General features: G+C 37.8%; 4 protein-coding genes and 1 pseudogene across 4 annotated transcripts; all 5 read right to left on the bottom strand.

The window, feature by feature from the left end:
• Positions 1-22,651: 22,651 nt before the first annotated feature.
• Positions 22,652-26,676, bottom strand: Esp4 (exocrine gland secreted peptide 4). The gene is made up of 3 exons (NM_001177583.1): positions 26,525-26,676; positions 25,009-25,085; positions 22,652-22,975 (listed from the first exon to the last, which is right to left on the bottom strand). The coding sequence occupies exons 2-3, from the start codon at positions 25,057-25,059 to the stop codon at positions 22,673-22,675; spliced, it is 354 nt and encodes a 117-aa protein (NP_001171054.1). The 5' UTR covers positions 25,060-25,085; positions 26,525-26,676; the 3' UTR covers positions 22,652-22,672.
• A 19,044-nt stretch (positions 26,677-45,720) lies between these two features.
• On the bottom strand, positions 45,721-50,559 carry Esp5 (exocrine gland secreted peptide 5). The gene is made up of 3 exons (NM_001287194.1): positions 50,408-50,559; positions 48,609-48,685; positions 45,721-46,604 (listed from the first exon to the last, which is right to left on the bottom strand). The coding sequence occupies exons 1-3, from the start codon at positions 50,424-50,426 to the stop codon at positions 46,221-46,223; spliced, it is 480 nt and encodes a 159-aa protein (NP_001274123.1). The 5' UTR covers positions 50,427-50,559; the 3' UTR covers positions 45,721-46,220.
• Gm44501 (predicted readthrough transcript, 44501) lies at positions 45,721-63,763 on the bottom strand. Its single transcript, NM_001287195.1, has 5 exons — positions 63,674-63,763; positions 62,278-62,354; positions 53,301-53,401; positions 48,609-48,685; positions 45,721-46,604 (listed from the first exon to the last, which is right to left on the bottom strand). The coding sequence occupies exons 4-5, from the start codon at positions 48,675-48,677 to the stop codon at positions 46,221-46,223; spliced, it is 453 nt and encodes a 150-aa protein (NP_001274124.1). The 5' UTR covers positions 48,678-48,685; positions 53,301-53,401; positions 62,278-62,354; positions 63,674-63,763; the 3' UTR covers positions 45,721-46,220.
• Positions 59,643-63,763, bottom strand: Esp6 (exocrine gland secreted peptide 6). The gene is made up of 3 exons (NM_001177529.1): positions 63,674-63,763; positions 62,278-62,354; positions 59,643-60,138 (listed from the first exon to the last, which is right to left on the bottom strand). The coding sequence occupies exons 2-3, from the start codon at positions 62,344-62,346 to the stop codon at positions 59,797-59,799; spliced, it is 411 nt and encodes a 136-aa protein (NP_001171000.1). The 5' UTR covers positions 62,347-62,354; positions 63,674-63,763; the 3' UTR covers positions 59,643-59,796.
• Positions 63,764-67,847: 4,084 nt separating this feature from the next.
• On the bottom strand, positions 67,848-70,523 carry Gm46573 (annotated as a pseudogene).
• Positions 70,524-72,089: the final 1,566 nt, after the last annotated feature.

Below are 72,089 nucleotides of genomic sequence, written 5' to 3'. Positions count from 1 at the left end.
TCAGAACCTTATGTGCAGAGATACCATTCAGACTCGTTCATTCCAAAAGAGAAACTGAGGAAAACGCAACAGGCATTTCCAGTTTTTGAGGGAGCTGAGGGAGGGCGAGTTCACGCTCCGGTAGAGTATATACAGATTAAGGAGCTCGCTGAAGCAGTCCGTAATTATGGAGTCAGCGCTAATTTCACTGTAGCACAAGTCGAAAGGCTTGCGAATCACGTTATGACTCCTGGTGATTGGCAGACTGTAGTAAAAGCTGCAGCCCCCAGTATGGGAATGTATCTTGAGTGGAAAGCCTTGTGGCAGGACTCCTGCCAGATGCAGGCAAGGGCCAATGCCACCATGGAAGGGGACCAAAGAACATGGACGTTTGAATTGCTTACAGGTCAGGGACAGCATGCTGCTAACCAAACAAAGCTGCTCAGATCTCAGCTGCCGCTGTTAAGTCATGGAAGGCACTCTCTAGGAAGGGGGAGGCAAGTGGACATTTGACAAAAATCACCCAGGGTGCACAGGAGTCATTCTCAGATTTTGTGGCCAGAATGATGGAGGCAGCAGGGAGGATATTTGGTGATCCAGAGGCAGCTATGCCTTTAATTGAACAGCTGGTTTATGAACAAGCTACGCAGGAATGCAGATCAGCAATCACACCTAGAAAGAGTAAGGGGTTACAGGACTGGTTAAAGGTTTGCCGTGAGCTTGGAGGGCTGCTTACTAATGCTGGATTGGCAGCCGCCATTCTGCAGGGGCGGAGGTGCTCAGACTCAGTGGAGCTCAAACTTTGCTTTAATTGTGGCAAACCAGGGCATTTAAAAAAGGACTGCAGAGCCCCCATAAAAAGGACAGCACCAGGATTGTGTACTAAATGTAGGAAAGGATATCATTGGGCTAAGGACTGTCGTTCAATTAGAGATATAAGAGGCAGGCTCTTGCAGCCAAGGCCCCCTCAAGTGGTAGAAAATGAGAATGAAGACATTTCAAAAAACGAGTTTTGGGCCCCCAAGTCCCAGGGCCCAAAACATATGGGACTCCGATGGGAAACAAGTGGACACAACGGCCCGCAGGGCAACAGAAGGCTCGGCTGTATTGGACCTCTGTGCCTCCACCCGATTCATGCTGATGCCTCAGCTGGGAGTGCAGCCAATTCCTATTGACTATAAGGGGCCTCTGCCATCTGAAAGTGTCGGCCTAATTTTGGGCCGGGCTTCCCTCACCTTACAAGGCCTTATTGTCCACCCTGGTGTTATAGATCAGGATTATAAAGGGGAACTTCAGGTTCTCTGTTCCTGCCCTCACGGTGTCTTTTCTATTTCACAAGGGGATAGAATAGCTCAACTAATAATTTTGCCAAGCCTACATGGCTGTTTTCCCTCCTCTGGTATTCCTCAAGTTCCCAGAGGGATTGGTTCTACTGGAAATGATTCTGCTTACTTAATAATGTCTTTAGATTCCAGGTCATCCTTGGAGCTAGTTATAGAAGGGAAACAATTTAAGGGAATTTTAGATACAGGAGCAGACAAAAGTATTATTTCTTCTCACTGGTGGCCAAAAACCTGGCCAGTAACTCAGTCATCACACTCTTTACAATGGCTAGGCTATCAGTCCTGCTCCTCTATTAGCTCCCGTTCTTAGAGCTGGAAAATGGATGTCACGCATATTTCCTCCTTTGGGAGAAATCAATATTTACATGTCTCTAATGACTCCTGCTCTGGTGTAATGTTTGCCACACCTTTAACAGGTGAAAAAGCCTCTCATGTTATACAGCACTGCATAGAAGCCTGGAGTGCTAGGGGCAAGCCCACAATCCTAAAAATGGACAATGGGCCAGTTCAGCGAGGACTGCCATTGCTTTCTGCCTTACCAAAAAATTGGGAGATTGTAATCATAGATACTAAAGACTCAGATCACTACAGAATAAGACCAACCTTATTCTGTAGTGATCTGAGAAGAGCCATGGGATTATTTCAATCTTATATCTGTTGAGGTCTGATGTTTGAACAATTATATGGTCAGTTTTGGAAAAGGAACCATGAGGTGCTGAGAAGAAAGTATATTCTTTTGATATAGATATCTGTTAAATCCATTTAGTACATAACTTCTAATTCTTTCACTATGTCGCTATTTACTTTATGGTTCTACTGTTCATCTGGTTATTATAGATAACTCTCAATATATAATAAGGAAATATAGAGTGTTGGAGTGTCCATCAGTTGTCTCTCTGAGGTTGAATTTGGGACAGTGTTGTTGAAGACACCTCAGAATCAGGACATAGGATTCAGATAATTCAAGTAGGAACAAATCAGAAAGCCTTCCTATAGTATAGCTTCCATGGTTCCAGAAAACCCTGTACAAGCTTCTAAAGGAGGTTAAGCAACCAAGAGTGCTCCACTGCTATAGTAGCATAAATAATTATCAGGAGGGCAAAATGTCTAAAAAGGTCCCATGATGGTCACTCACATGTTGGTGGTGACCAACAGCTGTCTATTTGCACTTAAGACTCTCTTAACAGGAGGGAAATCATACCTGTTTTTAGCAACTTAGATAACTTTCCAGAACTAGTGTGATTGGCATGCTAAGATAATAGCATGTATATTATTGCTGCCCTGGAAACCAGCATGAAGTTCTCACAGAATGGCCTTTCAGTTATAAGTCCATGGAACTCTGGGTGAGGAGTTATTTAAATAATCAATACAGAAAAGTTTGAAGCCGTCCAAGGACATAGTTAATTCAATTCACAAATGCTTTTAATCTTTAGGAGGAAAATTATTCCATTTGGCTTGTCTAAAATAACAGTTATAACTATATAAACAAGGAAGAAGATGATGACAGCCAGTAATAGCCAGTAATACACAGTTTGAGAGTTTTGAATTTGATTTCCTTTTGTATGGTGGAAAACACCAAACTACCACCTCATTCCTATTATTTTTGAGCCACAGAGATCAAACTAAAGGAACATATAAAATATCTCTTCATAGTGATCTACAATGTGCGTTGTTAAAAGAATATTAAATATACTATAAGGTTTGAGGTAAAGGAAGATGTTTGGTGTTAAAATTTAATGTAGAAAATAGTCAAATGCATGGTTTCTTCATTTACACTTCCAAATTTTAGTTTGTGTTCACCAAAAACATTAAATAATCATCTGAGAGGTAACAGTTCTCATACATGTAAAATAGTTTCATTGACCAATACAAGTGGTTTTTAAAATTTGTAATCCCTTGAATGAGCGTGTTTTGTTTGTTTTTACTTCCCTACTTCCAATATTCCATTAAATGTTGATTATGAATTTAAAGTGATCAATAATCTTCATTAACACAATGATTTTATTAAGACATATCCAGTTGAATGTAAAGCATAGTTTTGTGTGTGTCTACTATGAATTTCCTCAGAATAATTTGCTTATGGGTGTATTATGCTACAAAAATAGATATATTTTTGTATTTTGACTATACCAGAATGGATTCTGTTCCATTGATTTCATTGGCAACAGTGCCAAGCTGTCTCAATTTTAAACATACATGATTTCTTTGTTATAGTTTATTTTGCTTTGAGAAACATGATGAAAAAAAGAAAAAGAAAATTGGCCAGGAAATAATTTATTTTATTTGTTTTTTTACTTTCCTACTGCTATGCATTCCTGAAGGCTATCAAGACAAAAACTCACATAATGTAGGAACTTGGAGGAAGGATCTGAAGTCAAGTCAATGTAGGGATGATACTGACTGGTTTGTATCCCTTGACTTTTCAGCCTGTTCTCTTATAGATCTCAGGAAGACCAGACGATGGATGGACCTAGCCACCTGTCCTAGGCCCTTTCCCATCAGTCACTAATTAGAAAAAATGATTTACAGATGTATATTTTGGAAACATTTAAATGTTCCCTATTTTCAGAAAACTCTAGTTTGTGTGGCACATTGAAGATAAGTTAGAGGATCACTGGTGAAAATATGTCATTTAACCCAAGTTTAATTACTAACCTAGCTTCTTGACAAGACATTAAAAAAAATCACACAGCAATTCTTTCAATTTTGTATTAATGCTACACATGTAGGTTTAAGAATGGTTACAAAAAGGTTAAAGAGACAAGTTGCTCAAGGAAGCTGATGTCCCTATGAATGATATTTGATTTAGATGACAATGCAGTGTCACTCTGATGTTTATTATTAGGTATTATTTGATGAATGTACTCCACTGAAGAGCTAAGTCACAAGGACAGTGTCTGAATCTGGCCTCCTGATTGCATCAGAGTCAGGGACAAGACCTTGGAGTAGTTGTTAAGAGGTGTGGCATCTGTGCATGTAGACCAGTGCCTGGAAAAATAGGTGGAAATACAGTCAGGCATTAGCACTAGTGGGTATTAAGAAACTGGATGTAGACTCCTCCGAAAAGTAGTCTGAACAGGTGAGAGTGTGCACACAGAAGCTGACAGCTTCTGGGAGAGGCAGGAGCCACAGAGCTTCTGAGGCAGCGCCCTTTTCAGGCTCCAGACATCCAACTACCTTCCTGGCCAGAGTACAGGTGTCCACCCGGCCCGGGAGGCTTTTGCCTCAGGAAGGCAGGAGCCATCTTGGTTCTGGGACTCTGGCAAAAAGTAGTCTGCACAGGTGAGAGTGTGCACACAGAAGCTAACAGCTTCTGTGACAGGCCAAAGCAACACAGCTTCTGGAAAAGGTCCTGTTTTGGGCCTTCATCTTCGGCCAGAAGGGAGGTCTGAACGCCAGATATCTGTGCACCTTCCCTGTAAGAGGAGAGCTTGCTGCAGAGAGTGCTCTTACCACTGAAACTCAGAGGAGAGATCTAGTCTCCCAGGTCTGCTGATAGAGGGTAAAAGAATCACCAGAGGAACAATTTCTAAACAGAGACAACTATAACAACTAAGTCCAGAGATTACCAGATGGCGAAAGGTAAATGTAAGAATCTTACTAACAGAAACCAAGACTACTCACCATCATCAGAAACCAGCACTCCCACTTCTCCCAGTCCAGGGCACCCCAACACACCCGAAAAGCTAGACCTGGATTTAAAAGCATATCTCATGATGATGGTAGAGGACATCAAGAAGAACTTTAATAACTCACTTAAAGAAATACAGGAGAACACTGCTAAACAGGTAGAAGACATTACAGAGGAAGCACAAAAATCTCTTAAAGAATTGCAGGAAAATACAACCAAACAGGAGATAGAATTGAACAAAACCATCCAAGACCTAAAAAGGGAAGTAGACATAATAAAGAAAACCCAAAGTGAGGCAACGGTGGAGATAGAAACCCTAGGAAAGAAATCTGGAACCATAGATGCCAGCATCAGCAACAGAATACAAGAGATGGAAGAGAGAATCTCAGGTGCAGACGATTCCATAGAGAACATCGGCACAACAATCAAAGAAAATGGAAAATGCAAAAAGATCCTAACTCAACACATCCAGGAAATCCAGGACACAATGAGAAGACCAAACCTATGGATAATAGGAGTAGATGAGAATGAAGATTTTCAACTCAAAGGACTGGCAAATATCTTCAACAAAATTATAGAAGAAAACTTCCCAAACCTAAAGAAAGAGATGCCCATGAACATACAAGAAGCCTACAGAACTTCAAATAGATTGGACCAGAAAAGAAATTCCTCCCGACACATAATAATCAGAACAAAAAATGCACTAAATAAAGATAGAATGGTAAAAGCAGTAAGGGTAAAAGGTCAAGTAACATATAAAGGCAAGCCTATCAGAATTACACCAGATTTTTCACAAGAGATTATGAAAGCCAGAAGAGCCTGGCCAGATGTTATACAGACACTAAGAAAACACAAATTCCAGCCCAGGCTATTATACCCAGCCAAACTCTCAATTACCATAGATGAAGAAACCAAAGTATTCCACGACAAAACCAAATTCACATTATGTTTCCACGAATCCAGCCCTTCAAAGGATAATCACAGAAAAAAATCCAATACAAGGATGGAAACCACATCCTAGAAAAAGCAGGAAGGTAATCCCTCAACAAACCTAAAAGGAGACAGCTACAAGAAGAAAATGCCAACTTTAACAACAATAATAACAGAAGTAACAATTACCTTTCCTTAATATCTCTTAATATCAATGGTCTCAACTCCCCAATAAAACAACATAGACTAACAGACTGGCTACACAAACTGGACCCAACATTTTGCTGCTTACAGGAAACTCATCTCAGGGCAAAAGATAGACACTACCTCAAAATGAAAGGATGGAAAACAAATTTCCAAGCAAATGGTATGAAGAAACAAGCTGGAGTAGCCATTCTAATATCTAACAAAATCGACTTCCAAACCAAAGTCATCAAAAAAGACAAGGAGGGGCACTTCATATTCATCAAAGGTAAAATCCTCCAAGAGGAACTCTCAATTCTGAATATGCTCCAAATACAAGGGCAGCCACACTCATTAAGAAACTTTAGTAAAGCTCAAAGCACACATTGCACCTCACACAATAATAGTGGGAGACTTCAACACACCACTTTCACCAATGGACAGATCATGGAAACAGAAACTAAACAGGGACACAGTGAAACTAACAGAAGTGATGAAACAAATGGACTTAACAGATATCTACAGAACATTTTATCCTAAAACAAAAGCATATACCTTATTCTCAGCACCATACAGGACCTTCTCCAAAATAGACCACATAATAGGTCACAAAAGAAGCCTCAACAGATTCAAAAATATTGAAATTGTCCCATGCATCCTATAAGACCACCATGGACTAAGGCTGATCTTTAATAAAAAAATAAATAATAGAAAGCCAACATTCACGTGGAAACTGAAAAACAATCTTCTCAATGATACCTTGGTCAAAGAAGGAATAAGGAAAGAAATTAAGGACTTTTTGGTGTTTAATGAAATTGAGGCCAAAACATACCCAAACTTATGGGACACAATGAAAACATTTCTAAGAGGAAACCTCATAGCTCTGAGTGTCTCCAAAAATAAACTAGAGAGAGCACACATTAGCAGCTTGACAACACACCAAAAAGCTCTAGAACAAAGGGAAGCAAATTCACCCAAGAGGAGTAGAAGGCAGGAAATAATCAAACTCAGGAGTGAAATCAACCAAGTGGAAACAAGAAGAACTATTCAAAGAATCAACCAATCAAGGAGCTGGTTCTTTGAGAAAATCAACAAGATAGATAAACCCTTAGCCAGACTCACTAAAGGGCACAGGGAAAGCATCCTAATTAACAAAATCAGAACTGAAAAGGGAGACATAACAACAGATCCTGAAGAAATCCAAAACACCATCAGATCCTTCTACAAAAGGCTATACTCAACAAAACTGGAGAACCTGGATGAAATGAACAAGTTTCTAGATAGATACCAGGTACCAAAGTTAAATCAAGATCAGGTTAATGATCCAAACAGTCCTATATCCCCTAAAGAAATAGAAGCAGTCATTAATAGTCTCCCGGCCAAAAAAAGCCCAGGACCAGATGGGTTTAGTGCAGAGTTCTATCAGATCTTCAAAGAAGATCTAATTCCAGTTCTTCACAAACTATTCCACAAAATAGAAGTAGAAGATACTCTATCCAACTCTTTCTATGAAGCCACAATTACTCTGATACATAAACCACAAAAAGACTCAACAAAGATAGAGACCTTCAGACCAATTTCCCTTATGAATATCGATGCAAAAATCCTCAATAAAGTTCTTGCTAACCGAATCCAAGAACACATCAAAACAATCATCCATTCTGACCAAGTAGGTTTCATCCCAGGGATGCAGGGATGGTTCAATATAGGGAAATCCATCAATGTAATCCAGTATATAAACAAACTCAAAGACAAAAACCACATGATCATCTAGTTAGATGCAGAGAAATTATTTCACAAAATCCAACACTCTTTCAAGATAAAAGTCTTGGAAAGATCAGGAATTCAAGGCCCATACCTAAACATGATAAAAGCAATCTACAGCAAACCAGTAGCCAACATCAAAGTAAATGGTGAGAAGCTGGAAGCAATCCCACTAAAATCAGGGACTAGACAAGGCTGTCCACTCTCTCCCTACCTATTCAACATTGTACATGAATTCCTAGCCAGAGCAATTAGACAACATAAGGAGATCAAGGGGATACAAATTGGAAAGGAAGAAGTCAAAATATCACTTTTTGCAGATGATATGATAGTATATATAAGTGACCCTAAAAATTCCACCAGAGAACTCCTAAGCCTGATCAACAACTTCATTGAAGTAGCTGGATACAAAAATAATTCAAACAAGTCAATGTCCTTTCTGTACACAAAGGAAAATCATGCTGAGAAAGAAATTATGGAAACAACACTCTTCTCAATAGTCAGAAATAATATAAAATACCTTGGCATGACTGTAACTAAGAAAGTGAAAGATCTGTATGATAAGAACTTCAAGTCTCTGAAGAAAGAAATTAAAGAAGATCTCAGAAGATGGAAAGATCTCCCATGCTCATGGATTGGCAGGATCAACATTGTAAAAATGGCCATCTTGCCAAAAGCAATCTACAGATTCAATGCAATCCCCATCAAAATTCCAACTCAATTCTTCAACGAATTAGAAAGAGCAATTTGTAAATTAATCTGGAATAATTAAAGTCCTAGGATAGCAAAAACTCTTCTCAAGGATAAAAGAATCTCTGGTAGAATCACCATGCCTAACCTAAAGCTTTACTACAGAGCAATTGTGATAAAAACTGCAAGGTACTGGTATAGAGACAGACAAGTAGACCAATGGAACAGAATTGAAAACCCAGAGTTGAATCCATACACCTATGGTCATTTGATCTTTGACAAGGGAGCTAAAACCATCAAATGGAAAAAAGACAGAATTTTCAACAAATGGTGCTGGCACAACTGGAGGTCATCATGTAGAAGAATGTGAATTGATCCAATCCTATCTCCTTGTACTAAGGTCAAATCTAAGTGGATCAAGGAACTACATATAAAACCAGAGACACTGAAACTTATAGAGGATAAAGTAGCAAAAAGCCTCGATAATATGGGTACAGGGGAAAAGTTCCTGAATAGAACAGCAATGGTTTGTGCAGTAAGATCGAGAATCGATAAATGGGTTCTCCTAAAGTTGCAAAGCTTCTGCAAGGCAAAAGAAACCGTCAACAAGATAAAAAGTCCACTAACAGATTGGGAAAGCACCTATACCTACCCTAAATCAGATAGGGGACTAATATCCAATATATATAAAGAACTCAAGAAGGTGGGCTCCAGAAAATCAAATAACTCCGTTAAAAAATGGGGCTCAGAGCTAAACAAAGAATTCTCACCTGAGGATTACCGAATGGCAGAGAAGCACCTGAAAAAATCTTCAACATCCTTAATCATCAGGGAAATGTAAATCAAAACAGCACTGAGATTCCCCCTCACACCAGTCAAAATAGCTAAGATCAAAAATTCAGGTGACAGCAGATGCTGGTGAGGATGTGGAGAAAGAGGAACACTCCTTCATTGTTGGTGGGATTGCAAGCTTGTACATGCACTCTTGAAATCAGTCTGGCAGTTCAGACACAGTACTACCGGAGGATCCCTCAATACCTCTCCTGGGCATATATCCAGAAGTTGTCCCAACCGGTAAGAAGAACACATGCTCCACTATGATCATAGCAGCCTTATTTATAATAGCCAGAAGCTGGAAAGAACCCAGATGCCCCTCAACAGAGGAATGGATACAGAAAATGTGGTACATTTACACAATGGAATACTACTCAGCTATTAAAAAAAATGAATTTATGAAATTCCTAGGCAAATGGATGGACTTGGAGGGTATCATCCTGAGTGAAGTAACCCAATCACAAAGGAACTCACACAATATTTACTCACTGATAAGTGGATATTAGCCCAGAAACTTAGGATACCCAAGATATAAGATATAACTTGCCAAATGCATGAAATCCAAGAAGAACAAAGACCAAAGTGTGGACACTTTACTCTTTCTTAGAAATGGGAACAAAACACCCATAGAAGGAGTTACAGAGACAAAATTTGGAGCTGTGATGAAAGGATGGACCATCTAGTGATTTCCATATGCAGGGATCCATCCCATAATCAGCTTCCAAATGCTGACACCATTGCATACACTAGCAAGATTTCACTGAAAGGACACAGATATAGCTCTCTCTTGTGAGACTATGCAGGGGCCTAGCAAACACAGAAGTGGATTATCACAGTCAGCTATTGGATGGGTCACACGGCCCCTAATGAAGGAGCTAGAGAAATTACCCAAGGAGCTAAAGGGAACTGCAACCCTATAGGTGGAACAACAATATGAACTAACCAGTACCCGGGAGCTCTTGTCTTTAGCTTCATATGTATCAAAAGATGGCCTAGTCGGCCATCACTGCAAAGAGAGGCCCATTGGACTTGCAAACTTTATATGCCCCAGTACAGGGGAATGCCAGGGCCAAAAAGGGGGAGTGGGTGGATAGGGAATTGGGGGGGTGGGTATGGGGGACCTTTGGGATAGCATTGAAAATGTAAACGAGGAAAATACCTAATTAAAATATAAATAAATAAAATAAAATGCCTGTTCTCAAAAAAAAAAAAAAAAAAAAAGAAAAAGAAAAGACAATATGTTTAAAATGGTACTAGGCATGGAGGCCATCAACTAATGAAAATTGAAACTTTGGGTTTAACATTCATTTTGTACAAAGTTCTAACGCAAATGGTCAAAGCCTTCAATATGAGACTTGATACTCTTAAATTGCAAAAAACAAAACGGAGAAAGGTAACGGAAAAGACATACGATCTTTTCAAATAAAACTCCAATAGCACAAGAAATGAGGACAAATATTGATAAGTGGATGTTATGATATCACAATGATCCTTAGAGTTCAGTGAGATCTTAATTAACTTAAGGGATAGTTCACAGAATGGGACTAAAATATTTCCTAGGTATTTGTCTAATAAATGATAAAAGTCTAGATTATACAAAGAACTCAATAAACAAAACAGTAGTAACACAAGCTGTGTCCAGTGCAGAGTTTTTTGTTTGCAGATCAAGTGGAAATGTCAGCTCCTCCAGCACCATGTCTGCTTGAATGCAGCTGTGCTTCCTACCATGATGAAAATGGACTAAACCTCTGAAAGTATAGGACAGTCCCAAATCAGATATTTTCCTTTATAAGTATTGCCTTGGTCATGGTTTCTCTTCATAGCAATGGAAATCCAAAGTAAGACATGAGGTATGAAAAAAAAATGGAAGTTAAACCAGGCTTTGAAAAATTAAGCGGGATTTGTACAGGAGACAATTTCCTGAACAGAACACCAATAGCTTAGGCTCTATGACCAACAACTGATAAATGGCACCTCATGAAACTACAAAGTTTCTAAGACAGAGTCTAAGGACACTGTCAATAGGATAAATAGGCAGACTTCAGATTGGGAAAGGATTTTAACCAAACTTACATCTGACAGAGAGCTAATTTCAAAAATGTACAAACAACTCAGTAAGTTAGATACCAGTAACCCAAATAACTGACTTAAGAATACAGAGCTAAACAGAGATTTCTCAAAAGAGGAATCTCAAATGGCCTAGAAACACCTAGAGAATTCTTCATAGTCTTCAGTTATCAGAGAAATGCAAGTCAAATCAATTCTGAAGTCCCAAATTATACCTGTCAGAGTGGCTAAGATATAAAACTCAAAAGATAGCATATGCTGGTGAGGATGTGGATTCAGGTTAACACTTCTTCATTGCTGTTTGAAGTGTAAACATGTTCAACTACTTTGGAAATCAATATGGTGTTTTCCAGAAAACTCAGAAGAGTACTAACTCAAGATCCAACTATAACACTCCTGGGCATATAAGCAAATGATGCTCCAACATTCTACAAAGATACTTGCTAAACTATAACTATAGCAGCCTTTTTCGTAATAACCAGAAAATGGAAACAAACTAGATGCCCCTCAATTGAAGAATGGATAATGAAAATGTGGTACATCTACACAATGGAATAATATCCAGGTATTAAAAACAAAGGCACTGGTGAGAGCCAGAGAGCTTCTGAGGCGGCGCCATCTTCGGCTCCAGACAACCGGCCACCTTCCTGGTGAGAGCACAGGGGTCCACCCAGTCTGAGAGGTTTCTGCCTCAGGCTCCGGCGGGAGCCACGTTGGCTCCGGGACTCCTCGGAGGGCAGGCTGCACAGGTGAGGGTGGGGAATACAGAGGCCAGCAGTTTCTGTGACAGGCAAGAGCCACAGAGCTTCTGAGGAGGCGCCATCTTCTGCTCCAGACAACCAGCCACCTTCCTGGCCAAAGCAACACAGCTTCTGGGAAAGATCCTGTTTTGGGCCTTAATCTTCAGCCAGGAGGAGGTCCAAACACCAGATAACTGTGCACCTTCTCTGAAAGAGGAGAGCTTGCCTGCAGAGACTGCTCTGACCACTGAAACTCAGAGGAGAGAGTTAGTCTCCCATGTCTGCTGCTAGAGGGTAAAAAAATCACCAGAGGAAAAATCTCTAAACAAAGACAACTATAACAACTAACTCCAGAGATTGCCAGATGGCGAAAGGTAAATGTAAGAATCCTACTAACAGAAACCAGGACCACTCACCATCATCAGAACCCAGAACGCCCACTTCACCCAGTCCAGCGCACCCTAATACACCTGAAAAGGTAGACCTGGATTTAAAAGCCTATTTCATGATGATGGTAGAGGACATAAAGAAGGAATTTAATAACTCACTTAAAGAAATACAGGAGAACACTGCTAAAGAGTTACAAGTCCTTAAAGAAAAACAGGTAAACACAACCAAACAGGTAGAAGTCCTTATAGAAAAACAGGAAAACACATCCAAACAGGTGATGGAAATGAACAAAACCATACTAGACCTAAAAAGGGAAGTAGACACAATAAAGAAAACCCAAAGTGAGGCAACGGTGGAGATAGAAACCCTAGAAAAGAAATCTGGAACCATAGATGCCAGCATCAGCAACAGAATACAAGAGATGGAAGAAAGAATCTCAGGTGCAGAAGATTCCATAGAGAACATCGGCACAACAATCAAAGAAAATGGAAAATGCAAAAAGATCCTAACTCAAAACATCCAGGAAATCCAGGACACAATGAGAAGACCAAACCTACCGATAATAGGAGTGGATGAGAATGAAGATTTTCAACTCAAAGGACCAGCAAACATCTTCAACAAAATTATTGAAGAAAACTTCCCAAATCTAAAGAAAGAGATGGCCATGAACATACAAGAAGCCTACAGAACTCCAAATAGACTGGACCAGAAAAGAAAATCCTCCCGACACATAATAATCAGAACATCAAATGCACTAAATAAAGATAGAATGCTAAAAGCAGTAAGGGAAAAAGGTCAAGTAACATATAAAGGCAAGCCTATCAGAATTACACCAGATTTTTCACCAGAGACTATGAAAGCCAGAAGAGCCTGGACAGATGTTATACAGACACTAAGAGAACACAAATTCCAGCCCAGGCTACTATACCCAGCCAAACTCTCAATTACCATAGATGGAGAAACCAAAGTATTTCACGACAAAACTAAATTCACCCATTATCTCTCCACGAGTCCAGTCCTTCAAAGGATAATAACAGAAAAAAACCAATACAAGGAAGGGAACCACTCCCTACAAAAAACAAGATGATAATCCCTCAACAAAACTAAAAGAAGACAGCCACAAGAACAGAATGCCAACTTTAACAACAAAAATAACAGGAAGCAACAATTACTTTTCCTTAATATCTCTTAATATCAATGGGCTCAACTCCCCAATAAAAAGACATAGACTAACAAACTGGCTACACAAACAAGACCCAACATTTTGCTGCTTACAGGAAACTCATCTCAGAGAAAAAGATAGACTCTACCTCAGAATGAAAGGCTGGAAAACAATTTTCCAAGCAAATGGTCTGAAGAAACAAGATGGAGTAGCAATACTAATATCGAATAAAATCAACATCCAACCCAAAGTTATCAAAAAATACAAGGAGGGACACTTCATACACATCAAAGGTAAAATCCTCCAAGAGGAACTCTCAATTCTGAATATCTATGCTCCAAATGCAAGGGCAGCCACATTCACTAAAGACACTTTAGTAAAGCTCAAAGCAAACATTGCAACTCACACAATAATAGTGGGAGACTTCAACACACCACTTTCACCAATGGACAGATCATGGAAACAGAAACTAAACAGGGACACAGTGAAACTAACAGAAGTTATGAAACAAATGGACTCAACAGATATCTACAGAACATTTTATCCTAAAACAAAAGGATATACCTTCTTCTCAGCATCTCATGGTACCTTCTCTAAAATTGACCACATAATTGGTCACAAAACAAGCCTCAACATATAAAAAAATATTGAAATTGTCCCATGCATCCTATCAGATCACCATGGATTAAGGCTGATCTTCAATAACAAAATAAATAATAGAAAGCCAACATTCACGTGGAAATGGAACAACACTCTTCTCAATGATACCTTGGTCAAGGAAGGAATAAAGAAAAAAATTAAGGACTTTTTGGAGTTTAATGAAAATGAAGCCACAACATTCCCAAACTTATGGGAGACAATGAAAGCATTCCTAAGAGGAAAAATCCTAGCTCTGAGTGCCTCCAAAAGGAAACTAGAGAGAGCACACATTAGCAGCTTGACAACACACCTAAAAGGTCTAGAAGAAAAGGAAGAAAATTCACCCAAGAGGAGTAGAAGGCAGGAAATAATCAAACTCAGGGGTGAAATCAACCAAGTGGAAACAAGAAGAACTATTCAAAGAATAAGGAGCTGGTTTTTTGAGAAAATCAACAAGATAGATAAACCCTTAGCCAGACTCACTAAAGGGCACAGGGAAAGCATCCTATTTAACAAAATCAGAAATGAAAAGGGAAACATAACAATAGATCCTGAAGAAATCCAAAACACCATCAGATCCTTCTACAAAAGGCTATACGCAACAAAACTGGAGAACCTGGATGAAATGGACAAGTTTCTAAACAGATACCAGGTACCAAAGCTAAATCAATATCAGGTTAATGATCTCAACAGTCCTATATCCCCTAAAGAAATAGAAGCAGTCATTAATAGTCTCCCGGCCAAAAAAAGCCCAGGACCAGATGGGTTTAGTGCAGAGTTCATCAGACCTTCAAAGAAGACATAATTCCAGTTCTTCACAAACTATTCCACAAAATAGAAACGGAAGGTACTCTACCCAACTCATTCTATGAAGCCACAATTACTCTGATACCTAAACCACAAAAAGACTCAACAAAGATAGAGACCTTCAGACCAATTTCCCTTATGAATATCGATGCAAAAATCCTCAATAAAGTCCTCGCTAACCGAATCCAAGAACACATCAAAACAATCATCCATCCTGACCAAGTAGGTTTCATCCCAGGGATGCAGGGATGGTTCAATATAGGGAAATCCATCAATGTAATCCAGTATATAAACAAACTCAAAGACAAAAAGCACATGATCGTCTCGTTAGATGCTGAGAAAGCATATGACAAAATCCAATATCCATTCATGATAAAAGTCTTGGAAAGATCAGGAATTCAAGGCCCATACCTAAACATGATAAAAGCAATCTACAGCAAACCAGTAGCCAACATCAAAGTAAATGGTGAGAAGCTGGAAGCAATCCCACTAAAATCAGGGACTAGACAAGGCTGTCCACTCTCGCCCTACCTATTCAACATTGTACTTGAAGTCCTAGCCAGAGCAATTAGACAACAAAAGAAGATCAAGGGGATACAAATTGGAAAGGAAGAAGTCAAAATATCAGTTTTTGCAGATGATATGATAGTATATATAAGTGACCCTAAAAATTCTACCAGAGAACTCCTAAGCCTGATAAACAGCTTCAATAAAGTAGCTGGATATAAAATTAACTCAATCAAGTCAATGGCCTTTCTGTACACAAAGGATAAACAGGCTGAAAAAGAAATTATGGAAACAACACCCTTCTCAATAGTCACAAATAATATAAAATACCTTGGCATGACTCTACCTAAGGAAGTGAAAGATCTGTATGATAAGAACTTCAAGTCTCTAAAGAAAGAAATTAAAGAAGATCTCAGAAGATGGAAAGATCTCCCATGCTCATGGATTGGCAGGATCAACATTGTAAAAATGGCCATCTTGCCAAAAGCAATCTACAGATTCAATGCAATCCCCATCAAAATTCCAACTCAATTCTTCAAGGAATTAGAAAGGTTAATCGGCAGATTCATCTGGAATAACAAAAAACCTAGGATAGCAAAAACTCTTCTCAAGGATAAAAGAACCTCTGGTGGAATCACCATGCTGGACCTAAAACTGTACTACAGAGCAATTGTGATAAAAAACTGCATGGTACTGGTATAGTGACAGACAAGTAGACTAATGGAAAAGAATTGAAGACCCAGAGATGAATTCACACACCTATGATCACTTGATCTTTGACAAGGGAGCTAAAACCATCCAATGGAAAAAAGACAGCATTTTCAACAAATGGTGCTGGCACAACTGGCGGTTATTATGTAGAAGAATGCGAATTGATCCATTTCTATCTCCTTGTACTAAGGTCAAATCTAAGTGGAATAAGGAACTCCACATAAAACCAGAGACACTGAAACTTATAGAGGAGAAAGTAGGGAAAAGCCTCGAAGATATGAGTACAGGGGAAAAATTCCTGAATAGAACAGCAATGGCTTGTGCTGTAAGATCAAGAATCGATAAATGGGACCTCATAAAATTGCAAAGCTTCTGCAAAGCAAATGACACCGTCAATAAGACAAAAAGGCCACCAACAGGTTGGGAAAGGATCTTTACCTATCCCAAATCGGATAGGGGACTAATATCCAATATATATAAAGAACTCAAGAAGGTGGAATCCAGAAAATCAAATAACCCCATTAAAAATGGGGCTCAGAGCTGAACAAAGAATTCTCACCTGAGGAATACCGAATGGCGGAGAAGCACCTGAAAAAATGTTCAACATCCTTAATCATCAGGGAAATGCAAATCAAAACAACACTGAGATTCCACTTCACTCCAGTCAGAATGGGTAAGATCAAAAACTCAGGTGACAGCAGATGCTGGTGAGGATGTGGAGAAAGGGGAACACTCCTCCATTGTTGGTGGGATTGCAAGCTTGTACAACCACTCTGGAATTCAGTCTGGCGGTTCCTCAGAAAATTGGACATAGTACTACCGGAGGATCCAGCAATACCTCTCCTGGGCATATATCCAGAAGATGTCCCAACTGGTAAGTAGGACACATGCTCCACTATGTTCATAGCAGCCTTGTTTATAATAGCCAGAAGCTGGAATAAACCCAGACGCCCCTCAACAGAGGAATGGATACAGAAAATGTGGTACATTTACACAATGGAATACTACTCAGCTATTAAAAAGTGAATTTATGAAATTCCTAGGCAAATGGATGGACCTGGAGGGTATCATCCTGAGTGAAGTAACCCAATCACAACGGAACTCACATAATATGTACTCACTGATAAGTGGATATTAGCCCAGAAACTTAGGATACCCAAGATCTAAGATATAACTTGCCAAATGCATGAAATCCAAGAAGAACAAAGACCAAAGTGTGGACACTTTACCCTTTCTTAGAAATGGGAACAAAACACCCATAGAAGGAGTTACAGAGACAAAATTTGGAGCTGTGATGAAATAATGGACCATCTAGTGATTGCCATATGCAGGGATCCATCCCAAGATCAGCTTCCAAATGCTGACACCATTGCATACACTAGCAAGATTTTGCTGAAAGGACCCAGATATAGCTCTCTCTTGTGAGACTATGCCGGGGCCTATCAAACACAGAAGTGGATGATCACAGTCAGCTATTGGATGGGTCACACGGCCCCCAATGGACGATCTAGAGAAAGTACCCAAGGAGCTAAAGGGATCTGCAAACCTATAGGTGGAACAACAATATGGACTAACCAATACCCGGGAGCTCTTGTCTTTAGCTGCATATGTATCAAAAGATGGCCTAGTTGGCCATCACTGCAAAGAGAGGCCCACTGGACTTGCAAACTTTATATGCCCCAGTACAGGGGAATGCCAGGGCCAAAAAGGGGGAGTGGGTGGGTAGGGGATTGGGGGGGTGGATATCGGGGACCTTTGGGATAGCATTGAAAATGTAAACGAGGAAAATACCTAATTTAAAAAAATGGAAAAGAGAAGAAAACAAAACAAAACAAAACAAAACAAAACAACAAAAAAAAAACAAAGGCATCATGAATTTTGTAGGCAAATTGTTCCCTCCTCCCAGTCTTGAATAGGCTGGCTCAGACCTTGTTTGCCATAGTTGCTAGCTTACCTAGGGTGGAGTCTTCCAACCTAGGTAAAGTCTATTGTCCTCCCAACTCTGCTGCTTTCTCCAAGATGCCACTACATGCTGAGAGGCTGAGCCTGTTTCCTGACAGGTCCTGACATAGCGACTAGATCTTGGCAAAGTGGGGGAATGGGGCCCCCACCCCCTATAAGCTCAGACTCTTAAGTAACATTGGGCTTTGATCAGAATTTTTGTCTTGTCATCTCTCTCATACAGCCCCAGCTTTTCTTTCAGGAAGCCAGTTCATGTACCCATTGGTAACTACAGCAAATGGATGGAACTTGAGAATATCGTCTCAGTGAGGTAACCCAATCTCGAAAGGACATGTATGGGAAGTACTCATTTAATAGTGTATATTAGTTATTAAGTAAAGGTACCATGTTATACTCTACAGACCCAAAAAAGGGAAACAAGAAGGAAGGCCCAAGTGAGGATGCTTTAATCTAACTTGGAAGGGATATTAAAACACTTATAAAAGAAAGATGGAGGGAGGCAATTTGAAAGGATAGGTGATGGGGAAGGGAATAGTAGTTTAGGATTAGAGTCAGGAAGGACAGGAGAGATGGCTAGATGGCTATGAAAATGAATGTAAATCTGCAATGGTGAGGGGGTGTGTGTGAGGAGGTGGTTGCCAGGTCTAGGAGGAGACAGAGAGCTGGAATAAGGGAGATACCCAAGAATCATTTGGGATGACATTAGCTGTGACTCACAGTACTGGCCATGTGGAACCTGAAGAGTCCACCTACTGTAGGCAGACTAGGACACCAGTGGAGCAGTAGAAACACCAATTTACGCACAAATGTTTCAATTAAAAATTTAAGAATTGTGGGAGGGGAGACTGGGAAGGTATGTGTGTGTTGTGTATCTTTCCCTGCATTTTTCCTTGTGCGCCCTCAAAAGTATATGTGACTTGTGGTGTCTTGTGTTTTCATATGCAGAGAAGAAAAAAGGAGTGAACCATGGTATTTCACTTCATCAGGTAGAATTATTTAAAATATATAATATGCCTGGTATTGTTGTTTTTTAAATTTCTTTTAAAAACATATCTGCTTATGTAGAAAAAAAATTAAAATTATTTAAAAAATACTTTCTCATATATGTATATGTGTATGTGTATGTGTACGTGTACGTGTACGTGTACGTGTATATGTATATGTATATGTACACACACATTATATATATATATATTGAGAGACCAAATTGTGGGAAACTAAGTCCTGCAGTTACTCTCACCCTAAAGATCTGGCTGACCCTTTGAAGGGAATTATGTCACCCCGTCCTTCATTGCCTCCACCTGGCGCCTGAGACTGCCAGCTTCACTCCCTCCTTCACTTGGCGCCTAGAACTGCTTAGATTAATGCAGCTTCACCTCCTCCTCCATGTCTCCGTTTGGTGCCTGGGACTGTTTATGGCACTCTAAGATAGCTATAAGATGTTGATGGCTTTCTGGGACTGTTAGGTCAGGGTTGGCACTCCAAGATAAACTGCAGAATGTTTGAAGGCTGCTCGGGACTGTTAGGGGGCCGACATTCCAAGATAAGCTGCAAGAAGCCTGTAATCAGCATCTGCTCCAGATGTCCATCCCTTTCTCTGTATTTTATTATACCCCCTCGACCCCTCCCTATTTTCTCTCATGTGCTTATAACTAGGCTCCTAGCCTCCATTAAAGAGATCTTGACAACTCTTTGCTTGATCTCGCTCCCCTTTCTCCGCCTGCTTCTCTTGCAGGCCTCAGTCCTCCTCAACCCATGGAATAACTAGGTTCTGCTGGATGGGACAATATATATATATATATATATATATATATATATATATACACACACACATATACATATATATGTGTGTGTGTATACACATACACACATACAGTCTTCAAAGGACAAGAAACAACATGTATTAAGAGGAAAAATGCAAGTACAGAGGCAGGCTTTTAGTCAGCTTCATTTCTCCTTTTTATGCAGTCCAGGATCCCATGTCCATGGAAGGTCCTGTCCATAATCAACAAGAGTCTTTCAACATCAGCTTATGTAGTTAAAATAATCCCTAGATGTCTATCACCTGGGGATTCTTGTACCTGTCAAGTTGTTAATACTATCACTGGTTTATTAGGTCCATTAGTCTTGACTTGTTGAAACATCCCTGTTTCATTGGAATGAAACTAAGTCGATCATGATGTAAAAATTTTTAAAATCTGTTGTTGAATTTGGTTTGTAAGTATTTTGTTTGGAATAATATACTATTTGCCAATTTTCTTTGTGTTTTTTCTTTGTTGTTGCTTTAAAAATATTTTTTATGACTTCACACATGAGCACTGCATCTACATTATGCCCTTTCAACTTCCCCTACTGTCCATCTCTCCCTTCAAATTTATAGCCTCTCCTTTCTTCAACAAATGTGCCATTTATTAAGTCCATTTAGTATTGATTATGAGAACACAGGTCCAGTGATGATGACATGAAAGTGTATAACCTCAGCATTAGCTCCTCTTTGGAGGACACTGATTCTCCTTCTGCAGGAATCTACCACCTGTAACTTTTCATATGATAAATGATTGATACCTCTCTTAGGTCATGTCAGCAGTGGGGACTAATTAAGGCAAGCAGAAAACAACTGGAATAAAGATTCTCTACACTGAGCCCAAATAGAGATGAATTATTTCCTCTAAATTACTTTTGGTCATTTGTCCAAGTAAGGAAAAAACAACTAATACACTTTTATTACCAATATAAATAATTAAACATAAAAACCATAAACACAATGATGGCAACCAAGTCCAACTGGATCAACCATTTACCACAATATGGGCTTTAACTTACGCAACAGGGAATTTATATTAGAATAGATAATGGTATATTTTCATGTGAGAAAATTGATGTAGTTAATGTCTTCAGAGAATACAGGCAAATTACAGAGCTTCGGTAAGACAGTGCTACAGATTATCCTGCTTTTACTGAACTGGAAGATTGTGAGGGTTTGAGCTGCATTTAGGTGAAAGGTGAGTTTTGCATTTTTAATGGAGTGTGAGTTTCATTTTAGAATGTGATGTATCTCCTATGTAATATGTTCCTATGGAAAACTTTGTACTGCTTCATCTTTTATTGAGCACATATTCAAAATCTTTGATATTTTATTTCTCAATTTATTTCCTTTCTTAGTATGTGTATCTCCATGTTAAGAATTTTAAAAATGCATATTAAGTTACAATTTAGAAAAATCAGAGTTCATAGTTTTATTCTGTAAAATAAAAGTGTGGTAGCTTATATTCTGCTTTGCCAATTAGGACACCCTCAATCAAATTTAAAAATTATCAAAACATCATGGCCCATTACTAAGAAGTGGACACAAGATATAGACAATAACAAATCCATATGACAAGACTTCACAATCCAAAGCTCTGTGGGAAGCAGCTCTAGACTATGAATGCTACACATGCTTTGAGTTCTTCTTGTGACAAAAGTATCAATGAGCGTCATTTCTAAGGAGACTGTCACACTTTTACAAACATTCAACTGCTTTAATAGGTATGCACATTGAAAACTTACTGTGAACATTATCCTACCAGGCCTCCAGGAGAACTTGTTGGTGGAGGAGCAGCCATTTGAAATCTCAGTGTGAAGGCTGTTCTATTTACAAAGCCCTGTCTTCAAGAATAAGTGCTTTAGTATTCCCTTATCTGAGATTTGTAAGAACTTAACTGACTTGACTGTATAGTAACTCCCAGGTCAGCCTTACTCCTGGAGCACAGGGTGTCAGTGTCTTTAGTGGTTTAGCCCTTGGTGACTTGCCTTGGCTCCAGAGATCACTTCATACTTGACGATGTGTATATCCCTGGTTAAACTTAATGAGCTTCCAAAAACAAAAAAAGACATGAAGCAGGAGGGTGACATAGTGAGTTTATATTTTATGGGATATAGAGGGAAGTAAGAGAGTTGGGGATGAGAGTGTGATCAATATGTATCGTATACTTGTACGAAATTATCCATAAGAAGTATGGTTAATTATGAAGTGATCCCTGGAGCCAAGGCAAGTCACCAAGGGCTAAACCACTAAAGATATAAAGCTACACAGTTTGAAGTATAAAACATGCCCATTTATATTTGATCAGATTATAGTGAGGAAGAGGGACGGGCCCATGTGATTTTTCTGGAATGTTGCCATAATAACACGTGCATTTAAAGAAAAGGTTAGCCTATTTGTTCTGAAGCAAATTACTCCTTTCAAAGCTGGTTCAAAACCCATATTTTGCTGCATCTGGCTATTTTTAGTATTTTACTAGAGGAAGGAGAGACTTGTTTCTTGTGTTTATTTACAGTCTACATTCTCATTTTATTTGGGTGAATGCAAGGGGTAAATATGGGGTATAATTCTGTAATTTACTGTGTCCACTTGATAATTCTGAGCACCACATTTACTCAGGGCAGTAAAGAATTTAGACAGTTTTAACTCATGTTGACCAGAATTTGCTTGGTCTTTAAGCAACATTTTTTCTTGATTGAAGGCACAGAGGATCATCTCAAAGGCCTCTTGCGTGTTTCGTTCTCCTTGGGAGTCATTTTTTTCCAAGTCAGCCTTGTGGTTTGTCTTGTGATCAGCAGACATGGTAGTTTCTTTTCCAGTCTGTGTCAAAACCTGAGGTAGAGGCAATTGTTTACAATAGGTTTAGAGTAAGAAACAAAGACCTATCCAGGGATCGATTTTCTTTTATTTAATCTTTTAGTTCTGTGCTCATAGAGCCCACAATAATATAAGAAATCTTCTACTCTATGTCTATGCCTAGCTTCTTGTTTATGTTTTAGGAATAGTGACCATTATTGTATGTTTGAACAAACAGACCTAAGAAACTTATGAATTTGTGGTATGAAGAATGCACATAGTATACATTTTATCTAAGCAAAGGTTGTCATATACTTAAAATTCCCTCTATGCAATAAAACTCAAATAAAAGACAATTCATTTCAAAATTCAAAAATGAGTTTCCTGAGAGATGGTAATTGTAATTTTCTATTTAAATACTATCCTGTTTTGTACATAATATCTCCTGAAAAGAAGTGTTTTTGATTGAGTTATAGTAGAGCTTTTATTAGGACAGAAAATTTGAAAATATTGATAATAATACATAACACATAGGAACTTAAGTGTCGCTATAAAGATAGAAAGAGAGCAGTGAAAGAGCTAAGGAGAGAGGTGGACCTGTATATTTGATGTGATGACAGGTGACAGAGAAACTTAGGCCTACAGGTTGTCGTTACTCAGTATGGTCAAACAGCCTGGAGCTCATGGAGACCCAGGCTCAGCCCCAGAACCTGCCAGCCAGCTTTGAGATTCCATCTGAATCCGGGCAAAGAAGAAAGGTTCCCTTTTTGGATTGGACCACCTCAAAGGACCTCCTTGGTCCAAGAATCCACTGGAGTCCACACTGTTGTCAGCTGTCCATGTTTCTTCCTTAGACATCAATTAAGCCTGAGATTCATGTTTATGTTTGTTGTCTGTTCAGCTACTTGATAAGTCAGTCATGTCTCAGGCTTTGCTGCTTGTGGAGCTATGCTGATTTAGTGGCACATGTAACTACCTTAAGGCCTGTTGAGACTGGTGGCCTGTGCAGTTGCTCAGTGCCATGTTTGGGTCAGTGGCCATATTGATGTTTGCAGTCTGTCTTCCCACTGAATCCCATGTGGATTCCCATGATCAGGGCTACTGCCTGAAGACATCTTAATGTCTGTGGAAGTGCTGCCCCACCACTCAACAGCTCAGAGCACTGAGGTACAGAAAGGGCACTAGGCAAGGTAGAACAGGCTCCACTGTGCTCAGGCCACTTCACAATTCTCCTTAGTTAAGGCTTTCACTGGGATATAGGCAGAGAGACACTCATCCTACATTGAGGTGCTGGCCATTAGGAAATTGACCATACTCTAATAAATATATATTCCACACTAAGTGAACCTTAAAATATATATATATTTTTTTTCCCCCCTGGGGGTAGTTTGGGGGAAAAGATGTGCATATTTGACAGGTTGATAGGTAAGTGAAAGGGAGGGCATATAATATGTGATTTCCAAATAATTAAAAATCAATTAATCAATCAATCAAGCAATTATTAAAAGCTGAAAGGATCATAAAAAAGAGTTGATTATGAATGAACACTATGTTATGAAACTTGATTGGGAGCCATGTGCATACTACAGAGGATTGAGGACTTATCTCTGAGACTGAGGCCAACTTCACTTCCCATACAGGCTAACAGATACATTTGGATGTTGGTCTGTATATTAAACTCTATTTGAGACAAGGTCCTTTGTTCAGTGCTGAATTCTTCTTCCCCTGTGTCACATTTCACAAGCTTTATATCTGAGCTCAACTTTAATGCTTTACTCACTGGCAGGTATCTCTATCACCTTAATGTGCATCTTTGACAGCGGTCACATATTTGTAGCACATGTCCCTCTTCGAACGTCCAATTCCCACATATCACTAGTGGGTACTATTGCTGCCGGAGGTAGAGAGTTCATCTTTAGTCCCAATCGCCATTTCCCTGTTAAGTTTTCCAAGAACCCAATGAAAATGCTTTAACCCAGCATACCATTAGTATTTCTGTATTTGTACTTAGTATATCATTTTTTAAAAATGTCAGGTATATATGAGATAATTGTCCATGTAACACTCACCCTTCCTTCAGTGAGCATGGATGGCAGCAGCAGAGTTACAAGAAATAACATCTCTGGTAAAGCGGTTACGACTGAAACTAAACAGAGAAAAACCCTTTGTTGAATTAAGCAGTACAGGGGACACAGAGGGAAGCAACACATTGTTAGAAGATAGGCCAGAGGAACTCTGGGTAACAAAATAAGGAAAGAGTTGCAGTATGGAGTTCCTGAAGTTTTATTGTGCCAACTATGCTTGGCAGGACATATAAATAAAAGCATTGACTGATGTCCTTGATGTGTACATGCAAAGATTAGAAGATTCTTAGCTTCTTTCTACACGGGACATATCCTCCGTTCTCAAAGGTAAACGTTGAAAAAAAATCAAGTTTGATTTATTTATTTATTTGCTGTATATCATCTCTTATTTTACTACCCCCTATCCCCTGTTTATAGATTTGATATATACTGGACATATATTAGCCTGCTACAGTTGTGATTATAGAGAAAAAATTGTACAAACACTTTAGAAGTAGCATTTTTCAAAAAGAAATTTCAAGATATGTCAAATCAATTTCCCTTTTTTCTTCCATAAGAAATAAAAACAATTAATGAATTCCATATCAAATCTATCTGAGCTTACTCAAATCATATTTTGCTAGATGGGCTGTTTTATGCTTTCCTTAAGTTGTAATCACTTTCTGCTCATTGCATACAATTTCCTGTCTCAGGAGTCATGAAGACCTACATCTTTAGGTGCTGCTAATGGCTACCTAGCGTGGTACATGCTCAATTTCCTTCTGGAACTCATGTAAAAGGATTACCTTGTAAATTAAAAGTGTGACGTGTCATTTTTTTATACCATATTAACATTTAGAACCCTCAATTTTTTTAATTTTATCAAAAAATTCTTATTTCATTATTACATTATTATTCCAAAATTTTAACTGGCTGTCTTACAATGGGGAGTTATGATTAACAATGATCTTGTGCATTTTACATTTTAAAATACCATTTTCCCTCTGATTTCCCTCTTCAAGCACCCCACATACTCTGGAATCTTCTCTGTGATATTTACTGCCTGGATTTCATTGCAATTTAAAACTATAACTTGAGTCAAAATGTTCCCATATAGATCTGTAATTTTTTTTCTGTCTTCGTTCGTGGACAACATCTATTGGGAAAACAGTCCTGGTCACCCTGGATTTTCACACTCAGTGCCCATACCTTCCAGAGTGACAGCCTTTGTTCTTGTTCACTGAAGAGTAAATAGCAAATATTTTTTCTTTCCCTATGACACTTTCTTTAGGGCTCAAAGTTTAGATAAAATTTAGACTCACTTGTAATTATAGGAATATGAGGAAATGCATTCAAATTAAGTATTCTTGCTTCCAGAGTGGTAAGTTGCTCTGTATTACATCTCATCTAACCTGTTTCCTTTTCGAGGCTGTTGAACAGTTCTTCAATCTCTACTTATATTTCAAAGACCAAGTCACTAATGTGACATTGGCCTCTGTAATCTTTAATATTGTCATCTTACCATAGAATTTGCTTTCTTTCACACTCCTTAGTCTTAGCACGAATTGTTTCTTCTGTATGTTCAGTTCAGGTCAGCTTCTGCTGCAGGCTCCTTTGCTTCTCTACTTCACAGTGACTCCTCCTTTAACTGGGTAGAGGGCAGGTGTTTTGTGTTTTGAGCCTTCATTGCCTTCTGTTCCCAAAAGAGTGGATTAATTGTATTTGTTTTGTTTTGGTTATTCTTCTGGCTCACCTCAATAGTTATGAGAGTGATAGGGGACAGGAGCCCTGATGTCCCAGCATCTGCTTGCTGGTCCAATAAAACCACTATTTTATTTGTGTTGTCTTAGCTCCATGGTATTTTCCTTTGTCCCTTTTAAAGTAAGGTCTGGGCAGAGGAAATTTGCCCTCTTCTCTTTTGTCCATCACTTTTGGTCACAGTTTGCTTTTCTCACTATAAAGGTACTAGTACCTGTGTACTTTATCTAGTCTTTCTACTATTTACTTCAATGTTCCCTTGCCTTTAAATGCTTCTCACGTTTTTGATTATATAGACTTTGGTTTTTCAGATGTGCAAGTATTTAGTAGAATATTTCTTGCCTTTATTCTCCTATGTTTTCAATACATATTTCTTGAAAGGAAGAATTCCTTACCCTTCATGTTATTAGTGAGTCCTGATACTTCATAGACACAGCATCCACATGTGACAGTTTGCTGTAATGATGTGGAAGGCCCATGTGAATATACAGCAGAATAAAGCAGCAAGCCAATTGAGGGAGTTGGAGCCTAGAGAGAATTCAGACATACAATTTAAGCATTTTCTGAAAATAAATGAAGTGTTTTCAGTGAACTAAAAAATTATTCATATGATTGGATCATTTCATATGAATACCATTTTAGACTTTTTCTGGATTTAGAGAAAATTTGCCTGACTTTATATCAAAAATCCAAATAGTTCTTATTTGCTGACACCTTGCCCTGTTATATGATCTTGCTTTAGCTTGGTATGTTTTTATGATTAAGCCTTCAAAATATACATTTGATTTATATATTCATCAATTTCTTATCTCATTTTTTCCTTCCAGAATTGATTCAAGATCCCGTGATAGGTTCAACTGTCACTTCTTAATCTCTACTTGTCTGCAATTCTTTCTCCGATTTCTTTGGTTTTCAAATGTTCATGTTTTCACAGAATCCACACCCTTCACTAAAATTTTAAAGAAAATGCCACTTTGGACATGACTGATTTCTTAGCTTATAATTAGACCCATACCAACTCTGTCTCTGATGTACTTGGATTAAAGGGAAAGGAAATTTGTAGAAGGTTACTTTGATGTAGCTTTCTATACTGTCTCCTACATGGCTTCAAGCTATTTTTAAAAGCAATTAGCATACTGTAGAAACAGACATATAATCAACTAGTGCAACTGCATTGAAGTATCATGGTGTAAATTAGACAGTTCAAAAGTACTGATAGAGCAGTTTAGAATAATGAATTTGAAAACCTGACAAGGTGTAAAGGATGTATAAATCCAGACATTTCAAACCATTTAGTCTTATATAAACGTGTACTAAATGTATAACTACACAAAATAATGTGGCATAAAATAATTTTGGGGCCATATTGCACAGCAAAAGTATTGTCTCATAGTGGTCATGGAACAATGACACAGGATAAGAGCAGGATCTCATGGAAAGTTCAAAGGACTTTTAAAAATTTGACATTAATATATATTCCTTTGTGACACATTTTATATGATGGACATTTTCATTTGGCTTTAATTTGTTATATTTTCAAATATTTGTACAAAATAATAATTTCTAAAGGGTTCTCTTGCTCTCTCACTCTCTACCTCTCTTAATGTGTGTGTGTGTGTGTGTGTGTGTGTGTGTGTGTGTGTGTGTGTGTGTACTTGTTTCTATGTGTGAGTGCCATGCCCAGGTCCCATTGCATGTGTATAGGAATCAGATTAAAACCTTTCTGTGTCTATCTCAGCACTTCCCCCTCTCTTTTCTTAATGTTGTAATTTAATATATTTTATTACTAAAGTTTAGGTGCATGTGAAAATTTATATTACAATCATCCTCATATGCTTTTGCTCACTGATATGTGCTTCTATTTCTTCATCAATATCCATCACCTAATTCTAAAATTGGTGTAATCAATGAGCCTATATTCATCTACTGCCGTTTATTGTCCTTATCTTATTATAATTCTTTCCTGGTGTCACACAGACTATGGTTTCAACAGCTTCCCATCATGATTGTTTTTTTTCCCCCCCTTGGGGAGAGAGGAAGAGGTTGTTGCAAAAGCCTTCAATGTTTCTCCTTCTCAATTATGAGGCTGGAGTCATTGATACTACTGCAGCAGATGCTTCCTTAGTCATTGATAGCCAGCAGCAGCAGGGGTCATGGAATTCCATGGATTTTCCTAATTATATCTTCTTAAAAATTATTTTAACAACATACCTTCTTAATGAAAACAACAACAAAAAAAGGAAGTTCAAAATATACTATACAATACATCTACTAAATGGAAACTGGGATTGTATAAAAACATTTTGTTCAGCTTGTTTTCTCCCTGCAGTCCCTGATTCCCATGGAATGGTTCTGTGAATAATCAAAATGGGTCTTCCCACATCAATTAATATAGCTAATATAATCACACGCAGACATGCCCATAGGCCCATCACCCGGATGATTGCAGATTCTGTCAAGCTGACAATTAAGACTAACTATCACAGTTTTATTGCATCCATTAGTTTTCACAGGATGAAACATCCTTGCTTCTGTTGAAAGAAATCAAGGGATCATAGTGTGTGCTTGTGTGTGTGTGAATGTGTGTCTGTGTGTGTCTGTGTGTGTATGTATTTAATGATTACTGATATAATATCTCTGTCTTCCTTATTTGTGTCTTTTGGTATTGCCTCAAATCTCTTCAATAATGTCTTACTTTCACAACAATATAGTGCATACATTTTTAAATGTGTTGTTAAATTTGGTTTTCAAGGGATAATCCTATTGTGCTTTTCAAGTGCATTGGACTGAAATCTTCCTTTTGTTGTTGCTTTAAGATATTTTAGAGGAGAACTTCAGACATGTACACTGTATCTTCATCTTTCCAAACCCTTCAAATTTCCCTGTGTCTACCCTCCCCTTCCAAGATTCATAATGCTTCCTCTTTTTAATGAATATATAACTAATTGTATCCATTTGAAATTGATACTATGACCATGTACAAAGAGCATGGTGTATTCAGACATCCTTTTCTACATCTGAAAGGCATCAACACAATGACAAAAGCCTATAATCTTTTGTGAGATCACTCTATCCCTCCAACCAAGAATCTAAGAGAAGGATCTCTGACTGATAGTGACTTTTTTTCTTACACTGAGCAACCCCTGGGCCCCTCATTCTGTTCTCAGCTCGGTGTCCAGCGGTGTCTGGGATGCCCAAGGCTGAGAACCTGGTACCTAAGACTACCCCTTGTCCACCACCTGCCGAGTTGGGGTACAGTGGCTTCCCACAGCCAGACACTCACCCGGGGCCAGGTGGAAAGCATGTGGCAGTCTTCCAGGTCTGCCTGCCCAGAGCACCGGAACCCTGGCAGGATGCGGGTTTTTCTCCCATACCCTCTTTCCCCCACACCCACTGCCCTGCATAAAAGAACAGAGGCAGCTATACCACCAGCCAGCTTGTCAGAAAGAGATTTAGGTTATGGTGATTGCAGTGCCAGATCCCACCCAACTAAGCTTTTTGCTTGTGTTTAAAAAAGGCAGGCAGATTCTCGAGTTCATTGGGTAGAAGCTTGGTGGGAATGGTAATCTCAGGATTGGGCCCCACCCAGCTAATTTATTTTCTGTGCTTAACAAAGGCCTAAAGATCTCTGAGTTCATTTGTTATGGTTTAAAAAAAATGTTAATCATTTCCTTAGGTGCCTCTCAGCCATTCAGTATTCCTCAGTTGAGAATTATTTGTTTAGTTTTGTATCCCATTTTTAAATAGGGTTATTTGCTTCTCTGGAGTCTAACTTCTTGAGTTATTTGTATATATATTGGATATTAGCCCTCTATCAGAAGTAGGATTGGTAAAGATCTTTTTCTAATCGAGATTCCATTATCCCTTACACCAATCAGAAAGGCTAGGATAAAAACCTCAGGTGACAGCAGATGCTGACAAGGATGTGGAGAAAGCAGAACACTCCTCCATTGCTGGTAGGATTGCAAGTAGGTACAACCACTCTGAAAATCAGTTTGGCAGTTCCTCAGAAAATTGGACTTAGTACTACCTGAGGACCCAGCTATACAGCTCCTGGGCATATACCCAGAACATGTTCCTACATGCCATAAGGACATACACTCCACTATGTCCATAGCAGTCTTATTTATAATATCAAGAAGCTGGAAAGAATGCAGATGTCCCTCAACAGAGGAACGGATACAGAAAATGTGGTACATTTACACAATGGAGTACTACTCAGTTATTAAAAACAATGAGTTTATGAAATTCTTAGGCAAATGGATGGAACTAGAAAATATCATCCTGAGTTAGGTGACCCAATCACAAAAGAACACACATGTTATATACTCACTGATAAGTGGGTATTAGCCCAGAAGCTCAGAATACCCAAAATACAATTCACAGACCAAATGAAGCTCAAGAAGAAGGAAAATCAAAGTGTGGATACTTCGGTTCTTCTTAGAAGGGGAAACAAAAACCCTGTTGCACTGCCTTATGTATACTATCATATCATGCAGAAATCGTAACACTTTTACTTCTTTCTTTCCAATTTGTATCTCCTTGCTCTCTTGTTTTATTGCTCTAGCTAGAACTTTAAGTACTACATGGAAAAGATAGGGAGCAAGTGGGCAGCCTTGTCTTGCCCCTGATTTCAGTGGACCTGCTTTAAGTTTCTCTCCATTTAAATCAATGTTGGCTATTTGCTTGCTGTATATTGCTTTTGTTATGTTTAGGTAAGCAAAGAAATTGTTCGTGGGACTCAGAGGTAGCCAACATGCTGGTAAAAGAAATGCAAAAGGAACTCTGACTGACAAATCCATTATCATAATAGAGGAAAAGTTGCCATGTGGGGGTCATTTTACTTTCATTGTACTCTAGAAGGTCTGATACATAAACTAAAGCACTTGAGTAATCACCCTGATGTGGACCTGCAAAGACTGTACAGGTGCATTCCTCTGTCCTCAAAGAGAAATGTGGGAAATAAAAATAAGATCCAGTTCAAATTGTTCCAAATATTTTTTTTTATTTTGTTGTGTACATCTCTTATTTTGCTATTCCCTAGATACAGCTTTCATCTATACTGGACATGAATCCTGGTGCCAGAGTTGGGATTATGCAGACATAAATATACAAACATCTTATAAGTGTTTGCCATTTTTAAATATTTTGAATAAATTCTTAAAGGTTTTTCAGTAAGAAAATGCTAATAAAAATGGTTAACCCTGCAAACTAAAGTTGTGCTCTCTCATTTTGTTCATTCAAAATACTGAAAATCTCTTTATTTTATTTATTATTTTACACATGAATCAACACTGAGTTTATTTCTTCTCAGATAGAATCACACTTAATTGGAGTTACTAAACTAGGGCTTTCCAAGCAAATTAGTAAAAAAAAGGTTAGTACATCTAGATAGAGTAATTTTTCATTGGTTGGAATACAAGGGAGGTTTCTTCATTAAAGCACTAGGGGAAAGGTGTCAGAAGCAACCTCCATTCTGCTATGCAGACACTCAAACAGGGATGGGTATCTTACAGTCACTACACAGTGACCCCACTTTGAAGATCAGCACTCTGGTGGCAGTGGGAGGCCATTACCTCAGCACAATGTTCCTTTCCTATGTATCTGCATGTTTTCAGTCAATAGCAGTGTTCTAATAAAATTAAGTTAATACCCAGGAAGTTAAGTTTCTTTGGAAACTATAGGCACTATGGGGAAAAAGCTTAAGGCAGCAGGGAGTTTCCTCAACAGCTGATCCAGCCCTGCTCTCCTGCTACAGTGTGCGGGCCAGGTCCTATCCAAAGTGTAGCAAACAGAGGCTTTCCAAATTTATGTTGGGGGGTGGGGTGGGGGGAGATTCTTGAATGCACTCTTGAGGAAGGTTCACACACCATGCTCCTCCATAGTCTAAGCAGGTCCTCACAACTGACTGTATAGGTAACAGGGGGAATTCCTAAGGAATTGAACAATTTGTTTACAAAAGCACCAAACTTCATACATATGTAAAATCCCTAATAATTTCCCAAATAACCTTTATCTTTGATACAAAAATGAAGATGCCACCTCCTTTAATTCAGGTTCCCACAATAACCTTTAAAACAGCAACAAATTCAGGCTCAGAAACTGCTCTTAGTTCCTGGTGGGAAGTGAGTGGTGAACTTGACTAGAAGCTCATTTGAGGTTAAGTTACTCTGAGGCCAGAAGCAGCAGCCTTCTTGGTCTATTGACACTGGTTTGGTTTTCTTTTTTTTTAATAGCTGGGTATTAAGTAGTGAAGTCCTTTACTTAATAAATAAATCACAAACCCCAGTACAGAGGAATGCCAGGGCCAGGAAGTGGGAGTGGGTGGGTTGGGGAGAAGGGTTGGGAGAGGGTATAGGGGACTTTGGGGATAGCATTTGAAATGTAAATGAAGAAAATATCTAATAAAAGTTTACACGACAAAATAAAAAAAAGATTTGTAATCTTTATTGTCTTTATTTTTAAGGGAAGACAAAAGGCGAAAAAGTTGTCAAAATATATGTTATCATAATTTCTAAGTTGCTGTCTTAATTTCTAAGTTACTCTACTCTGCTGTCTTCTCTTTCCTCCTCCTAATCTTGATCTTTCCTTCTAACTCCTTGTTTAACTTCTGTGTACAGTAAACCATTCCTAGTTTTTTGGACCTTTTCTAGGAGAACAGATCACATGGTCTTTTACAAGCATTCTTTTTTTTTAAACAAAAGTTCATTAAAAGTTGAGATATAAACTCAAATTATAAATTCAATTATAAATTGAATAAGAAGTTCACAATAGAGATGTTTACATGTGTTTTCATTAAGACTAGTTATCTAGCTAGACATTCATTATTTGTCATTAGCTCCACAGGTTCATTGAAAGTCTAAAACTATCATTTTAGTGACTAAGTTAGCAGTGAAGTTTTGTATAAATTCAGTCAATATTTTATCTTCTGTGCTTATCACTACAATACATCATTAGTCCCCTTATATGACCTTTGGTTAATTGTTTTACAGCCTTAGTAATGTCTGTAAGTTGTAAATGCCTGCTTTCTACCTCAGAAGCAATTCACTCCTGACATGTGAAGACTGGCTGAGTTCTAATTACAGTTTTTTATATCACATGGGGCTTTAATAGCACATCTATTATAAAGGACTTATTACTAGAATAATTTTAGATTTCTTATAGGATCATTCATGAAGAATTAAGAAATCATCTATTTGTCTATACAGCATCACTATAGGACAGTACATCTTCATTGATCTGAGGAAACCAACTAAAAGTGCAAATGCCTAGTGATTGTTACATATATTTAATAATAAGAGGAAAAGCACATTAATAGCAGGAATCTTCCCTAAAATGTAGTCCCTTTTGGCCTTGCCTGAAAGAGGCTCATTCATTATGATTTAAAGTCCAAGGTTAAAACCATCTCAGGGAGATCACCGGTTAGCTCTCTCCTAGCCTCTCTTAGATGGCTCCTGTCAGATTATCAAATTTTAGTTTGCATAACATAGATATAAACAGTTCCAACATTATTCAAAACTCAAGTCTCTATTAGGAGACAAGTAAAACTCAAAGTTTTAAGCTCCTGAAAAAATTAATAACTATCAGATATTTTCTCAATAAAATACCATTTACAAAAGACCCTTATTTTAAAAAAATGACAAGAAAAGAAAAGAAACAATAAAATGACAAGAAGGAATCACACCAAAGACCAAATGCTGGCGAGAAGTTCATTCTTTATGTTGCTAAGATTTGTGGCCTTGGAACCATGAAGGGGACTAAGTATGGGAGGACCTATGGAAAGAGACAGGGACATAGGATTGAAAGAGCTAATAGGGAAAAGTACAACCAGAATTGAAATGCATTTGAGCGACACTTAGTGTGCTGGGAACTTATCGAATATGTGAAGGCAATCCTAATGATGTCTCCAAATAATGTTGTAGACTGAACCCCTAGTGGACATTTCTTGTCAGAAAAGGAATTTTCATGCTCTGGCACTCAGTTTCATCCAATCAAGATGTTGGGTCAAGGTTTCTGTGGATGTCTCCAAAGTACATTTTCTTGTGCTGCCAAGAAAATAGGTAGTTCTCCACAAATTGACCATGGGATCCTATTTCTGAAGAAAACATCCACACAACTCATTGAACATGGAGAGGTCAAATTGAAGCATATATGACATGGAGAAGTATTCTGCAGGATTCCAAAAGATAACTGTAAATGCCAACCCAACCTTAGATTACCATTGGCACAGCTATCACATTATGCCAAATAAGGGTGGTCTTAACCCTGAGGGAGTAACTAACTGATATCTGATTTGACTTAAAGACTACTCCACGATATCCATACCTGAAAATGTTTGGGTGACCCAGCACCAGATTTAAAATAGCACTGGACCTATACAAAATTCTCATCCTACTTGTCTAACAAAGAAAGCAAGCAAGCAACTAAACCAAACAACCAAACAACCCAATGCTAAAGTGATTCTTAATCACAATCTGCTATACTCATAGCTTTGTGTCTTATTCAGAGACTCACAGCTAGATACTATGCAGATGGAGAGATTAATTAGAATGCACATCTCAAAACATCAAATACTCTCTTTGGAGATCAGGAAACCACATAGAAAAAAAATCATAGAACAAATGATAGAGAAAGAGGGAATGGAGAACATCAGGAGAACAAGGACTTCCATAATAACAGAACAAGGCTCACATGAACTCAGGGAGACCAAAGCAGCAATCATAGGACCTATACCTGTCTGTACCAGGTCATCTACATGTATACTATAGCTTTAAGTAAAGTACTTTTACAATGTTTCTGAATATGCAAAAGATTATGTCTCTGATTCTTGTGCCTTCTCTTGAGGTTCTTTTTATCTTCTGTTGGGTTGGATTATACAACTTCAATAGGATGGTTTTCTTTTTATTTTGCTAAAAATATTAATAAATTCAGAAATATGTTGTTATATTTTCTTTATTTTAATGCAGTTTTAAATTTCCTGTTATTTTCTGAGATTACAAATGTCCCACTCTTTCTATTTCCTTTATTTTAATTATAATTTTCTTACATGTTTGCTTTGACAATTTCATGTGTATGTATGTGTATGATGCACTCTATGTAGACTCAAACTTCCTACCCTTGTCTATTTCCTCTTATTCCTGTGGACATCCTTCCACTTACCCTACCACTACCTTTCTTACATTCATGTTCTTATGTTTTGTCCTTATGTGAGAAGCTAACAATAAGTAAGATGACAATAATACAAGTAACAGAAACTGACACAAAACATGTAAAAGTCAAGTTCAGGAGTTTCCACTACAAAATATTAACTGTTGTTAGAAGGAATAAATAAATAAGCAATGACCCTACAAGACAATGATGGCTTTGAGGCAGGTTTGATAGCATTCGCCTTTAATCCTGTCACTCCAGGAGCTAAAAATGGAGACTCACTTAGAGTTCAAGTTCAGCCTGAGCTGTGTAAAGTTATTCCATCTAAAACAAAACAGAGTCAATAACTGGACCAAAATAGTTGTACAGGAACATAATATTTGTTCAACAAAACACCTCATAGCATTAAAAAATACCAAACAAAGTAGGACACAATGCTCATTTAGGAAAGATCTTTGTGAATATATTACTATCAGTTTATATTATTATGTGTAGATTAATATATCACACCTTACCTAATTATACTATCTTTTAAATAACAGATTATACTTGAATACATTAACATATTTATTTTTATCAGTTAAAGGAAAGAATTTAAAACTTGTAATTATCATGAAGCCACAGATAGCAGCATTGCTTTTACTGTGTGAAGTGGTTTTGTCCTGGTACCCATTAACATAATTTATAGTTATTTTTGAATATAATTGTTCATTTTATCTACTCTTGGAAGCACAGTCATGCATATATTTTATATGGATATGTAATAATTAGTGCAACATTAGAAAATGAAGATGGATCAATAAATAAAATTCATGCCCTATATTTCCATTAGGGTTATGTTTGAGTATTTTCCCATCATTATAAAGAATATTCTAGATGATGTGGTAGCTTAGCTGGAGATCCTCAAACCAATATTAGCTCATATTAAAAACAGGGATGGAGGAACAAGGAAATATATGATAAAGATTGAAAGGTGAGTATTTGGAAGACAGCAAACTGGAAGGACTCATTACTTTGATATGAGCAGAAAATATTTGGATTGGCATGCCCTCTCCTGGGAGCCCAGGAAGTCCACTGATGCTGTTGTTTTCTTCCCCATGAAGTAGACATTTTTCTCTAGGATTCTGAAAGGTCAAGTGTAGTCTCATTCTTATTTTCTCTGTTTCTGATAATGGTTCACAAGCTTCATCCATCTTTCAGTTGCTTTTTTTTTAGGACAGATTCTATCTAGTCCCTGCAATTTCTTGTTAATCTCAAGTGAAAATTCAAAAGGATTTAAAGTTTTTGAGATTAGTATTCCTTCTGTGGCACATTAAAGTGATTAGATATTTTCATTTGTTTTTTAATTTGCCATTTTTTCAAATGGTCATGAGAACTATATTTAGTAAGTTTGTTTGTCTGTCTATATATATATATATATAGTATTTTCTGTGTGTGTGTGTGTGTGTATGTGTGTGTGTGTATGTTTCTGTATCTGGGTGCAATGCCCATGTTAAATAGCACATTTATGGGAATCAGAAGACAACCTTTGGATGTCTATGCTACAATATTCACCTGTCTAGTGTTTTAAAAATTGGGATTAAGTAGATTCGATGATGAGTATTTTAGGTGCATATAAAATCTTAATATAATCATTCCTATTTGCCCCTTTCCACCAATAAATGGTCCTACTTCATCATCAGTATTTTTCACCAAATTCTAAAGTTGGTGTAATCAATATTCACCTATTGTCACCTAAAGCCCTTATTTTTGCAATAGAAATTCATTTCTAGTGTCATACAGTATATGGTTTTCCATATGTGCATTAGTTGTATCCTCCAGTCAAGTATCAGGAAACATGTTTTCATTGCCTTTAAAGTGCTATAAGTTCTCCCTTATTTTTCCTCCCATTTCATTGTTCCAAATTGTTTCCCATTTCCAGTTTTTCCCAATGTCAAATGCAATGTAGTATGTCACTTCAACAGACTGTAATCTTTTACTTAGTCATGTCCAAGTAGTACTCTTTGTATTTCCTTAGCATGAACTCTATATTTGGTTTAGTACCGAATAACATTCAATTGTATAGACTGAGCACTACTCATTGAACCATTTGCCACTTGAAAGATATCCGGACTGCCTCTTCATTTTGTCAGATGTAAGCCAATATATTACAAGTATCCACATAGAAGCCTTAGTGTCTTCAAAGAAAAGTGCTCATTGGGTCATATGTTAGGACTACATGCTAGGTTTTATTAGAAATTGCCAAAAGTATTCACAAATGGATTTGTGTTTTGCAATATTGTCATAAATCAATTAGCTTTTTCATTGTACTACATTTTTCACAGCATTTAGCATGGCAGTATTTGGAGTTCACTTATCAAACCATGCATGCTACTTCATTTCAGTCTGTTAATTTTAAATACCCTATGACATTTTCTCCAAGTAATATTGTCTGAGTCTTAGGTGTGGGACTGGGCTCCATCATTGTTCATTTTTGTTTTTTTTTTTTTTTTGTTTTTTTGTTTTTTTTTTTTTTTTTTTTTTTTTCTGTAGTGGATTCTGTGCAAAGGGAAGTTTCCTGGATGAATAGTGAAAAATACTCCATGTTTATAGATAGTTAGGGAATATGCTGTCCTGTTCTTAGAAGCTTTTTTTTTTATAATGTTTATAATCTCTGTCTCTGTGTATATGTGTGTGTGTGTGTGTGTGTGTGTGTGTGTGTGTGTTGTATGTGTGTGTCTGAGAGAGGACAGGAAAATTACACAGTTTTAATAAAAATAGTACTACAGATTAGCCTGCTGTCATTTCTCTAGAAGGTGGGGAGGCTGAGTTGTATTTATATAAAAGGCAAAAAAATTTTTGCGTTCTGAACAGAATGTTTTAGAATGAGAACTATTTTCTATGTAATATAATCTTACTGATAAAGTATATTGCTTCATACTTATTTTAAGAAAGCTACTATTAGCAGATTTAAAATCTATGATTTCTATTTTCTGAATTTATTTCTTGTCATAACATAACATATAAATATCTATGTTAAGAATTTAAAAATGCACATGAAGTTACTATTTAAAGTAGAGAAATCAGAGTTCAAAGTCTTCTCCTGTATAATGAAGCTTGGTAGATAGTGCTTAGGTTGGCCAAGTACAAAAATATACATCAACTTAAAAAGTCAAAACATCGTGGTCAATTTTTGTATACAAATGGGGCACATGATACAAAGAATAACAAATTAAAATAGCATGGCTTCACCATCAATGGCTCTAAGAGATGCAGTACTAGACTATGAATCCTACATTTGATTTGAGGAATTTCCAGGATAAAAATATCAAAGAGAGTCAGTCTCTGAAGAGACTGTCACACTTTCAAACCTGACATTCAACTGCTCTAAAAGATATGCCTATTGAAGTTTTAGGAGCAGAATTAGATTACCAGGGCTCCAGAAGTAGTTGTTGTTGGTGAAGGAGCAGCCATTTGAAATTTAAATGTGAAGGCTGTTCTATTTACAAAGGCCTGTCTCCAATAACAACTGTTTTAGCAGCCCTTTATCTGACGTTTTAAGAACTTAACTTACTTGAATGAATGTGAACACCCAGCTCAGCCTTGCTATTCTTTTCCAAGTGAAGAAATGAACATAAGTGTTGTGTCCGGCCAGCAGACCACAACCTGGGTTCTAGCCTGGAAAGGCATTTTGGAAACCTGGAAGAGAAGAGGGGCTAGGTGGCGAGAGAAAAGAATGTAGCCAAGACAGTTACTCTGATCAAGGCTCAAATTTTATTGTTGCGACACTAGTTATGAAGGAAGGGGGAGGGGACCCGATTCCCGCAGAATAATCTCTGGTCCAGTAGAAAGGTGCACTTGTGTGTCTCCGCAGGTTCCAGCAGTGGGCGTGGCAGAACGAATGAGCAGGAAGCTCCACCCCTGAGCAAGCAGGTTTCAGGTTAGGGGAGGGGAGACTACATCTCCTCCCTTTTATTAACAAAATTTAAAAAAAGAAAAAGCTGGCCTGAGGGGGGAAAAATTATCTATGCTCAATAGTTCTGTCTGGAATCTAGGGCTAAAGAAAAAACTTGCTTTTATGGGATTCCTTAACTTTTCTTATGGTAAACTGTATAAGGCTAAGACTGTCCTTTCTTATCTTAGTGAACAACTAACTGAAAAGCCTGGAGCTGTAGGCTCTGACTTTATAATGCTAATTAGTACTTGGTAGGTAACTTTTTAGTTGAATTTTAAGTAGGGCGTTGGAACTCTGGCTAAGTTTGACTGAACAAATGTGAAATATACTATAATAACACTAAGTTGATATTTCTCCGCTTTTTTGGATGATAGGTGGGAAACAGGGAGAAGGAGTTTGACCGGCTCTTGTAGTACAAGGCCAATTGGCTTTTTTATTTGGGTGGGAGGCAGTGAAGGGCTTGCCCTTTCAATAGTATGTCTCCAATCTCTCTCCCCCCTATTGATTAAGTTAAATAAGGCAACGCTTAACTGAGGTGATCAAATGATTTTCTCATCCGTAGATGAGTGGGCTTTTAACCTTGGCTTGGGTGGACATGGACCCGATTTTTCCCGTGGGTATTAATAAGACCCACACATGTGGCTCTCGGTACCTTTTGGGGAGGCGAGGCAGAGCCGGAAAATATTTTTGATTTTTAACCAAAATATGATATCAACCTCTTTTAAACCGGGTTTATCTCACAGGAAACTCAGAAATGGTCAAGCTGGACCTTTTTTTGCAGTACCTCTGTACCAAGCGATGCCCATATTGAATTTGTACAATTACAAACCAGTATGCACAGTTTTGAGTGCTGTGTAGTTCTTAAAGGAGAATTATCAACCTCAGAATTAGCAAAGTCTAAGCAAGAATTATGTCGTTAGTAACACCACGATTTGTGGCTAAAATAGGAGCTGGAAGTCGTTTTTCCTCATTTTTGTTTTTTTTACAGCCTAAGGACACCTTACAGTAACAGCAAGGGTGAAAAGTCAGAGGTCAGCTAAGGGACTAAGCCTGTCTATCAAAATAAAAACCAATCTTTATTAATATAGAAATATCTACTTTTCTAGCCCTCTTGGTAAACCTAATTTTTAACTCAGACTGAAAGCCACATGCTGGAAATGTCCTTGGAAAGGAGATAACAGTAGCCACCTGTGTGCTCTAGGGGCGCGGGGATGTACATCTGCTGGTCCGCCTCGAGAATGTTGATTTACCTGCTTGAAAGACAAAATCTCGGACAGTGAGAAAGTAGGAAAGCAGAACTTTTTTGGGGGAAGTCTAGGTACTTTATTCAAATGCAAATTGTAAAGCTGAGGCTAGTCTCTGGCCTCCTGTGGGGACCTGGCTCAGAGAGTAGCTTTTTTTAGAGCCTGAGTCCTCAAGCTGACTTTTAAGCAAAAGAGGAATTTTAGTCCTCAAGGTGATACCTTAGAAGATTTAGAATCTGTGTTTATCTGACAAATTAATTTATCTGGCAGCCACTGCGCTCTATCTTCATCTCGTGAAAAAACACAAACTGAGTCTCTACCCCAAATTAGAACTGGATCTGGACCCTTTTATTTGTTAGTCAGGGGGTCCTTCTATTTTACCAATGTATTAAGTGACCAATTGCTCTTTAATAGCTTTTTCTACTAGCTGTAAGGCCAGCAATCCTTCTGAGGTTAGGGATCTAGGGGAAGTGGGGGATGTGCTCTGAATTAACTTTGCTAGGTAATTTAGAATATAGGAATCTCTAACATTGGACTGAATATTAGACCAGTCTGAGATTGAGTTAGAATGGCTGGTCACACTGAAGAAAAGAGAAAAATCATTATGACTCTATTAAATGACTAATTTTACTAAGTCTGAATATACAGTCTCTGATGTACTATTGCCATAAAGTTAAAAGGCTAGAAGCTAGTCTAAACTGGAAAAATGACAAGTAAGGATGGATCTAAAACATGAATTTAATTTAGTTTTTTAGTCAATATAATCAGGACATGAGTCAACTTACCTACCAGCTCGTCACACGAATTTACTAATATGCTTCTGCAGCGTTCTGTGGAGAAAACCTGTTTTTCCCTTTTCTAATAAGGTAGTTGTTTTAGGATTAATCTATAAGCCAATAAGTAGATCCCTTTAAGATACTATAAGGCATTTATTAAACTCTTGACATTAAAATATTAGATTTTGAAAATAAAGGTAAGACTTTAATAGTGTGCATGGGAACGCACTAATAGTATGTACGGGGATACAATTTCTCTCTTTTTTGTCTTTTAAGAAGTTAAAGTTTTAAAATTTTATAATACCTAAACTTTTGAATTAATAACTAGTTGACAAAATATTTTAAATACATGGCTGTAAAGGGGCAGTGACTAATTGCACTTTTAATCAATTTTCTTAAGGAGCAGTTGTAACTAGAAGGCTTGCAAAGTTATTAAGAGTCACATGTGCATAATTTATTTATTAACTAGAAATATAAGCAATTGTAAATTTGAGAATTAATAGTATCTGAGGGATGAACAATTTAAGCAATTGCGAGCTCAGAGATATGGCATTGACTATTAATATACAGATTAAGGTTTGATTGTTCAGCATTTTAAAACACCATCTACAGCACACAACTAGATCATCTGTGCTGGAACAGGGGAAACTGTGTCTTAAGACTTTGCCCCACAGAAGCTAGTTGGGCCCACATGGGCCAACCATTGGCTGGGAGGATGAGAAAAATGACTTTACAATAACGTTTTTTTTTTTGGCCAAAGAATTGTTTTGGGCACAACCAATTTTTAATTACCAATTAATAACAATTATAAAAGCTTTATTTTTTGTAGAAACTTTTGTAGTAAACTAAAACCCTAAGTAATAAAAGGATATTGTCTCTGAATCTTTTGGGTGAGAGCAAGGATTTAAGGTAAACTTTAAGAAGCATTAGTTAATAAAATACTTTTCACTTAAGAAACAATATACACTGAAAGATTAAAACTCTTGGCTTCTTGTATAGAAGCAGAAACAATAAAAAATTTTCTTACATAATGTAGTTACATTAGCCATACCTAGAGGCAAAATTTTCTAGTGATTACAGTTCACTAGAAGCAAAACTCTTTGAATTTAAGCATTATTTTAAACATCTGAATAGATCTGCAACACTGTTAAAAAGAATTTCTCTTGAACGCAGGGAAAAATCTTTCTCAGGCACTGTTTGCAAAACAAAAGAAAGGCCACAAGCTGCTCTGGGGCTGCCCAGAGCCCTGCATTGACTCAAACGTAAAATACTTTTTAATCTGAGCATCTTGGCCCTCCTGTAATAAGGACCGATTTTAGAGAAACAATATAACTGTCTATGCCTCTAAATTTTGATACTCTTTCTTAAGATGACTTACAGTTAAAACGTTCTTCACAACTTTAGTGTTGTGAAAAAATTGCCCGTACTGCAGTTTCCTGCCAGGCAGCAACTATAACCAAACTGTTTGTCTAATCTATTCACAAAGACAAACATAACTAGATAACTCTGTCACAGTTTTGTATGAAGTGAGCTGTATGAGCGCTCTCATAAGATGATTACTCTTGTAATTATCTTAATTACAGTATACAGGTGAATTAAAGATCTTAAATTTGAAATCAAACTGTAAGCTGCAGTCAATGGAACAATAGCAGTTTTAACCATAATTTTTAAGTTTTTTGTGTAAGGTTAGGATAATATCTATAACCTTGGGAAAGCAAAACCCAAGTTTAAAACAATTTATTATCTTTAAAATCAATATTAGAAGCATTACTATCATATTACGAAGTTTGGATGTCAATTAATACCTATGAATACCTATTAAAGCAAGCTTTAATGCTTTAATAAAAAGACATTGCTTTAAATCTTATTTTAAATTTTACTATTTAGGATACGAACCACATTAATTATTACCTAAACTAGAAATATCTTTAGAGACCCAGCCTCTTGGGCTGCCTTATGCCATGTGTCGGAAGGACTCTAAACTTGAGTTATCAAATTTAACACTAACCATCTGTAGCAATGTAACAATTATTAATCTTAACCAACAACTTATGAGCTGATTGTGAAAACACTCAGAGCACATTACCAATAAAAAAGAACCAAATGAAGCAGTTACATTTAGACCAATCAGAGAATAATAATTTTTGTAGCTACAATCATAAAATAAAAAACACTTTACCATTGTCAAACACATTAATCATGAACCATTTATTAGCTTTTTTACTCCGAAACTAAGAGGCTGTGCACTCGCCCTTATTTCCTAAAACGAACAGTTTTTCTAGCAGGGGCCCTCTCGCCACGTGTCTGATTCCTGGCTGAAACACGTGGCAGCTCTCGGCTTTGTAGATAAAGTTTTTTATACCATCTTTATTATCCAACACAAAACATAGAACATTCATTCATACAGACTGGACACGAACATACATGAATTGAACACGAGAACAGATTGGTGCACCGGACATTAGACAAGACACAAAAGGGAACAGAGTACTCCTGCTATAAGGCCCAGAGAGATATTTCTCTCTGCTTTTTGGGACATTTTCCTCCCTTATGATGCATTTTTTATTAACTGGGGCAATCCGCCTATTCCTTTTAATAAACCCTTTCTTTTCTCACACCTCATGTAGCTTCGGAGAGCTACGGCCTACCGCCTGATACCCAGCTCCTCACTGCTGAACCTAAGTGAACCAGCGCTCGGGTTTAACGCTGTCTCAGCTTAGCCCATACCTTCTCCGGTATGAATTTCCCTTATCCTTTATTTTATGGAGCTCCGAACCAGCAGCGTCTCTTCCAAAAATCCTTTGCCGTTTCTCAGTCCCGCGTTGGTTCGCCAATTGTTGTGTCTGGCCAGCAGACCACAACCTGGGTTCTAGCCTGGAAAGGCATTTTGGAAACCTGGAAGAGAAGAGGGGCTAGGTGGCGAGAGAAAAGAATGTAGCCAAGAGAGTTACTCTGATCAAGGCTCAAATTTTATTGTTGCGACACTAGTTATGAAGGAAGAGGGAGGGGACCCGATTCCCGCCGAATAATCTCTGGTCCAGTAGAAAGGTGCACTGTGTCTCCGCAGGTTCCAGCAGTGGGCGTGGCAGAACGAATGAGCAGGAAGCTCCACCCCTGAGCAAGCAGGTTTCAGGCTAGGGGAGGGGAGACTACACATAAGTTTGCAAAACTGAGTTTGTTTCCATTCAGTCATAGATGAGAGAGGGTCTTATAAAGCAAAGGCTCTCTGTACAGACATTGACATTGGATAGCTGCTGGAGCAGGGGGAGTCGTTTTCTTCAATGGTTTATCCACGGGATATTTGTCTTGTTCCTGGGATCACTTCATACATATGACCTTGTGTTGAGGTAAATCTCTTCCCAAATATGCCCCAGCAATGAAAACACAACACAGTTAGTATGATTACATGCTACACACCTAGATTGGGCAGAGCTACCACTATACTATGGTCTTCCACAGCTATGAGACCCCTTAGAACTTGCCGTTTCTCCAGGCCATGTACTTCTGCTCTGCTTTTCTTCTTCTTCCTCCTCCTCTGCATCCTCTCCCTCTTCCATTCCACCTTTCTCTCTCTCTCCCTCACCTTCCAATCCACCTTTCCTTTTATCTACCCAATCTTCAGCTCATATTTATTTTGCAAATTAAGGTGGGGAGCAGGTTTACAGGAAATCACCTGAGTGCTGACTCATTCCTTGTTCACAGCCAATCACAGGAGAACAGAATTAACATCAAATATAATTAGCCCCAGGGCTATCCACAACAGCCATGTGTTATACCTAGTGAACTCCCCAACAACAAAACAAAACAAAACAAAAAAAAGCAAACAATCGAACAAACAAGGAAACAAAACAATAAAAGCAGGAGAGAGATTTATTGAGAAGATGACTTACAGTTCATGGGAGAAAGAGGCAATGGAGAGTGAAATGCGACTGTGAGCAATGGAAAAAATCAATATACTTAGTACTTTATAACTTCGAAGCTTTATAGTTCAAAGCATATGATATTTTCATTCCCATCTGATCAGACTACAGTGAGGAAAAGTGAGGAGCCCACGATGACTTTACTAGGTATCTTGCCATGAAGTAACATGTGCACTTAAAGAAAGGAAGACTAGTCTCTTGGTTATAATGTCATGGTAATTCCTATTTGTCTGCTCCTTCCACTGCTAGTTCAGAACCCTTTCTTTACTTCCTCTGGTCGTTTTTGGTATTTAATTGGAGGGAGGAGAAAGTTTATTGTGTTCATTTACAGTCTCTAAACTTATTTGTTTGGGTGGTTAACAAAATAGGTAATAGGACTTTTAAAAAGAGACTACTAAGAGCCAAACCATGTTGGACACCAGGAGACTTGTAGTTAAATTTAATGGGAAATCAAGATCTTTTTCACTAAATCCAAGAATTCATCCAAACCCACGATGACTTTGCGTTTAGAACTGTCTTCTTGGTGCCTCACTCTGGTCCTTTGAAGTCTACTGGCCATATGATTCAAGTTTACTGGGTCCACTTGATGCTTCTGAGTACAACAGTTGCTCTGGGATATCTTGTTTTTAGACAGGATTAACTTGTGTTGATTAGCAGTGGCCAAGTCTTCAACTAATGTTTGATCATCAATGGAGGCACAGAATACTTTCTCTGGGGCCTGTTTATTTCCTTTGTCTTGGCGGTCAGTCTTGTCCAAGACAGCCTTGTGATTTTTCTTATGATTAGAAGATTTGGTGGATTCATTTTGAGTCTGTGTCAGTACCTGAGTAAGAGAAAATTACTTATGACAAGTTTTCAATAAGAAACATAAACATAAAACCTACCCATTTGTATTTACACAAGATACAGTAAAATGAAAAGAGGCTGTAAGCTCATAATTTACCTAGACTTTGCAGGGAGTACTTTCCTCTTACTTGCTTCCATGTCATTGAAGTTAGAGTGGGTTAGGCTAATGCAAGAGCCAGTATCCCACTTAGTACTCCACAAGTTCTAATTTCCAGACTTAAGTTCTCCATGGCCACTCAACATGGAACTTTCAGATATTAGCAGAAAAATAGAATTTTATTTGGGGTGATTTCAGTGATCTAGTAAGCAACTGTTTCTCATTTGTTCAGTGTAGTGATATTAATTCATCCGATGAGCTATTAGCACTGTTTCAGGTTGATGCTTTGCATTATAGATATGTGTATGTGGAAATCAAGTGCAGGATAGGATAATGCTTGTGAATTGTCTGAACAAGATCTAAGGAAGGTTGAATTTCCATAGTAGTGTGATGCTTTATAGGTTAGAGAAATACTTTAAGCACGTGTAAACAATCACAGAATCATTATATATTTTCTCTGATATTTCAAGATGAGTTATACCGTTATTCCTTCCATCATGACAGAGGACTAATATTTATTTATTTATTTATTTATTTATTATTTATTTTAGTTATATCTTCAGAGATGTGACCATACTGCATGGAATTATATCTATGTCTATCTTTGGATATGTTCCTAGAAACAGGGACCGTTTGTTATACTTGAAATAGGCTTAAGACACTTATCAATTCCTTATAGAAAGAATTCACATGCTAGACATTTGTAGTACAGAACCACTGTAATTTGTCCAAGAAAAATTTTCATACATATTCAATTCCCCACATCTAACTCAAATGAAATATAAAGATAATTTATATCCAAATGTAATTTTCTGATAGAAATGGTAATAATATTTTTCTACTCATATGCTATCTTGATTTGTATAAAAAGCTCTTCTGAAGAGATATTCTTTGTAAGGGAAATTAGTGGAACTTTTATTAAGAAGGCAGACATTTAAAAATATTGACAATAATATATAAAAGATAGCATCTTAAGGGTTCCTTTTGAGGGCAGGCTGGCAGCCAGCCTATTTCCACTATAAAAACAAACCTGTGCTGTAGATGTAGGAAAAATAGAAAAATGGCAGTGTATGAGCTGTGGAGAAAGGTGGATGAAGAGACATGATGGTGTTAAGAAGAGAGAGAGAGACAGCTGTGATGCACATGCTGTCATTGCCCAATAGGATTGGCAGAGTGATGTAAAGCTTATGCAGACACAGACTCAGCCCTAGAAACTGATGACTAGCTGCAGGTTTCCCTTGGCTCTGGGACATGAGGAAAGGTTCACTGTCTGGATTGGGCATCCTCGAAGAACCACTGTAGGCCAGGATGTCACTTGTGATGGCTATTCCTGGTTCTCAACTTTCCTATATCTGGAATGAACTACAATCCAGAAATGAAGAGCATGCCTGTGATCCAGATCTTCAGAATGGAAGACACAGGACCAACAGCCAAAATTATCTTATATAAGAAATAAAAAGAAACTTTATTTTAGAAAGGGTCCTTCATTTCCTGCTGGATTCTTCTGCTTCGGACTCACCTTTCACAGTAGTGTACTTGCAAGTGATGATGAGTTCAATAGATGAACTCACCTTTTAATGCTTTACTCACTGACATGCCTCTCAAGCCCAAAAGTGTGCAACTTTGATGCCTACAAGTGTCATATATTTGCAGCACATCTGCCTCTTCAAGTATCCAGTTCCCACATGCCATTAGTGGGTATTATAGCTGACAAAGCTAGAGAGTGAAACCTTACTCTCTATCTCTGTAGCCCTGTTATATGCTCCAAGACACAAATGAGAATATTGTAACACACTATACTATCAGGATTTCTGTATTCTTATGTAATGTACTATTTTCCAAAATTGTCAGGTAGATTTGAGATAAATATTATGTAACACTCACCCTTCCATCAGTGTGCATTGATGGTAACAGCAGAGTTAGGAGAAAAAACATCACTGGTAAAGGAGTCATGGTTGACACTAAGCAAAGAAAAATGTCCTGGTTGAATTAAGCCATGTATGGAACTCAGGGGTAACCAACACATTCATAGAATATATGCTGAAGTTCATTTACAAAATAATGGAAGAGTTGCCATGTGAGGTTGTTGTAATATCATTGTGCCCGCTTTGCCTCTAATTGATAGAATAATAACCTAAAGCACTTGACTGATAACCTTGCTGTACCTGCAAAGAACAAAGAATTCCTAGGTTCTTTCTGCACAGGTTCATTCCCCTGAACGCAGAGGAAATTGGGGGGGCGGGGGAGGAGAGATTCAGTATCTATATTTTTTGCTGTGTATCATCCCGTATTTTGCTACTTTCTGTTTACAGCTTACATCTGTACTGGATGTAAGGTAGGGAGCCAGGGTTGTGATTATACAGATATAGTTATACCAAAGTCTTAGATGTAGCATTTTGTGAAGAGCAAGTGCAAAATTTACCAATATTTCCCCTTAAACTTGAATTTATTTTTAATTTCCCCTTCATTATGAAATATGAACACAATGAATTGCATATCTATGCCATTTAAACTCCATCTTTTGTTAGATGTGTTGTTTCCTATTTTCATTAAGGTTTAAACACCCACTGCTTATTGCACATATATCCCTTCTCAATTAGTCACTACATCCTACATCCTTTAGACACTGCTAATGACCACTTAACGATACATTCTTCTTTATTTCGGAACACATAAATGTCTTACTTAGTACATTAAACTTGTTGTGTCTAATTTTGTATACTGTGTATACATTAGAAATTCCCCAAAAAACTTTTAAATATAAAATTTGCTTTAGAATTTTATCACTGACAATAGAGAACCACTATCAGCATTGATCTACTACATTTTACATTTTTTTCTATCATTCCCTTCCCTTCCCCCCCTTCAAGTCCTCCCATGTACTCTCTAATGCTCTCTTTCAAGTTTACCGCCTGCTTTTTCATTGCCATTATGACTAAACTTTGAGTTAAGACATCCCCACAGGGAAATGAAATGTCTTATTTGCTGGTCCTTTCCCGATCAGTGGCCAGGATCTAGAAAACACCTGGATCTACCTGGATCCTCATGCATTCATTGCCAAAATCTTTCAGAGTGGCAGTCTTTATTCTTGTTCTTGGTGGGCCTATATATTGGGAATTATAAATAATGCTTTTTATTCACATGACATGGAGAGACTAAAGTTTAGGAAAAAAATGTGCCCTCAGTGTTTTAATCATAGGCAGATGATGAAATGCATTCAATGTGAGTTTTCTAGTCATCAGATTACTGTATTACTCTGTATAACTTCTGTTGACCAGTTTAGGTTTTTCAACTTTGCCTGACAGTCCATCAGTTTCCCTGTATATTTCAAGTACCAAGACTCTGAAGTGTCACTAGCCATTGTAATCTTAGCATTGTAAATACTGTCATCTTACCATCTTACCATGGAACTTGTTCTTACAATCCACAGTCTTGGCATTGATACATTTTTTTTACACTTATTCACTATATATCTGGCTTACTGTCCTCCTCCTGTTCACCTCCTCCCACAGTTCTCTGCTTCCCCCTCCTCTTCTCCTCTGGGCATGCATTGCCCCCTTTGTATCTCCCTTCCCCCACCCTGTCACATCAAGTCTCTTGGAGGCTAGGCATTTCCTCCCCCACTGAGGTCAGACTAGGCAGCCCAGCGAGTAGAACATATCCAAAGTTCAGGCAACAGCTACCTTTTTCATAGTTTTTCATATCAGGTCACTCTTGTGCAGGCTCCTGTGCCTTTCTCTGTGCTTCTCAGAGTCTCCCACTTTCATTGGTTAGAGGGCGGAGCTTGCAATGTTTTGAGGCCAGAAGTGGTTCTGCATCATTGGTTATTGTTCCCAGAGGAGCTTTTTGAGTGCAGAGGGTTTTTTGTTTGTTTGTTTTGTTTTGTGTGTGTCTGCTTGTTTCTCATCAGAATATTTAACAGAGTAACATGGGCTAGCACCCTTGAGTAATTTCCCAGAATCTCCTTGATGGGACAATAATCCACTATTTAATTTTGTGTTATTTTTTTCCTCCCACCTTTAAAGCAAGATCTGTGGAGAGAATTTCCCTCTTGTCCACCTTTTGGTGTAGCACTTCTGGTCACAGTTTGCCTTTTCCCATTATAGCTGTATTAAGCAATACTTGTGTATTTTATCTAGTTTTTTTATTCTACATTTTACTCTCATGCACCCTTGCATTTCTCATGTTTAATTACATGGAATTTTTCTTTTTTTCTTTTCTGATTTATAATGATTTAGTAGAGAATTGCTTGCCTCTATTCTACTATCTTTATCTATAAATACTTTTGGAAAATAAGAATTACTTATTTCTGACATTATTAGTGATTCTGGATACTTCATAGACACATGACTCAGATTTGATACTTCATTGTCATAATATGAAAAGTTCATGGGAAAATAAAACAGGATTGGAGGGATGGAAAAGTCTGATAGATTATAAAAAGTATTTTGCAGAAAATAAATAAAATGTTTTCATTGAGCTAGGAAAAACTATTTTTATTGGTTTGTTTCAAAATATTATTATCATGTTGGAGTTTTCCTAGATTTAAACAAAACTGGAGACATTACATTAAAGTTCTAAACAAACACTCCTCATTTATCTCTTACTTCCTCCTTGTGGTCCCAAGTCCGGGAAACCTAAACCTTGCTAGCATCTTTATCCAGCAGAATTAATTGGGGCAAGGGTCCCTTAGCATTCTGGCAGACTTCAAATCTTGGAGGTAAGCCCTTAGCATTAAAATAAATAGTGAAAGACAAAGGCCTCAACATTACATGGGGAATTGTGGTAACTTACAAGCTTCTTGGGAGAAAGATATAGAAGACACTGGGCCTGGCTTGAGCTTTTGAAACTCCAAAGCCCACCTGAGTGGCAACCAGCCTCCAACAAGGCCATGGCCCCTAATCCATGCAAGGTAGCACTATGTCAAATTGATCAAGCATTTAAGTATATGAGTTTATTGAGAACATTCCTACTGAAACTACCACAATTTTCCTACACTGTATTTTCATCAATTTAAAAAAGGGATTTATTCAAACCCTTTTTAAGGATCTTTACCATATTGATAACTGCTGTTTTCAAACCTCTCTCTCTCTCTCTCTCTCTCTCTCTCTCTCTCTCTCTCTCTCTCTCAGTGTGTGTGTGTGACACTCTCTGTCTCTCTCTATGTGTGCATGTTTCAGGTATGTTGGAATAGTCAGGATCTGCCATCCTAGGACTTCTGGGCATAGAGACATATTGTCCTGGATCTTATTCTGTCTTTATATTGGCATCTAGGCAACTAGGTTTGTGAAGTGTGTAAATCTATGTAAGTCTTGTCTTTTTTGAGTGGGTATTTTATTCTTGTTTTCTGCTTCCTTTCTGTTTTTTTAGTACAGCATTGTGGCCGCGCACTGCACAGTAGACAACTCTTCTGGGGTTCTGATACTTGTGGTCACTGCATTTCCAGGTAAAATGTGTTTCTGGGTATAAGAAAGTGAAACTTAGAAATGGGGATGGGCTGGAAGGCATTCCTGGGGTTCACAGGAGGGAGGAAAACCAGGTTCTCCACTATGAACTGTTTAGTTAGCTCTCTTGGAATGGGAATGAGAGGGAAGAGAAGACATAGCAGAAAGTCTGCTGTAGAAATGGGAATGGGATTGAGGGATTGGAAGCCAAGGAACAATGGAGGGAGATAGGAATATGGGCAGTTAGGCCTCTTGTTTTCCTGGAAAACCTGGCCTTTGGGCCCCAGAGAGTGCCTGCTGTAATTGTAGAGTCCAGGACAACGGTTTGGGTTGTGGAAAGAAGTTGAGAGGGGAAGATCTTAATGATCCAGTGGGGACTGTGGAAAGGAAGAAGGGAGGCTGCAACAGGTGTCCTGTTGCAGATCTAAGAAGAGATGGGGAGACTAAATTTGGATAAACAGAGGGAGATATGCAGTTATATGTTTAACCTACTTGCTTCCTTGGCCACAAGAATCTATGGGATCTTAATGAGTGCAGGCTGGAAAAAGCCAGGAATTAGGGGAGGGAATGGAAGCTCCTTGGTGTCTGCAAGATGCACAGGAGGGGAAGTAGTAGCGGGTATTCTTCAGTGCTGGGGATGAGATTGGAGCACTGGATGTGGAGAAGCAGAAGGAGATCTGAAGATCTGCAGTTAGCCTACTTGTTTCCCTAGTAGGAGGGGCTTGCAGGTTTCCTAGAAGGCTTTGTTCTTTCAATGGTCCAAGTGTCCCTCAGTTGCTTAATGGCTAAAAGTTTCTTTAGCCTTTGCCCCACCTTTCACAGTAGGAGCATTGCCTTGAAATCAAGCTTTATATCTCAATTCAATTTTTAATGTATACTGACTGACAAGTGTCTATACACGGGGTGCATGTTTCCTTTCAAGTGTCCATTCCTCCTGTGTCACTGCTAGGTACCATAGCTGCCAGTGGTGGTGAGTGTAAGCTTACTCTTTTAACACAATTGCCCTCTTTAGTGCTCTAACCCCTCATGAAAATTCTGTCACCTATCACATTCTCAGGATTTCTCTACTCTTATTTATTGTACCCTTTCACAAAATTGTCAGAACTGAGATAATTATTCACTTTAAACTTACCCTTCCTTCAGTAAGCACAGATGGCCTCAGAGTTAGAGAAAGATGCCATGGCTTAAACTAATCAATGAGAAAGTTCTGGTTGAAGGAAACAGTTCTTGGGCCTGAAGGGTGATAAACACATAGATAGAATATATGTAGAAGCAACTTTGTGTGACAATTCTTTAACAATATAAGGTAAGAGATGCCATGTTGGTGTCAATGTATTTCCATTGTGCCCACCATGCTTTTATTATGGATGATACAGAATCTAAAATACTTGACTGACCTTCCTGATATATACTTGTAAAGACTAGAAAGTTTTTCTCTACAGGTCTACTCCTGTGTCTTTAGAAAGGGAAATGTGAAAAAAAAAAAGAGATGTAATTTCATTTTTATGAAAGGCCCATTATTGCTGTGTATTCTCTCTTACTCTGCTGCTTTCAATTTATAGCTTTCATCTATATTAGACATGAATCAGGATGTCAGGATTAGGATTATGAAGATATAAATATGACAACAAAAAAACCATGCACAGTTGGTATTTTGTAAGTAGCAATTGAAAGTTCTACTAGTTTTTCTGACAATATCAAATTTCATTTTTTCTTTAGTAAGATAATACAAACATAATTAATGAATTATCTAGTTTACTTAAGCTCTCCCAGTCCATCTTTTGTTGAATGGTTTGTGTCACAATGTTATTAAGTCTTAAACACCTTCTATTAATTGCTTGTGATGACCCTCTTAAATGATTCAGCAAGTCCTATGTCCTTTAGATGCAGCTAAAGACCACTTAGTATGTGCTTCATGAGTCAAACTACCTAAACTTAAATAAAATGGTTTATCTTTTATATTGAAGGTATGGCATTTTTTTATACTGTACATATATTCAAAATTGTCAAAATCATTTTTAAATATATATTTTGATTAAAGTTGTTACGTGGCCTAAGAAAATGGAGAGTCATTTTCAGCCATTATCTAAAGGGACACTTTAAAGAAAAAAAAATGTATGATTTCCCCCTTCTACTTCTTCTCCTCTAGCACTTCTGTGTTCTCTGTGATGTTCTCTTTCAAACTTACTGCCTGTTTACTTCATTGTAATTTATGACTAGAATTTGAGTCAAAATATCACCCAAGAGATCTGTAATGTCTTTTCCTTGTTCTTTATTCATAGACACCAGTCACTGCCCAGAATCTCAAAAACATTTAAAATTACCATGCATCTTCACTCAGTGTCTATACCTTCCAGAGTGACAGCCTTTATTCTTGTGCTTGGTAAAGAATGAATTTGCAAGCAATGTTACTCTTCCCATGACATTTGCTTTAGTGTCTAATGTTTAGGCAAAATGCAGCCTCATTCTTCTTAATCATGGACAGATGAGGAAATGCATTTGACTTGAGTTTTTTAGTCAGTAGCAAGGTGTGCTTTTCTATATTTAAACCTGACCAGTTTCATTTTTTAGCATTGCTGGTAATCCCTCAATTTCACATATATTTCCAAGACAAAGGCTTAGATGTGTCAGTAGACACTGTAATCTTATCATTGTACATACTGCATTCTTACCATAGAACCTGCTTTCATGTTTCACATTCATAGCTCCAGTTGCTTGTTGTGTTCACTGGATCATATTTTCGAGTTTTATTAGAGGTTTTATTAGAGATTGCCAAAATGCATTCCTGCATGGCTTTATGTTTTGCAATATCATCACAAATTAATTAGTTTTCCTATTATGTTCCTCACTAAATTTAACTGGGCAGTATTTGGAGTTTGTGGATTCAAGCCTTTATGTTGTTTCATTTCTTTCTTTTAATTTTCAATTCCCCAGAGCTTTTTCTCTGAGCCTTAGGTATAAGACTGGACTCCACCACTGTACAATTTGGTTGGTTATGGTTTTCTGCAGTGGACTCTGCAAAGAGAAGTGTCCTTAATAGGGAGTGAAAACTACTGTTGCTTGTAGGTATATGAACTAGTGCTTATCGACTGTTGTTAGAGAGTGTGCTGCCCTGCCCTTATGCTTTTTTATAATTGCATATCATCTTGAGTATTTTGTTTTCAACTTTTAATCACATTTCAAATTTTGTTCACTTGTGAGTTTGTTTTGTTTTGTTTTGTTTTTTGTTTTTTTTTTTTTGTTTTTGTTTTTTTGTTTTTTTGTTTTTTTTGGTTTATCGAGACAGGGTTTCTCTGTATAGCCCTGGCTGTCCTGAAACGCACTCTGTAGACCAGGCTGGTCGAACTTAGAAATCTGCCTGCCTCTGCCTCCCAAGTGCTGGGATTAAAGGCGTGCACCACCACACCCAGTGAGTGTTGTGTGTTTTGTGAAATTGTATGTGTGTATGTATGCAAGTGTGTATGTGTGTGCACGTTTTCATTTCTATATGCAAATGTCTGTGTGACTGTTGAGGTCTTGTGATTTCATATCTAAATGTGGAGAAAAATAAAGGGCTGAGCCTGGTTATTCCATTTCATCAAATAGGATTCTTTAAACCCTTCAATATGATCTTTTTAAATTTTTTTAATTTTGTTTTAAAAACATACCTGCTTATGTAGAAAAAAAGTCCCAAAAAGCACGCCTTTAATCCTAGCATTCAGGAGGCAGAGGCAGGCAGATTTCTGAGTTCAAGGCCAGCCTGGTCTACAAAGTGAGTTCCAGGACAGCCATACAGAGAAACCCTGTCTTGAAAAACCAAAAAAAGAAAAAAAAAAAAAAGAAAAAAGAAAAAAAGTCCCCAAAACACAGAATACCACACATCCAGTAAGAGGAAAAAGCCAAGTACAAAGGCAGGCTTCTGTTCTCGTTGCTTTCTCCATTTTATGCAGTCTAGGATCTTATGTCCATGAATAGTCCTGCCCATAATCAAAATGAGTCTTCTAACATTAATAAATGTAGTTAAAATGATTTCCCCCAAGCATGATTAGAGGTCTATCACCTGGGGATTCTTGAACCTCTCTAGTTGACAATTAAGAATATCACAGCTTAAAAAAAAAAAAAAAGAATATCACAGCTTTATTACATCCATTAGTTTGACTTTTTGAAACATCCTTGCTTTGTTGGAATGAAATCAATTGGACTATGATGCATAATTTTTAAAAATATGTTGTTGAATTGGCTTTGCAAGTATGTTGTTTTGGATAATTTCAGTATTTGTGAAGTGTATTGGGATCTTTCTTTTGTTGTTGCTTTAAAATATCTTTTATAACTTCACGCATGTGCACTGCATCGACAGCATCCTGCCCATTTGTACTCCTCTATGGCCCCCCCTCTTCAATAAATTTACAACTTATTAAGTTCATTTAGCATTGATTTAAGGACATGGGCCCTGGCATGACCACATGAAAGTGAATAATCTCAGCAGCAGCCCCTCTTTATCTTTTCATCTTCGGGAGAATTGACACCTCTTTTAGCTCATGTCTAATGTGGGCAAGAGGAAAACAAGTAGAATGAAGCTTCTGAATCATTCAGCCCAAATAGGGATTTTTTATTTCCTGTAGACTACTTTTGAACATTGATGGTAGTGAAAAAATATGACTAACAGTCTTTTATTATCAATCAAAATAATTAAACATAAAAACTAAAGCCACGATCATGACAAACAAGTCCACTGGATCAAAATTTTACCAAAATAGGGGCTTTTACTTAACTAACATGGACTTTATAGTAGAACAGATAATGGAATGTTTTCATGTGAGAAAAATTGATGTAGTTCATGCCTTCAGAGAAATAGGGAAATTACAGAGCTTCAGTAAGACAGTGCTACAGATTAGCCTGCTGGTAATGAGTTGGAAGACTGTGAGGCTGAGCTGCATTTAGGTAAAAGGTGAAAGAGTTTTTCATTCCGAATGGATTATGAGTTATGTTTTAGAATGAGATGCATATTCCTATGTAATATATTCCTACTGAAAACTTTTATAGTGCTCCATATTTATTTGAAGATGAATTTAAAATCTTTGAATTTTAATTTCCCTTCGTAGTATCTGTATTTCTATGTGAAGAATGTGAAAATGCATATGAAGTTACAATTTAAAATAGAGAATTAAATCTATGTAATTCATGGTCTTATTCTATATAGTAAAACTTGGTAGCTGATATTCTGCTTTGTCAATTAGAAAAACCTCAGTCAACTTAAGAACATGCAAAACATCATATCCAATTAGTGTCTAAGAAGGTGACATAAGATACAGACAATAACAAACCCACATGACAAGGTTTCACCATCTAAAGCTCCATGGGAAGCAGTTCTAGACTATGAATGCTGCATCTGGTTTGAGTTCTTCCTGTGACAAAAGTATCAATGAGAGTCATTCTCTTAGGAGACTTTCACACTTTCACAGACCTTCAACTGCTTTAATAGGCTTGACACTATTACTGAGGCTATGGAATGCTCACAAAATTGGACCTATCATGACTGCCCTCCGAAAGATCCAACAAGCAGCTGAAAGAGTCTGATGCAGTTATTTGTACCCAACCAATAGACAGAAGCAGCTGATCCCTGTTGTTGAATTAGCGAAGGCAGAGAAAAGCTGAGGAGAAAGATGACCCTGTAGGAGGACCAGCAGTCTTAATTAATATGCACCCCTGAGATCTTTCAAACACTGGACCACCAAACAGGCAGCATATACCAGCTGTTATGAGGCCCCCAACACACATACAGTAAAGGACTTCCAGGTCTGTGTTCCTTCAGAGATGATGCACCTAACCCTCAAGAGACTGGAGGCTCCAGGGGGTTTAGAGGTCATGTGGGGTGGGGGTGAGATAGGGAAGGAGGTATTGAATGTGGAGCAGTTGGAAGGTGGATAGGGAGGGGCAGGGAATGAACCATGGAGTGTAAAAAATTAATTAAAAACAAAATTAAATTTAAAGAAGCAAAAAATAATAATAATAGGTATGCAAATTGAAGATTTACAGAGAGTATTAGCCCACCTGGTCTCCAGGAAAAGTGGTTGCTGATGGAGAAGCAGCCATTTGAAATCTAAATATTAAAGATGTTCTATTTATAAAGAAAGGTGTGTCTTCAAGAACAAGTGCAATAGCAGCTTTTTATCTGAGTTTTGTAAGAGCTTAACTGACTTGACCAAAATGGAACACACCCTCAGCAATACACTTCTTTTCCAGGTGGAGTATTAGACCTACCTAGGTTTGCATGAAAATGGCTTGCACCAGACTGGTCGAGTCAACATTCAGTCACAGATAAGGCTCTCTAGAGAGGCATTGGCAGTGGAGGGCTGCTGGGGCAGGGAGAGTCATTACCCTCAGTGTATTAGCCTTTGGTGATTTTCTTTGACTCCACAGATACTTTCATGCATATGGCCACGTGTGTATGCCTGGTTGAACTTAGTGAGCTTCCAAAAACAAAACAAAAATACACAAAGCAGAAGAGTCACTTATTGGGAAGAGAGTTTATAGTTTCTGGGAGATAGAGGAAAGTAAGAGAGTCTGAGATAAAATGCATCATGTACTTATATGAAATTTTCCAAAAGAAGATAAGGAGAACAGCCATGTTACTTAATATTTTATAACTACAAAGCTTCATAGCTTGAAGCATAAAACATTTCCATCCACCTTTGATCAGATTTCAGTGATGAAGGGAGGGTGCCCATAATGAACTTACTGGGAGTGTTACCATGAAAGTATGTCCATGTAAAGAAAGGTAGGTTTGGCAATTGTTTCTGAAGTACTGCAAATTCCTAGCTCCTTTCACAGCTGGTTCAGAACTCTTACTTTGCTGCCTCTGGCATTTTTAGTATTTCACTGGAGGAAGGAGAGATTAGTTTATTGTATTTATTTATAGACTACATTGTATATGCTTGGCCCAGGGAGTAGCACTATTAGGAATTGTAGCCTTTTTGAAGTAGGTATGTCACTGTGGGCCTGGGCTTAAAACCCTCACCCTAGCTGCCTAGAAGGCAGTATTCCACTAGCACCCATCAGAGGAGTATGTAGAACTCTTAGCTCTGCCTGAACCATGCCTGCCTAGATGCTGCCCTGCTCCCACCTTGAAGATAGTGGATTGAACCTCTGAACATGTAAGCCAGCCCAAATTAAGTCTTGTCCTTATAAGACTTGCCTAGGTTTGTGTGGTGTTCACTGCAGTAAAACCCTAACTAAGACATTCTCCTTGAATTTGGGGGATTAAATGAATAGGTTGTACAACTTGAAAGAGAGCCTAGCAGACAGAGAAGGGATGACACAAGGGATTCTAGTAAACTATATTAGAATTTCCACTCATTTGTCAATATGCTCAAGGTTTCTTCCACAGAATAGAAGACTTGCCTGAAAAAAAAATGTCTTGTTCATGCCTAACTCTGGTCCATTGAATCCTTTGGGGCATGCTTTAAATTTACTGTGTCTACTTGATATTTCTTTCTTTTTAAAAAAATCTTTTATTAGATATTTTCTTTATTTACATTTCAAATGTTATCCCCTTTTTTTGTTTCCCCTCCAAAAACCTCCTATTCCACCCCACCCCCTCCATTTGCTCACCAACCCAACCACTCCTGCTTCCCTGTACTGGCATTTCCCTACACTGGGTTATCGAGCAATCTCAGGACCAAGGATCCCTCTGGCCATTCATGCCCAGCAAGGCCATCCTCTGGTACGTATTCAGCCACTTTATATTTCTGAGCACCACATTTGTTCAGGGTGGTCATTAATTTAGACAGATTTAAGGAGGGTTGATCAGAATTGGACTGATCTTCAAGCAATGTTTTGTCTTGATCAAAGGCACAGGAGAACATCTCAATGGCCTCTTTGATGCTTGGGTTTCCTGGGTTTCCTTTGGATTCAATCTTATCCAAGAAAGTCTCTTGGTTTGTTTTCTGGTCAGCAGATATAGTGGATTGTTCTTGAGTCTGTGTCAGAACCTGAGGCAGAGACAGTTGTTTATAACAGGTTTATAGCAAGAAATACAAGATCCATCCAGGGGTTGTTTTTGTTTAATTTTTTAGTTCAGTACCCATAGACCCTCACAATAATGTATGTCAATTTTCTACTTTGTCTATGCCTATTTCTTCTTTTAGGTTCAAGGAATAGGGACCACTATTGTATGTTTGAACCAACAGACTAATGAACCTTATAAATTCATGGTAGAAAGAATGAACATAATAAACATTTTGTTTAAGCCAAGGTTGTCATACACTTACAATTCCATCTATGCATATAAACTCGAACTAAATAGACTATTTCACAGCTTAAAATTGAGTTGTCTGAGATAAGATATAGTAGTCTTGTTTTCTATATAAAAATTCTTCTGAAAGGATGTGTTTTTTATTTTCAGTGGAATACTTATTAGGAAGGTAAAAGTTTTTAAAAATATTGATTAAAAAATATTGTTCCTTTTATTGGCAGCGTGGAAGCCTCCCTAAGGCCACTACAAAGAGCAAATATGTGATGGAGAGGTAGGAAAGAGAAAAACAGCAAGGAGTGAGCTAGGGAGAGAGGTCGAACTGCAGATGTTGATACAGGTGACAGAGAGACTGATATCAACATGCTGTCATTGCTCAGTAGGGTCAGCAGTATGAGTCAACAGGATGGTATAAAACAGCTTGGAGCTTATGCACACACACACTCAGCCCTAGAATCTGACACACAGCTTTGAAACTTGCCCTGAATCCGGGAAAAGAGGAAAGGTTCACTTTTTGGATTGGACCTTTATCCATAATGTTGTTAGAGTTACATGCTTCTTCTCTAGACCTCAGTGAAGCCTGGAATTTATGTGCTTCTGCCAGATACATCAGTGATGTCTCAGGCTTTTCTGACCTGTGGAGCCATGGTGATTTAATGGTACATGTAACCACCTTAAATCCTGTTCAGGCTGGTGGTCTGTGCAGCCACTGGGTGCCATGTTTGAATCCTAATATGGCCAAGGGCCATATTGATGTCTGAAGTCTGTCTTACCACGAAAGCCCAGGTGTTTTCCCATGGTTGGGGTTGCTGCTTGAAGGTATCTTAATGTCTGTGAGATAATTTACCCACCACTCAACAGCCCAGAGTACTAAGGTACAGGCAGGGGCGCAAGTGAGGTAGATCTGGTTCCACTCTGCTCAGGCCACTTCACAGTTCTCCTTCATGGACAGCTTTTGACTTTGATACAGGTAGGGAAAGACTCATCCTCCTGTGGGGGTTTGGCCACTGCAAAATGGGCCATGCTCCAAGAGCATGTTTTTTATATATATGTATATATATATATATATATATATATATATATATATATATATTTTTTTTTTTCCACTGGAGCATGTTTAAATATATATATTCACTGGAGCATGTTATATATATATATATTACAGCAAATGGACTCTCTCTCTCTCATGGGTATAGATCATGGGAAAGAGTCTCATATGTGGGCAGACTGGTAGTTAAGTGCGATGGGGGTATATGATGTGAGATTTTGAAATAATTAGTAATTAATCAATCATTAAAAGCTGAAAGGATCATAAAATAGTTCATTATAAATGAATAATATGTCATCAAACTTCATTGGAAACCACGTGCATGCTACAGAGGAATGAGGAGTTATCTCTTGAGATTAAGGTCAACTTCACATACTAAACAAGCTAACAGATAATTTTGGCTGTTGGTCCGTATACTCAACTGTATTTCAGACAAAGCCCTTTGTTCATTGCTGGATTCTTCTGCCCCTGTGTCATATTTTACAGTGTTATAATTTGCAAGCTTTATATTTGAACTCAACTTTTAATGCTTTATTCACTGACAGGTATCTCAATCACTTTAATGAGTATCTTTGACATCTGGTAAGTGTCATATATTTTAGCACATCTCCCTGTTCAAGTTTCAAGTTCCCACATGTCACTAGTGGGTACTACAGCTTCTAGAAGTAGAGAGTTCAACCTTAGTCTCTATCTTCATATCCCTGTTAAGTTCTCCAAGAACACAATGAGAATACATTTCAACATACCATTAGGATTTCTGTATTGATATTTATTATACCACTTCAAAGAGTAATCAGTTATATCTGAAATATTTATCCATGAAACACTCACCCTGCCTTCTGTGGGCATGGATGGCAGCAGCAGAATTACAAGAAATATCATCATTGGTAAAGAAGTCATGACTGAAACTAAACAGAGAAAAGCCCTTGGTTGAATTAAGCAGTACAGGGGACACAGAGGTAAGCAACACATTGATAGAGTATAAGCCAAAGCAACTCTGGCTAACAAATTCATTAACAAAATAAGGAGGAGATGCAGTGTGGGTGTTCCTGTAGTTTTATTGTGCTAACCATGCTTGTAATTGGTAGGATAAGTAAACCAAAGTGTTGATTAGTGTCCTTGATATGTACCTGCAAATATTAGAAGATTTCTAGTTCTTTCTACACAGGTCTATTCCTCTGTCCACAAAGGCATATGTAGAAAAAAATAGACTAGTTTCAATGTTTTAATTATTAGTTTTTTGTGTGTACCATCTCTTATTTTGCAATTCCCTGTTCATAGCTTCAATGAATACTGGGTATGTATTATGCTGCCCAGGATGTCATTATACAGATATAATTGTATAAACACCTTAGAAGTGGGATTTTGTCAAGAGCAATTGTAAGTTATATCAAATAATTTACCTTTTTTTCTACAATAAGAAATACAAACACAATTGCATATTTAGTCTATTTAAGTTCACTCAACTATCTTTTGTTAGATGAATCATATTTTCTTTAAATTTTAATCAAACTCTGCTCATTGCATACAATTTCCTGTCACAGGATTAATGAAGCCCTACATTCTTTAGGTACTTCTAATGGCCACCTAGTGTGGTAAACACTCCCTTTCCTTCTGGACCTCACATGAAAGGATTACATTGTAAACTAAAGGTATGACATCTCATTTTCTATATCATGTGAACATTCAGCGTCCTCAAAATATTTTTTAATAAGCATATAATTACTTCAAATTTCTAACTGGCTGGATGACTATTGAAAGACATGATCAGCAAAGATCTAGTACATTTTACATTTTTAAATACCATTTCCCTTTGATTTTTCTCCCTTCAAGCTCTGCCACATACTCTGTAATGTTCTCTGTCAAATTCGCTGCCCGATTTCATTGAGATCACACCTGTACCTTTTAGTTGGATGACCATTATTCTTCTTCACTGAAGAGTAAAGAACAAGTAATTTTTCTTTCCCTATGGCACTTTAGGATTGAAAGTTTAGACAAAATTTGGACTCACTTATATTTATTTTGCAGATGAGCGAAAGCATACAATTTGCGATTCTTTTTGTGTGTGTTCAGAGTGGTAAGTTTTTGTGTATTACATCTCATCTGACAATTTCATTTTTTTTGAGATTGAGTAGTCCTTCAATTTCCCAGTTGTATATTTCAAATACTGAGTTGTAATGTGTCACTGACCTTAGTAAAATTAACCTTGTAAATACAGTTATCTTACCATGGAAGTTGCTTTCATAGTCCTTAGTCTTAGCAGGAATTGCTTCTTCCATATGTTCAGTTCAGGTCAGTTTTTGATGGAGGCGCCTGTGCTTCTCTGGTTCTTAGTGACTCCTTTAAATGGGTAGAGGGCGGGTCTCTAGTGATTTCAGGCCTGACGTGTTTGTGCTTTATTGGCTGCTGTTCCCAGAAGAGTAGATTGATTGCGCAGTTTCTCCTGAGTTCTGATTCTTGCTCATCAGAATAGTTAACAGAGAGACATGGGGCAGCAGCCCTGAGTAACTTCTCGGCATTTGCTTGGTGGGGCAATAATCTACTATTTTGTCTTTGTACCTACAGATTTTCCTTTGCTTTTGTTTCTAGGCAAGAGATGGGGAGTGGAGACTCTTCCCCCTTGCCTCCCTTTTTGTCTAGCATTTTGGGACATGGTTTGTTGTTACCATTATCACTTCATTATTCAATATATCTATATTTTACACATCCTTTATTTTTTATATTATTTTGTTTATTTACATTACAAATATCGTCCCCCTTCTCGGGTTTCCCTCCAAAACTCCAGCCCCATTCCCCCTTTCCTTTGTCTCTAAGAGGCTGTTTTCCTCCCACTCACCTATTCCTGGCACGCCCCTACAGCATCTCCCTTTGATGGGGCAAGTCTCCACAAGACCAAGCTCCTTCCCTCCTATTGATAAGGCAGTCCTCTGCTACATATGTGGTGGGAGCCATGGTTCCACCCATGTATACTCTTTGCTTGGTGGTTTAGTCCCTGTGAACTCTGTGGGGTCCTGTTAATTGATATTGTTGTTCTTCCTATGGATTACAATATTCTTCAGCTCCTTCAGTCCCTCCCTTATGTCTTCCATTGGGGTGCCCAGGTTCAATCCAACGGTTGACTTTTGTATAACCTTTCTGATTAACTTCATTCTCCCTTGATTTCCTTTGCATCTCACATTGTTGCTGACAAGGATTTTATGTTTTGTTTTGTGTTTCTTCCAGATTTGTGAGCATTTAGTAGAGTATTGCTTGACTGAACACTCATTTTTCACACCAACAAATATTTGTTGATAAAAAAAATTGTTTATTTGTGACATTATTTAAGAATCTTGATAATTGATACACATGTTTCACATGTCACAGGTTATTATCATAATATGAAATGTCAATGAAAAATATCAAAAAGTATAACCAAGTAAAATAATCAATCATATTACAGAGTAAAACAATAATTCATTGAAGCATATCATATTCAGTGAAGCAATATCAGCATGTCAAGATATTTTGTACAAAAATGAAATGTTTAAGAAAACCTTATTTTTAGTTTATTGCAACATATTTTCATTCTATACAATTCTTAGGATTATAGAAAATTTGTCAACATATTATATCACTATCCCAAGTGCTCTTTCAGCTTATTTGGTTATATGATTACATTTTAGCTTGGTGTGTCTGTTAAGAATAAGGACACAGCATCTGAGCACACAGGATTTTATATTTCATTTGTATTTCATCATTTTTTCACATGTCATCTTTTATCTTCTGGAATGAGATCTAGAATCCCATCTTAGTCTCTGGTTCCCTGCAAATGTTTCTCAGATTTCTTTATCTCTAGAGTTTCTACGTCCATCTGGTTATTACAGATGACGTGCAATATATGAAATAAGGAAATATACACTGTTGGTGTGTCCCTCAGTTTATCTCTCTGAGGTTGAATGTGGGGCAGTGTGGTTGGAGACACCTCACACTTATGATACAGGATTCAGATAATTCAAGTTGGATCAAACCTGCAAGCCTTCCTATAGTCTAGCTTCCATGGTTCCAGAAAACCCTGTACAAGCTTCTGAGGAGGTTCATCAATCAACAGTGCTCCACTGCTGCAACAACACAAACAGTTACCAAAATAAAAAATGTCCAAAAAGTCCAATTGTGGGCAGTCACATGTTGGTGGTGACCCACAGCTGTCTATTTGGGCAGGAGGGAAATCATGCCTGGTCCTAGCAACTTAGACAACTTTCCAAGACTAGTGTGATTGGTACCCTAGGATAATAGCATGTATCATATTGTAACCCCCTAAAACCAGCATGAAGTGTTAACCTCAGGAACCAGGGAGAAGTTCCTACAGAATGGTCTTTCAAGAATGAGAACTTGGAACTTTGAGTGAGGAGTTATTTAACTGACTAATATGGAAAGGTTTGACATCATCCTAGAACAGAGTTAATTCAGTTCACGAATGGCTTTAATCTTCATGAGTCAAATTATTCTATTTGAGTTGTTAAAAACAATAGTGCAGCTGTAGAAACAAGGAAGAAGGTGATGGCTGGAATTAATACACAGTTTGATAGTTTTGAATCCAATTTCCTTCTGCATGGTTGGAAACACCAAACTGTCACCTAATCCCTATGGTTTTTGAGCAAGAGAAATCAAAATAAAAAATATATATACAATATCTTGGCATGATGATCTACAATGCTCCATGGTCTATGAATCTTAAATATACTGTAAGGTTTGAGATAAACGAAGATGTTTAGATTTAAATTTAATTTGTATAAAATTAGTCAAATGCATGGCTTCTTTATTTGTGCTTCCAAGTTTTAGTTTGCATTTTCAGAAAACTTTAAAGAATTAACTGAGTGTAACAGTTCTCATAATTGTAAAATGTTTTGACTATCTAATAAAGCTAGGCTTAATTGCTACTACTCTGTAGTCCTTTGATTGAGCGTGTCTTGTGTTTTGTTAACTTTCCCTCTTTCCATTAGAGCTTCAAAGATTATTATGGATTTTGATAAATATATTTTGCATCATGGATGATCTTATATGGGCCAATGACTCATTAGGGCACATCCAATGAATTTGTAAAGCAAACTTTGCATTTGTCTACTATGAATTTCCTGTGACTAATTTGCTTCTAGGCTCTAAGTGAGGACGAAAACACTTAGTTTAATCGGTTTATTATGCTGAAAAAAAAGAGAGATGGATTTATCTTTCCCTTTCTATAATATCAGAATATATTATTTATCAACAAATTGCTAAGGCAAATTGGTTTTATTGGCCACAATGCCAAGCAGTTTCAATGTATCATAGATGCTATCATAATTAGAGTTTCTATTGCTTTGATGAAACACAATGAGTCAAAAAGTAAGTTGAGGAGGAAAGGGTTTCTTTATCTTATACTTCATAGTGCTGTGCATCATTGAAGGAAGTCATGACAGAAACTCAAGCAAGGTAGGAACTTGGAGGCAGGATCAGATATAGAGGCATGTAGGAATGATGAGGGAATTCTTCCCTCGGCTTTCTTAGTCTGTTTTGTTATAGAGCTCAGGACCACCATACAATGGACAGAACCAGCTACCTGGGCTGAGCTCTCTTCCTTCAATCAATAGTTACTAAAACTTTTAGGGATGGATCTGTTGGAGACATTTTGTCCCAGATGCTTCACAGCCTGGAGCAGGTTGAAAGGAGACACTCAGTTGGACTCTGGTGTAGCTTTATAGGCTGATAGTCTCTGGATATTCTAGCTGTATAACTATACTAAATACTTGTTGATAGTTACTAAAAGGGCCTATAGAAACATTCTTGTGCAATCTGAGGGTTTAAAGCTGCTGGGTTAGGGGATCAACACCTGTAGCCTAGCAGTGGGTGATTAAGTAATGGAGACTTTGTTCTATCTCCACAGGAATTGTGTGGCTCTAACTTTCAGCCTGCTAGATGAATTTGCACGATGTAAAGAGAATACTTTGAGAAGTGATTTTAGCGTTTATTTCAAAGTTGCAAAATGTTTCTTATAAATGCTCTCTAAGAAATAGGGGAACTCTTAGCTCTGCCTGTACCATGCCTGCCTAGAACCTGCCATGTTCCCACATTGATGATAGTGGAGTGAACCTCTGAACCTGTAAGCCAGCTTCAATTAAATGTTGTCCTTATAAGACTTGCCTTAGTCATGGTGTCTGTTCACAGCAGTAAAACCCTAACTAAGACATTTTCCTTGAATTTGGGGGGTTAAATGAATAGGATGTAGAACTTGAAAGAGAGCCTAGCAAGAGGCAGAGCAGGTATGACACCAGGGCCTCTAGATAACCATATTAGAACTCCCACTCATTTGTCAATATGGTCAAGGTTTCTTGCACAGAGTAGAAGACTTGCCTGTAAAAATCACCTTGTTCACAACTAACTCTGGTCCATTAAAGTCTATGCGGAATTCTTTGGAAACTTACTGTGTCCACTTGATATTTCTGAGCACCACATTTGGCCGGACCATCAATAATTTAGACAGATTTAAGTTGTGTTGATTAGAATTGGCCTGATCTTCAAGCAAAGTTTGGTCTTGGTCAAAGGCACAGGTGTTCATCTCAAAGGCCTCTTGGATACTTGGTTCTCCTTCAGATTCAATCTTATTCAAGAAAGTGTTCTGGTTTGTCTTGTGATCAGTGGATATAGTGGATTATTTTTGAGTGTGAACCTGAGGCAGAGACAGTTGTTTATAAGAGGTTTATAGCAAAAAATACAAGACCTATCCAGGGATTTTGTGTGTGTGTGTGTGTGTGTGTGTGTGTGTGTGTGTGTGTGTTTGTTTGTTCAGTACCCATAGACCCTCACAATAATGTATGTTAATTTTTTACTCTATCTATGCCTATTTCTTCTTTTAGGTTCCAGGAATAGGGACCATTAGTGTATGCTAGAACAAGCAAACTAATGAAACTTAAACATTTTATCAAAGCCGAGGTTGTCATACACCTACAATTTTCTCTATGCAATTAAACTCAAACTAAATAGATAATTTATTTCAAAGCTTTCAAATGAGATTTCTGAGAGAAGATAATAATTTTAATTATATACCATCTTGTTTTCTATGTATAAATTCTTCTGAAAAGACGTGTTTTTAATTGAGTTTCAGTGGAGCATTTATTTGGAGGGCAGAAATTTTCAAAAATATTTATAATTTGTAGCATTCAGCAATTTAATAAAGTTGCTGTGTGTTATAAATTATCAATACATTTGGTAATATTTTTCCCTTGAAGTCTCCCAAGGGCCACTACAAGGAACAAACATGATGGAGAAGTAGGAAAGAGAATAAAAAAGAGCAGGGATTGAGATAGAGAGAGAAGGGGAACTGGAGATGTGGGTACAGGTGACAGAGAGACTGAGGTCTTCATGCAGCCATTGCTCAGTAGGATCAGTAGGATGAGTCAATAGGATGGTATAAAACATGTTGGAGCCTATGCAGATACATATTCAGCCCAAGAACCTATGCACAGCTTTGAAATTTCCCCTGGATCTGGGCAAAAAGGAAAGGTTCAGTTTTTGGATTGGATCTTGGTCCAAGATGCCACTGGCGTCCACAGTGTTATCAGTGTTCCATGCTTCTTTCCTAGACCTCAATGAAGCCTGGGATTCATATGGATGTTCGCTGTCTGTTCAGCTGCCTAATATGTTAGTGATGTCTGAGGCATGGTTGTCTTTGAAGAGCCATGGTGATTTAGTGGCACCTGTAACCACCTTATACATTGTTGACATTGGTGGTCTGTTTACCTGGTGGGTGCCATTTTTGAGTCAGTGGTTCTGCTATGTCCAAGAGCCATATTGATACCTGTTCTCTGTCTTAACCACCACATCTCATGTGGATTCCCATGGTCAAGGCTACTGCCTGAAGGCAACTTAATATCTGTGAGAGAGCTGACCCACCGTGACTCAACAGGCTAGAGCACTGAGGAACATGCAGGGATCCATGAAAGAGAGGTAGGGGTGGCTCCACTCTGCTCAAGCCACTTCACAATTCTCCTTAACTGACGACTTTTGGAGGGGATACAGGCATACTCATTGTCCAGTGGCAGCTTGCTACTATAATTTGACCATGCTACACATATATATGTGAATATATATACACAGCAAACAGACATTTATTTTTGTTCTTTTTCCTTCCTTCCTTCCTTCCTTCCTTCCTTCCTTCCTTCCTTCCTTCCTTCCTTCCTTCCTTCCTTCCTCCCTCCCTCCCTCCCTCCCTCCCTCCCTTCCTTCCTTCCTTCCTTCCTTCCTTCCTCCCTCTCTGTCTCTCTCTGTCTCTGTCTCTCTCTGTCTCTGTCTCTCTCTCTCTCTCTCTCTTTCTTTCTTTCTTTCTGTGTTGGTATAGATCTTGAGAAAAGAGTATCATATATAGGCAGACTGGTATTCGAGTGTGATGGGATATATGATGTGAGATTCCTAAATGATTAATAATCAATCATTAAATGTTGAAAGATCATAAAATATAGTTTATTATGAATAAATAATATGTCATCAAACTTGATTGGGAACCATGTGAGTGCTACAGAGGAATGAGGAGTTATCTCTTGACATTGAAGCCAACTTTATATCATAAACAGGCTAACAGATAATTTTGACTGTAGATCTACGTATATTCAACTGATTTTAGACAAGGGCCTTTTTTCATTGCTGGTTTCTTCTGCCCTCATGCCATATTTCACAGTGCTATACTTTGCAAGCTTTATATCTGAACATAACTTTTAATGCTTTACTCAATGACAGATATCTCAATCCCCTTAATGTGTATCATTGACATCTTATAAGTGTCATATATTTGTAGAACATTTGGTTGTTCAAGTATCTAGGTCCCACATTTCACTATTGGGTCCTATAGAGAAGTGGAGAGTTCAACTTTAGTCTTTATCTTCATATCCCTGTTAAGTTCTTCAAGACCCAATGAGAATGCTGTTATCCAACTTACCATTAGGATTTCTGTATTCATATTTATTATACCACTTTAAAGAGTAAGCAGTTATATCTCAGATATTTATCCACATAACACTCACCCTTCTTTCCATGACCATGGATGGCAGCAGCAGAGTTATGAGAAATAACATCACTGATAAAGAAGACATGACTGAAAATAAACAGAAAAACTCTGGGTTAAATTAAGCAGTTCAGGGGATACAGAGGTAAACAACATATTGATAGAAGATAAGCTAGAGCAATTCTGGCTGACAAATTCATTACCTAAATAAGGAGTGGCGTTTTGGGAGTTCCTGTGGTTTTATTATGCCAACCATGCATGTAATTGGAAGGATATGTAACCTAAAGTGTTGACTAATGTCCTTGATGTGTACCTGCAAAGATTAGACTAATCCCATTTTCTTTCTATACACATCTATTCCTCTGTCCTCAAAAGCAAATAAGGGAAAAAAAAAAAAAAACAGAACCAGTTCCAGTTTTATTATTATTATTATTTGGCATATACCATCTCTTGTTTTGCTATTTCCTCCTCATAGCTTCAGTGAATACTGAATATGTATTAGGCAGCCAGGGTTGTCATCATTCAGATATAATTATACAAACATCTTAGAAGTGGCATTTTGTGAAGAGCAATGGCAAACTTTATCAAATCAATTTTCCTTTTTTCTTCAATAAGAAATACAAACACAATTGCATATCTAGTTTATTTAAGCTAACTCAAACCATCTTTTATTAGATGGGCTGTTTCATATTTTCTTTAACCTCTGCTCAATGCATACAATTTCCTGTCTCAGGAATTAAGAAGTCCTACATTTTTTAGGTGTTGCTGATGGCCACCTAGTGTGATGTGCAGTCACTTCTTTCTGGAATTCATATAAAAGGATTACATTGTAAAGTTAAGGTGTGACATCTTATTTTCTGTCATCTAAACATTCAGGATCCTCAAAAAAATTTTAATACTCATATAATTGCTTCATAATTTTAACTGACTTGATAACAATGGAGAATCATGATCAGCAAAGATTTAGTGCAGAAGCGGGAACTATACATCTCCTTCTGTCTCTACCTTCTCATTCACATTACTCAGGAACTATCCAAAATCTTGGTTAAATCCCAGCTGAGGAGTTTCTTTGAAATTGATTCCAGATGTTCTGGCTTCCACAGCTGGTGGTTCTGTCCCTGGGTTTTATGGTAAAAATACTAAAATATCCAGAGTAGCTCTCAGATGGGAGCTGTGCAAGTGAAGTCCTAAGTGAAGAATAGAATGTCTCTCACTGTTAGAGCTGCTTGTGCTTCCCCCTGTGTAAAGCCTTCCTGGAAGTGGATTTGATTCTAACAGTTTGATCATTTGAATCCAGTCTCTATGAGGGCAGGGATCTTTGTCTTGGTTTCCTTTGGTTTTTTGTTTGTTTTTTGTTTTTTTAATTATTTTGTTTGTTTGGTTTTTGTTTGTTTTTATTTTTGACATTTTGAGACAGTATTTTGCTCTGTAGCCCAGACTAGCCTCCAGCTCTTTGAGATTCCTACGTAAGCCTCCCAAGTGCTGGATTGCAGCCTGAGCACACTCATCTGGGATCTCTGTTGCTTTAAGGAGGGTCAGCTGTCAGCAGACACTGTATAAACAAGCTAAGTCAGTCCAGGGGATCAATTGCAAGTGTTCTGGGTCTGGGGTCTTTTTTGTAAAGACAAGATGTCAC

The sequence above is a fragment of the Mus musculus genome, chromosome 17 (genome assembly GCF_000001635.26).
Source record: "Mus musculus strain C57BL/6J chromosome 17, GRCm38.p6 C57BL/6J".
NCBI classification, from domain to species: Eukaryota; Metazoa; Chordata; class Mammalia; order Rodentia; family Muridae; genus Mus; species Mus musculus.
Note: the sequence above shows the minus strand (reverse complement) of the source record. Positions and strands in the feature narration are given on the sequence as shown.

What these genes read in the sequence shown, in the direction of transcription:
- Esp4 (NM_001177583.1), bottom strand. Translation starts at nt 25,059, where the DNA reads ATGTTATTTCTTGTAACTCTGCTGCTGCCATCCATGCTCACTGAAGGA. An exon ending in CCATGCTCACTGAAGGAAGG is followed by an intron (nt 22,976 to 25,008) that starts GTGAGTGTTACA and finishes CCTCTACCTCAG; the next exon opens with GTTTTGACACAGACTGGAAA.
- Esp6 (NM_001177529.1), bottom strand. Translation starts at nt 62,346, where the DNA reads ATGACTTCTTTACCAATGATGATATTTCTTGTAATTCTGCTGCTGCCA. An exon ending in CCATGCCCACAGAAGGCAGG is followed by an intron (nt 60,139 to 62,277) that starts GTGAGTGTTTCA and finishes TCTCTGCCTCAG; the next exon opens with GTTCTGACACAGACTCAAGA.
- Esp5 (NM_001287194.1), bottom strand. An exon ending in CAATGCACACTGATGGAAGG is followed by an intron (nt 46,605 to 48,608) that starts GTGAGTGTTACA and finishes TCTCTTACTCAG; the next exon opens with GTACTGACACAGACTCAAAA.
- Gm44501 (NM_001287195.1), bottom strand. Translation starts at nt 48,677, where the DNA reads ATGACTCCTTTACCAGTGATGTTTTTTCTCCTAACTCTGCTGTTACCA. An exon ending in CAATGCACACTGATGGAAGG is followed by an intron (nt 46,605 to 48,608) that starts GTGAGTGTTACA and finishes TCTCTTACTCAG; the next exon opens with GTACTGACACAGACTCAAAA.